Source organism: Theropithecus gelada, chromosome 15 (assembly GCF_003255815.1).
Source record: "Theropithecus gelada isolate Dixy chromosome 15, Tgel_1.0, whole genome shotgun sequence".
Taxonomy (NCBI): domain Eukaryota; kingdom Metazoa; phylum Chordata; class Mammalia; order Primates; family Cercopithecidae; genus Theropithecus; species Theropithecus gelada.
Window position 1 is genome coordinate 68,898,190 of NC_037683.1, and position 72,089 is coordinate 68,970,278.

At 35.4% G+C, this 72,089-nt stretch overlaps 1 protein-coding gene across 1 annotated transcript; it reads right to left on the reverse strand.

Moving 5' to 3' along the window:
- Positions 1 to 31,525: 31,525 nt before the first annotated feature.
- On the reverse strand, positions 31,526 to 50,155 carry TYRP1 (tyrosinase related protein 1). Its single transcript, XM_025359545.1, has 8 exons — positions 50,052 to 50,155; positions 49,164 to 49,633; positions 47,691 to 48,013; positions 44,882 to 45,086; positions 40,781 to 40,948; positions 38,528 to 38,707; positions 33,656 to 33,802; positions 31,526 to 32,823 (listed from the first exon to the last, which is right to left on the reverse strand). Exons 2-8 carry the CDS (start codon positions 49,615 to 49,617, stop codon positions 32,618 to 32,620), a joined length of 1,683 nt encoding a protein of 560 aa, XP_025215330.1. The 5' UTR covers positions 49,618 to 49,633; positions 50,052 to 50,155; the 3' UTR covers positions 31,526 to 32,617.
- Positions 50,156 to 72,089: the final 21,934 nt, after the last annotated feature.

The window sequence follows — 72,089 nt, forward strand, 5'->3', positions numbered from 1 at the left end:
CTCCATAGTTTAACAAATAAATTTAAATTAAATTAATTCACTTATGATATATTTTACTTTAAAATTAAGTTGGATAACATTTTCTATATTTAAAACTAGTATGTAAGATATTAGGGCTGGGCGCAGTGGCTCGTGCCTGTAATCCCAGCACTTTGGGAGGCCGAGGCAGGTGGATCACCTGAGGTTGGTAGTTCGGGACTGGCCTGACAAGGTGGAGAAACCCCGTTTCCACTAAAAATACAAAAAATTAGCCGGATGTGGTGGCGCATGCCTGCAATCCCGGCTACTCAGGAGGCTGAAGCAGGAGAATCACTTGAACCCGGGAGGTGGAGGTTGCAGTGAGCCGAGATCGCACCATGTCACTCCAGCCTGGGCAACAAGAGCAAAACTCCGTCTCAAAAAAAAAAAAAAAAATTAAATTAATTTGGGGGCTCCTTTAGTTTAATTCCTTTATATTATAGAAAAGGAAAGAAGAGGTTTGAAATGTGAAATCTTCATACAATCACACAGATAGTAGGAGAGTAGAATTAACTTGTAGTCCAGTGCACTTCTTGTTTCCCTCAGTTACTATCCTGTTGAAAATGGAATCAGAGACCAGATTCCTAAGACAAGTGTAAAGCTAGTGGTCTAGTTCATTCATTCTGTTTCTCACTCCCTCCCACCCTCTCTTTCTGCATTTATCTAAGCTATAATCTTGCTGCATTAAGTATTTATTTTTTACTGGTAGTTAAAGAAATATTTAACCAGCTGCATATTAACATGAAAATGACCACACATGAAAAACGATTGTTAAGCAAAGGTGCTGTAACTCCCCACAAGTAATCAAGTAATTGCACTGAGAGTTATAAAACATGCACAGATGTATATGTCACCACGAAGGCATCCCTTCTACTCAACATTTTTCTTGTAGCCTCCTGGAGCAGCATAAAACTGATTCCTTGGTGCCAATGGCAACAAACTTCTTGACTGGTAATAAAGTTTGGTTCCCAGATGTTCCTATTGGCTATTCTGTTACACAACAGATTTAATGATATAGTTGGACATTAAATGCTTTCATAGATTTTTTGCTGCAAAGTCAAATTGAAGTCAATTTTAAGTGGGAATATAAACATACTGAAACCCAGATGAATCACTATGCAATCTGTCTGCTATGGTTAAATCTACTATGAAGATGTGGATTTTGTTAAATTAGAGGGTTTCTAAATCAACAGAAAGAAATATAAAACCCTCTCCATTTTAATTTATTTTCAGAGCAAGTTGGTTTCCTAAGGACAGGTAGATACCACATTTAGATAACTGATATTATCTCTGGGTTGTAATATCATTATTCTACTTCTTCCCCAGTTGTTTCCAAAGAAATGCTTATAAGATTTACTTGGAGAATTTGTAAAATGCAGATTCTTGGGCATTACCTGCAAGACTATATTTCAGTAGAATTGGGTTACGATCCAATACTTCATAACAGGCACCCACAAGTGATTCAGATGCAGGTGTCTGCTCACCATATTTGGAGGAAACATTGCAAGGCCAATAGCAGACATCACGTGGAGCACAGGCTTTCCATAACCGGGCGTATGTGAGTCCAGGGAAGCCAGAGTCAGGGCAGTGACCTGTGAAAAAAACAGTTTTCCAACAAGTTGGGCTTGGATGAGAAAATTCTCCCTGTGATAGTAATAATTAATGACCTATACCAGTCTTGAACTAAACAACTCTCTCATTATAGATTTCGTGAGAAGATAAACCATGAAGCTATTCCCTGACAAGAAGATAAAATTATCCCACATTTGATTCACAGCATTCCCCATTCATCCTATATCTAAATATGAGGAAAAACTACAGCTTTTTTTTTTTTTAAACAAAGAAATAGTTCAAAAATACCCTTAAAACAATCTTTGGAAGACTGAGGCTACATATGAAATGATCTTATTCTATTGTTAAGCGCTGAAAAAGTCCCATTAAGAGGATCTAAAAATGGTTAGCAGATGTTCCTGCTTAACCACATGGCAAAGATTCCTAAAGGAGCTCTGAGGGAAAGGGAGGCTAGACTCATTAAGAAGTGAGCTCATTAATGGAGAGTAATTCACTTCATCCCATGAATATAAAGGCAATTCTAGAAATGCATGATCAGAATTATTAAACTGATTTGTTTCCTTCAAAATCCAATCAAGCTCTAAGGCTGAAGATGAGCTCAACTAAAGGGACTTTGTGTCTTTAGACATAAAAGTTTCTATGAACCTCAAATAACACATGTTTTCTGCATTGATACCATTGTGTAATGGCTGCGAACAGGGTGACAGAGCCTCATTTTGCTAAAGCTGAACAGAACTAGGCTCCCTGGTGGATAATAGATTGTTTTGGTTTAATTTTGAGGCTGAGAAACAACTGTCTTATAAAATAGCATGTATTCCTAAAGTCAGTATCCTTACAGACAAAGGACAACTCTCTCTTCTGTAATTTCTCAGTTAGTCTCACAGACGCCACACTTTCTGCCCTTGTTACTCCTTGTGTGATGCCATATTTATGGGCTTGTAGTCATTCACAAACTGTGTTTGGATGTAATACGTGGGTTCCATGCCTGAAATAAAATTCCATGATGATAGTCTTTTCTTACTCTCAGGGAAATAACATATGAAACGGATAGATATTCCTTAACTTTGAATTTTTATTCCGTAAGTTTTTTTTTGTAAGTTTTTATATCTGTCACCACATATCCAATGTGAGATTGCTACTCATTTAGAATAAAGCAATGTGTTTGTTATTTTAAGCACATATAAATGTTCCAGGATATTTGCTAAAATATCTATGACTTCTAGGTGCCTTGTCACCCGAATGAGTGAAACCACTAGTGTACTAATCTAAGCTGTAATTATAAGGTACCTGAATCATAATTTGATGCCTCGACATGAAAGTATCAGTGCTCACCTAAGTGAGGGCATTGCTGAGCCAGTCACCAGGTAGGAGCGGTTTTTTTCAGATAAGAAAACAGATGTGAGGCTGGGTGCCCTGGTTCGAGTCTGAAATCCCAGCACTTTAGGTGGCCAAAGTGAGGGAATCACTTAAGACCAGGAGTTCAAGACCAGCTTGGGCAACATGGTGAAACCCTGTCTCTACAAAAAAATACAAAAATTAGCCAGCTGCGGTGGTGCCTAGAGACTCAGCTACTCTTGAGGCTGAGGTGGGAGGATCCCTAGACCTTGGGATGTCAAGACTTCAGTGAGTTGTGACTGTGCCAATGCGCTCCAGCCTGGGTGACAGAGTGAGACCCTGCCTCAGAAAAAAAAAAAAAAGAAAAGAAAAGAAAACAGGAAAACAGATGTTAGATGGAGAGTTTTAGTGGAAGTTCTAGGGGAATCTTCAATTCTTAGCCTTAACCTTGAAAGTGCCAGGTTGTCTAGAGGAAAGCTCCTTGGGAGGTGAGTGTATAATTGTATTCCCTTAACGAGGAGGCTGGGAGGTCAGATCAGCTGCTGTGAGTTCTGAAGTTCCAGGACTGCACAGAGCTTGTCTCTATCTGTGGAGATGCAGCTATGCTGCAGCACGTAAAACATTCAACCTGGGAACGAGACCATCTACCTAAGGCTAATGCAGATCATGCTCACGTTAGAAACACAAAAGAAGTGAATTTGAATAATTTATTATCTTAGTTTAAAATAATAAATATAGAAGGGAAAAGTTAATACTTTTCTGAAAGCAATCCATGAATAGTTAACCAAAATAACCTGGTTATCTGGTGTAATTTCTTGTCATTTATTCTTACATTGAAAGATTGAAAAATATAATTTGCTGTAGTTCTTGTAGTCCTTTTAAAACATGATTTTTTAATTGAAAATTTAAATAGTAACAAAGCAGCACAAGGAAAACATGTGACTAAATATCAAAATGGGCAGGTTTGGGAATATGACCAAGATACTGGGCAATAAAATTTTAAATCATCTTACATTTTCCATCCTTGTTTCATTGTCTTTGTTTCCTTGCCTACAGGTATCACATGTAAAGTTTTTCATACAAGCTTTTGAGTGCAAGCAGATGGAATTGGGAAGGTGGAACAATGGCCTTTGTCTCATGCCCATATTTACTACTAATTGTGCATGTGCTTTTGTGTACAACATTATATCCTGTTGTTCCCCTCCTCCTATGCCAAATGCTGTTGCTTTTTAAATTAAAATTGATTCTCAATAACCCCATTTAGGAAATCCCCTAGAAGTATTTTTGTAACTTCCTGCATCCTGAATGCAATTTTACCTAGAACATCTTGAGAAAGGAAAAACCCTTAGTATCTCTTATCCTGTCCTGACCAAGATTGGTTTGCTGCTTGTTCCATCTAATAAAATGACCTCATGCAATCATAACAATGTAAAGCCATGATGACTGTTAAACAGACGTTTAACCATTCATTCCACTCTCACAATAACTTTTGAGCCTTTCATGTGTACACACTGAAGTCTATCTGTAAACTGACTAGATATGTTGGTTTTCTTTTCCTGAACATTCATTCAAAGGTGTTAAGAACAGATTAGCCAAAGCAATGATATTTGACAGTCAAAATTTTACAGTCAAAATTGCTGCAGTGATACACATGCAAAATCGTTGCCCAAAAGTCTGGGAAGGTAAACCTCATTATGACAGAATTAAGTCCACAAAATTTACATTTGACTTTAGCAGCAGGGTATTGTAAAGTCATGGTGCTGACAGTGGCTGGCTTATTCTCCCCTCAGTCTGTTTGTAACTTTATGAACATAAAAAGCATGGAAAGAGTCTGTCATGCAGGGCCACACCTATAGTCATATTTAAGGAGAATTACATATTCATGGGATTCCTATGAAAGGACCAGACATAGGCAGCCGTAATGCTACCAAGAGTCTCAAACTCTAGCTTATTTGACTGGAGCTGTAGATCTGATGCAAGGGAAACAAATCCAAAGTAATCTATTGTATGCTGGGTCAATTATTTTCATCTTTTTAGGATTCTAAACTGGAAAATAATAAAATGAGCTGGCAGCTTGAGGCAGTACAACACAGAAAGAATGCAAAGAGCGATTCCATGATGTGGAATCAATTACGTGAGGAATAATGGCAGGCTGAAAGTGTGACATAACACCAACTAAGAGTAAGTGAAAATGACATGATAGAGAACTATAGGGAGTAGAGGAGAAAAAAATATTGAGAAAAAGGATAACTGAACAGAGAAAGGGTAGGAAAAGGGAAATACTGGGAAGCTGGTAATTTCTGAAGTCACTCAGTTCATTGACGGTTTGCCTGACTCAGATAAATTCCTATTTGGATTAGTTTCCCATGGCTACTATAACAAATTATCCCAAACTTGGTAGCTTAAAACAAGAGAAATTTATTCTCTCACAATTTAAGGAGGCCAGCATCGGAAATCAAGGTGTTGACAGGGTGTGCTCCCTCTGGAGGTTCTGGGACAGAATACATTCCATGCCTTTCACCTTGTGGTGGCTGCAGACATCCCTTGGTTTGTGGCCACATCACTCAGATCTTTACCTCTGTGTTCACATTGCCTTCTCCTCTGTATATATGTGTCTAGTCTCCTGCTGCCTTTTGCTCATAAGGACACTTGTCATGTTATTTAGAGCTACCCAGATAATGCACAATACTCTTCACATCTCAAGGTCCTTGACTTAATTACCTCTGGAAAATCCTTTTTGTAAATAAGGCACAATTCACAGATGCCTGGGATTAAGGGGAATATATCTTTGGGAGCCATTGCCAGCCTTCTGTACTATTCATGTGACATAGTGCAACAAAGCTCATTTTTCTGAAGGAGGATTGCCACTATCAGGGTGGTTCTTTAGAAGTAAAAATAATAAAAAAGGGAAAGGGAGTTGTCACTTGATACTTTGCAAGCTGCACCACCCTCTAATCCTTGCATTTCATGGTCACAGTGGAGGTCTAATATGGGTGGGGAGAGAAAGAGGACCATACCTTCTCTTGACAAGTAACCATGAAATAGTTCAGAACTTATCTGTGGCAATCTCAATACAGTCTCCAAATATTTATGTCCACAGATATGGCCTCCAGAAAAAAAGGGCCAGAATTCTCTTGTATTAAATTAATAAAATACTTGCTGTTTTGCCATCATTAATTTATATATCCTACATTTAATAAATGTTTATTTATTATCTGTGGTTTTCAATGTTTCTTTGAAGGTCCTAGGTTGCAAATTTGGAAAACTAGGTCCTTTCTTCAAGTAGCTCACAGGCTGATGGGGAAGAAGATACATACAACAGAAATATAGTTTGATTTCTGCTATAAGAGAGGTATACACAATGCACGGTACGGTCATGAGGAGAGCAAGAACTTGATGCTTGGGGGTAGTAAGGAAGTAGAGGCTTGCTGGTTCAGTCAGTTTGGGAGGACGGGGACACAGTGGGTAGAGAAAATTCAAGGAGAACAAGAAATCCCCTGCCCAAGAGAATACCTTCTGCAGTCATCACCTGACACTTAAATTCCATAGTTATGGAATTTGGGGGGCTTAAATTCTATACAACCTGGTAAATACATAAAAAAACCACTTTTTGGGTTATCAGTTATTTACACATTTGTAGAAATCACTTTATCAGGTCTTTTCATGAGAACAGGATTTAAGGGGAACTGGATAGAGAGTAAACAAGGTTACTAGAGGTCATTGGAAAAGCAAAAATAATATTGTTTTACATTGACTCTGTTCCTGGCCCTCTGTTTGGTATTTCTTATCATCTCAATTAGTAGCCTTGGCAAACCTGTGAGGTGTGTATTTTTATGTTATTGCCTCAATTTTATAAATAAAAAAGTGAAACTCAAAATGGGAATTGACTTGTCCAAGGTTATTCAGCCAATAAATGGCCAACCTGATATTTTAACCTGCTCTATCAGGGCAAGATTGTTCAGTCTTCGGGAAAAGATTGTGCAAGGGTACAGAGGCATGAAAGAATATGGTACTGTTTAGAGGGATGCTTGAGTAAAAACAGGGCTTAAGAAGTTATAGAAGATGAAACTGAAAAGGTAAACAAAGACCAGCTTAAAGTGACTCTTCCTCACTCGAGAATTATGGAGTTGGATCTGGTTTTCCTCAAGTTTCATGATCATTCAATGGGCTCTTGCCCCAAAGAGGTCAGCATTTAGTCAGTGGGCAAATCTGATTGTTTCTTCTATTTCCCATGGGTATCCTATTGTAGTCTACTGATGTCATCCTAATTTAAAATTTTATGAATCCTTATCTGGACAATTACAGTAGCTTTCTACCCATTTCTTTCTGCCAGTTTCATTTACTTTCAATTATTTCTGAACAATAATGTAGGATTAATCTTTTTCTAAAGCACTTAAACTCCTTTTTCCAAAAAAACCCCTCATATATATATACACACATATACATATATGCATATATACATATATATACACACACACATATGCATATATATATATATATATGCTTTATTTTTTAGAGCAGTTTTAGGTTTACAGCAACATTGAGAGAAAAGTAGAGAGTTTCCATATACTCCCTGTCCCCACATATGCACAAACTTCCCTACTACTGACATTCTCCACCAGACTGTACATGTATTACAATCAATAAACCTACATTGGTGCATCATTATCACCCAAATTTCATAGTTTGCATTAGGCTAACTCTTGGTGTTGTACATTCCATGGGTTTCAACAAACATATAATGACATGTATCAACCATTATAGTATCATATAGAATAATTTCACTGCCTAAAAATCCCCTATGCTTTGTCTATTTATCTCTCTGTTCCCTATATCCTTTGCAACCACTGATCTTTTTACTCTCTTTATAATTTTGTGTTCTCCTGAATGTCATATAGTTGGAATCATACAGAAAGTAGTAGTTTTAGATTGGCTTCTATCACTTAGTAATATGCACTTAAATTTCCACCATTTGTTTTTCAGAGTTGGGGTCTTGCTATGTTGCCAAGGCTAGAGTGAAGCTGTCATTCATAGATGCAATCCCACTACTGATCAGCATAGGAGGTTTGAACTGTTCTGCCTCTGAGCTTATCCAGATCACTGCTCCTTAGACAACTTGGTAGTCCCGTGCTCCTGGTAGGGAGGTCACCCTATTGATGCTAACCCAGTGCAGCATGCGCCACTGTACCTGGCATCCTCCATATCTTTTTATGACTTGATAGCTCATTTCTTTTTATTGCTGAATAATATTCCATTGTTTGGGTGTGCCACAGTTTATCCATTCACCTACTAAAGGACTTCTTCCAAGTTTTGAAAATTTTGAATAAATGTGCTATAAACATCCACATGTAGGTTTTGTGTGAGCCTCAGTTTTATTTCAGTGGGTAAATAGGAGTAGAAATGCAGGATTGTATGGTAAGATTATGTTTAACTTTGTAAAAAACCAGCAGACTCTCTTCCAAAGTGGCTGTACCGTTTTCCAATGGAAGATTGTACCTGTTGTGCCACATCCCATTAGCATTCGGTGTTGTCAGTGTTTTGGATTTGGCCATTCTAATAGATGGCATCTCATTGTTGCTTTAATTTCTATTTCCCTAATGACGATTACTTGCCTTCTGCACACCCTCTTTGGTGAGGTGTCTGTTCAGGTCTATTGACTATTTTTTAATAGGGTTGTTCATTTTTTATTGTTGAGTTTTAGGAGTTCTTGAAATATTTTGGATAACAGTTCTTTATCAGATGTGTCTTTTGCAAATATTTTCTTCCAATCTGGCTTCTTTTTTGCCTATATTCATATTTAATTAATATTATTATATATATTTGTTTCACTCTAAGACCATTAAAATCCCTTTTAGGAAAGGTACCATTTCAAGTAAAAAAGTAGTTAAAATAGTTAAATTCTTACTAAAGTCAAAATCCCTCATTATGGCAGTTAAGGATATCCACTGTTCAGGCCAAGATTGTTTCTAGTCTTATCAAGTATCAACCACTTACACCACTCACACTTTTGTGTCAGCCAAATAGACCTTTCTTTCCTGGAATTCAGACTGCTGGAAAAAGTATAAATTGGTGAAGCAATTCCGGTAGACAATTTGGCACTGCATAAACAAAATAAAACAAAATGCATACAACTTCACATTTTAAAATATCTCCTTTACTCCAGCAATTTATTTTTCTTCTAGGAATAAATCCCAAGGTAATAATGATTGTATACAACCTCATGGTCTCTCCATCTTTCTTTTTCTAACAGTGTTTGTTATATTGTTATTTATTGTAATGAAAACCATTGATTGCTTATCCAATTATCTCCTTTCCAAGGATTTTTCATTTACATTCATTTATTCATGTCACCCATATTGATTCAGGGCTAACATTTTTCTGCTCCCAGTCCTAAAGTTGAGCCTCATTGGTCTTAGGAAATTCCACTTTTTCCAGTCATTTGTTGGGAAACAATGACCTAAACTTACCCATTGAGAGCTTTCCTCCAATCACAGGAAATGGTTCAGAAATGAATATATGAGGCATAAGAGGGCATATGCTGGGGGCACTAGAAGAGGCAGTGGCTCTTTCTCTGGATGTTGCTGTGTTTGAATGTGAGGCTCAGAACTGATGGTATCATTTTTTTTTCTCACCAGCAAAAGGACTAAGCAAACCCTTTCAGAAGAGTAGGACCAAGATAATTTCAGAGAAATAGAGCCTGAGCTATAATTGAATCACAGCTAACCTGTGCCCTACTTCTGGATTTTAATCACTTATGTGAACCTTAACAAGCTACTCAATGCTATTAAAGTGATTTGAATTGACTCTTCCTTTTCTTTTGGTTGAATCCATCAAAGTTGATACTTTATAGAGCGAAATACTACAAACATTCTAGATATCCACCAATAGAGAATTGGTTATATAATTGCAACCACAATGGAAATTAAGGAGGAGATAATGGTGACACTGTGGAAGAAGCTATAATGACATATAATGATATTCCTACTATTTTTGTGTACAAATTAATTTTAAAAACAATGTATGCACTATAATCAATTTTTACTCACAATTTATATTTATACTTAAAAATTGTGTGAGGACTGGAAGAGTAGTAGCACAGTGTCTGGAATATAGTAAATATGCAGTACATTTTTGCTATTATTTTTATTTAACAAAATATTAGCGGTTGTATTTAGGTGATGGGATAATTAATAACATTTTCTTATCTTGGCTTAGCTGTATTTTCTCAATTAAACTCACTTCATTTTTTAACAATAAGAAAAAACAGCTCTTTCAAAATGATTTAAATCTTAATGCACTATTGTATCTTCATCATTAATTTTTAAAGGATCAATAGATCACTATGATTACCTCATAAAGAATTCTCTTTTCCCCAGCTTTATTGAGATATAATTGACAAAATGGCATATATTTAGGTGTACAATGTGATAATTTGATATATGTATACATTGTGAAATGAAGTTAATTAACATATTCCTCATCTCACATAGATACCATATTTGTGTTGTGGTGAGAACTGCTCTCTTCGTATACAATACAACACTATTAACTGTAGTCACTATTCTATACATTAGATTCCCAGAACTTATTTGTCTTATAACTGAAAGCTTTTGCCTTTTGACCAATATCTCCTTATTTATTCCTCCCTCCGGGGTCTTGATAGCCAGGCTCTCTGCTTCCATTAGTTTCACTTTTTTAGACTCCACATATAAGTGAGATCATACAGTATTTGTCCTTCTGTGTCTGGCTCGTTTCACTCAGCCTCATGTCCTCCAGGTTCATCCATGTTGTCACAAGTGGTAGACTCTCCTTTCTATGGTTGAATAGTGCTCCATTATGTGTATGTACACACATATTTTCTTTATCCATTTGTCCATCAGCAGATACTTAGAGTATTTCTACATAAAAACTTCTAGAGATGTATTTTTTTATAAAAACATTTCTCTGAATTCTAAATAGATTTTCCACCTGCCTTCTCTTTCTTCAAATTTTGTCTCCTGTTAAAGTCCTTAGTTTTCTCATCATCTTTTGAAAACTTTTTCAGCTTTTTAAGATACAACTAAAATATTGTGTTTTGCATCCAGTCTTTCTAGGTCATGCTAGTCAGATATGATTTCTTTCTCTTTTGAGACTATATAGATTTATAAGCTGATATTTTTGTTCTTGTTCTTTTGTTTTTGCATGTTTTTCAAAGCTTACATGGAATTCAAAAATACCTACAGGAGATACTAATTAAATATTGAGAGGTTTCCACATAAAAATATGAATTTCCTTTTGAAAAATAAGAAAACCTGACAGTCTTGGACCTGCATGTGATGAGGTCCAGGACACATTGCCCCAAAATTTGCACTTTGACGTACTGAACATTTTTAAGCTGAAGAAGTCTGAGAAAATGGCAAAAACGGGAAGATCTCTGATTTTTTCCCCACCCTTCTTTCCTAAAGCAGATCTTAAGACCCTCACGAGAAAGGTGCCCTCCTATACCAGGAGGGAAAAACATCTTTATCTCAAGAGGATGAAACACCGAGAAGGATCCAAGTAAACAGGCCTTACTAAGTTTCCCTCAGTTCCTTCACATAACGGAGCTCATACCGTTCACCCTACCCTATCTGTCCACAACTGACCACTCTTCATCAAATCTAAAATAAGAACACACAGGCTTGCTTAATAATTTCCTCAAGTCTTCTTTTCCTTGTGAAGGCTCCTGTGTCATGTAAAACTTACATTAAGTAAATTATGCCTTTATCTTATAGATCTGTTTTTTGTTTGTTTGCTCAGGTTTTTTGTTTGTTTATTTGTTTTGTTTTGTTTTGGTTTTTTGTTTGTTTGTTTGTTACAGGAGTGCCAGGCAATGAACCTAAGATGGGTAGAAGGAAGATAAGTTTTTTTTCTCCCATACAAATGTTTGGATAATAATTAGCTTAGGTTGAGTGGCAGCTGCGCTTTTAAAAGGGTATTTGTGTCCTGATGCATTTCATTCATTTCTATTACCTGCTGGTCCCTGTAGACATTTGACTCTTAATATAACTTGGTGGGGCTCAACACAGCAAAGTTATTTGGGGACTTGTTTATTAAACATGAGTTGATTTTATATGCAAGTTTCCTATGTAATACATTTTTAGGGACCAAGACCCATGCCCATGCCCTACATATATTTGTAAACTCCTAGTACTTTATGCACAGTAAACTTGTAATATATTATTTGTTGAACGAATTGAAGCAATAAGCAAATAAGTAAAACCCTTGCCACATTCCATAAATTCCATACTTAAGTAGGGGGTTTGATAGTCTATTTGATTAGTTGACTAAAGAAAGCACTTTAGAAAACCACATTTGTAGACAAATAAGAAAAGAGTGTTAGGGATCATCTTGACTGAACAGTCCTGTGTCATTGTAGAATTTCAACAAAGTGTCCAATTTTTAAAGATGATTTATGAGATCTGGCCTGGCATTGCACTAAGAAACATTATTTGCTTGCTAAAAGTTTTGATGTATTTTCTTCTGTCCTTTTGCTAGTAGAAATACACTTTACCACCTGTCAAGGCAGTGACAAAAATGCTGAAAACGTCATGATAGAGCCATCGCTTTTGAAAAATGCTAGTAGTTATGTCAAGCTGTGACAGTGAAATTTTGGAAACTATTAACAGAGGTCATTTTCAATTTCTATATTTAATTTTGTAAAGAAAGAAACTATAGTATCATTTTAGCTTTCTCCACAACATTATCTAAAATTTTAGTTGCTGTAAGTGGGGAAAGAAAACAACTAGGATAACAAGTGAAATAATTTTTGATTGTGAAGAAAATTTCAAAAAGTAACTACTATTTGTGGTATGTTCTATGGACACTCATGGCTGCCAAGAGATAGGCTAGAATTTAAAACACATTCAAGTCTCTTACATATATTAAATTAAACTTATTTATATGTGTGGAATGATAAGGTGGAGAAATCTAGATGTATACATAACAGCTGTAAAGTTGGGGTTGCCTTTTTTTTGAAATAGGATCTCACTGTGTTGCCCAGGCTGGTTGTCAACTCCTGGGCTCAAGTGATCCTCCCACCTTGGCCTTGTAAAGTGCTGGGATTACAGGCATGAGCCCAGGGTTGCCATTTTAACAAGGATTCCCTAGTTAAATAGTTTATTTCCTTTAACTATCCATAACCTGGCAGCTTTGTGGAAATGTGAAATGGGAGTGACAGAGTATCTAACACAGAACTGTGTTGATAAAGTCAATCTTACCTTGGTCTTGTAGTCTGAACTTTGGAACTATGTTATATATCATTTAATGATGAGAATATGTTCTGAGAAATGCGTCTTTAGGAGATTTTGTCATCAGGTGAACATCTAGACTGTACTTACACAAATCTAGATGGTAGAGTCTACTATACACCTAGGCTATATGATAAAGCCAAGTGCTCCTAGGCTACAGACTTGTATTGCATGTTACTGTACTGAATACTGTAGGCAGCTGTGTATTTAAACATAGAAAAGGCACAGTAAAAATACAGTATAAAATATTTATAAAACAGTACACCTGTAAAGGGCACTTAGCATGAATGGAGCCTTACAGGACTAGAAGTTGCTCTGAGTGAGTGAGTGGTGAGTGAATGTGAAGGCTTAGGATATTACTGTATGATACTGTAGACTTTCTAAATATTGCATGCTTAGGCTACACTAAATTTAAAAAAAAAGGTTTATTTCCTCAATAGTAAATTAACCTTAGCTTACTGTAACTTTATTTAATTATTTAATTAATGTTTCAATTTTTAAAAATCATTTTGACTTTTGTAATAACATTTATCTTAAGACACAAATACTTTTATAACTGTACAAACATCTTTTTTTCCTTTTATCCTTATTCTATAAGACTTTTACTATTTTTAAAATATTTAAGTTTTTTTTTTCTTTTTAAACTTTTGTGTTAAAACCTAAGACACAAACACACACATTAGCCTAGGCACACGGGGTCAGGATCATCAATATCGCTGACTTCTATCTCCATATCTTGTCCCACTGGAAGGTCTTCAGGGCAATAACACATATGTGGTTAGTCACCTCCTATGATAACAATGCCTTCTTCTGGAATACCTCCTAAAGGACCTGCCTGAGGCTGTTTTGCTGTCAACTTTCTTTCATATGTAAGTAGGAGTACATTCTAAAATAATGACAAAAAGTATAGTATAATCAATACATAAACCAATAACATAGTTGTTTATTATCGTTGTCAAGTATTATATACTGTATATAATTATATGTGCTATATTTTTATATGGCTGGCAGCACCGTAGGTTTGTTTACACAAGCATCACCACAAACCTGTGAATAATGTGTTGCACTATGACCTTAAGAGGGCTATGATGTCACTAGGCCATAGGAATTTTTCAGCTCTATTATAATCATATGGGGCCACCATGCTGTATGCCATATGTCATTGACCAAAACGTTCTTATGTGGTGCATGACTTTATATAATTTGGACATGCATATTTCCTTCTGAATAAAACCTCTACTACTTGATGTTTCTTGGCCTCTCTGAGCTTCATTTTATCTATAAAATTAGAATAAATATACTTAAAAATGAACTTCAGCATGACTGACAGGAGTATATAAAATGGTGGAATTAGTGTCCCCCCAAATCTGTCTCTATCCCCCTCAAGGTTTTGGAGGTTTTATGCTTCCTCCACCCTCCCCTTTTCAAAATCTGTTTAAGAGGAGGGATTCTAGTAAGATCACTCATACTTAGATGCAAATAAGACATCAAGAGTCATCTGTCCAAGCATGTGTTTACCAGGGGTCAAAGGTTTTAAATCAAAAGAATGAATCTTTAACTGTGGAGTTTTAGGAATTAATTACTTATTGGGGGAGATATTTATTTGCTCAGATATTCACTTCCTTGTGCTTTTGTGTTCCAGCCATAGAAGTGGTAGGCAGTCTGCTAGCTAGACTAGCAAGCAACCAGCTGGGCAAGCTGAATACTAAGGAATATTAAAAAGGGATACTTTTCTACATAGTCATGTTTTTATTTAAATACACACACACACACCCCGCACACACACCGCACACACACGCAGGTTTCTTGTTTCTTCTATGGCTACCTAATATTAAAGCAAGAAGTACCTAATCTCTGCCTTGGAAGGGCAGAACTTCCAAAAAGAATATTATTGCTAACAGTGGCCTTGTTATATTGTCATTCAACTAGGGGAAGCACCAGCATAGGAATTAAGGCAGCACTTCCACATTCGCATTTGCCATGTAAATACACACATCAGGTGAAATGACTTTGCTTCTTTAAAGGGAAAGAGCATCTTCTTGTAGAGGGAGAGAGGTCACAAAACATGTATTAAGTTCAATTTCTGAGCCTCATTTTGAAGTTTCTAAACATAATTTCTCTGAACCCAGCACCGTTAGTAAGATCAGCATTCTGAACTGAAATGTGAGATTTGGATCATAGCTTGAGACAGATGGATAGAACTTTGGATAAATGATTTGCTACATTCTAGACTTCTACTACTCTTGCTCCACTAGTACTCTTTAGACTTACAGGTAATATTTAAATCAGTCCCCTCAACAATCAAATGTGGTAGGGATTGCTAGAGGTGTATTTTATAGCTGAGAAAAATGAGGTTTAGGTGACATACATCAAAACATGGTGGAAGCAGATCCAAGCCCAAGTAGTCTATTGAAGCAAAATAAAAGCAGCTTAAAATATTTAAACTTTAAGGCCAGACGAAAATCCCACTTCCTGACACCTCCTACTGTCTCTAATAATTATTATTGTCACCAGATTCTCAGTTTCTTCTTTGTGCTGGCTACTTTAAATGTATTATAAGTTGCATAATGCCAAATCCTTCACAACATAGTTTAAAGACAAGCATTATTGTTAAGTTCTCATACTCTAGGCAGTGAATGTCAGAGGGTTAAAATTGTACTGGGCAAGAACTCCTTGCTCATAAACCCCCCAAATTTTTCCATCCTCCTGTCTCACTAGTTGGGAATATACTTGAATTATCCCAACAATCAGAATTCATATTTTTCTTTAATTAAAAAAAAATTTAGAGACAGCATCTCACTCTGATCCAGGCTGTTCTTCCTACCTCCACCTTTCAAGAGCTGAGACTACTACTACCGCCACACCCAACCAATGCCAAGAATTGAAGTTCAGTGTCACATCTACTTTTGAAAATCTTTGGGTGATAGCACTATGGATGTAAAGGACACAAGGTCTCCTTTATTTAGGAAGATCTACTCTAACTACTGCCCACTAATTTATTATTTTTCAACTATGTTTTTGTAAAGATTGTAAAGGAAATATCAACTTGTCCACTGATATTTTGTGCTAGTATAAATGGGTAGCTGGGAGAATAGCTTCACTCTACACAGGCACATACACATGCATGGTGTTCAGTATATATTTTATATATATTCAATATATATCTATTCTAAAATAATGACATATCTGTATATCTATACTGAACACCATCCTTGCATTAAGTTCCTATTTTTGTGATTTGCTCTCTATTGAGAATAAAATATTGCCACCTGGTGGAAGTTGGAAGTTGTGAAATCAGTGCCTTCCAAGTTCACTCAGTTTTGTTCAACTTGATAAATATCCATTTGCTTACATCCTGTCTTAGATCATTTGCAGGGAATCTGGTCACAAAAATAAGTAAGACATGGTTTCTGCCACCAAGAACACAACATCACAAGCATGAAGGTGTGGAAACTGCCAAGGATACGCCTTGGACAAATTGCATTGCAGAGGACTGCACCCAGCAAGGGCATGAGGGAAGGCTATGTGAAGTGAATAACTCTTGCCTGGTGGATTCCTGAGAAGTAATTAGGTGGATAAACAGTAGACTAGTGGGAACAGCATGAGCAATAGCCTGGAAGTATGAAGAAGTATTGGGGTTTTCAGAGAAGCAAACATTTCATAGGCTTAGAACTTAAAATTTGGGAAGAGGAAGAGACAGAAGATGAGCTTGCCAAACTGTAACAGACTGGTCACAGAAGGCATAAAATACCATGCTGAGATTGTACTTTACTCTGTTAAAGGCAGGGAGATAGTTAAGATTTAGTAGATCAAGCCTTGGAAGAGAGGAGCATAGTTTGAAGGCAGGGAGAAAACTATGGTGGATCAGGCTTCAATCTATCAGTGAGGGAGAGGCAGGACAGAGGAAGTTACAGAAAGGCCATGCGGTATTGGACTCACATTCACAGACTCTCAAATATAGACATTTAATAATATCTTGAAGTAAAATTATGCATTTAGTCTCAGATAAACACTGACAAGTTTGAAAGGCTATATTATCAAACAATTTTAAACTTGTATTCCAATATTAGTCATATTTCCTGTAACGGTCTGAATTTTTTATAAGTCCTATATTTTTCTCATGAATAGCACCATTTTACTTGTATTGAAACCATTAGTTCATTCAGTTTAAGTATTTAATATATATAGTGATAACTAATTTAGCAATTTTTTTCACTGTTAACATACTGAAAGTTTCAGGAAATGAAAATGTCTTAGGCCTTTTTTAAGGGTTGCAGAGGTCTAGCTAGGCAGTGGTGAAAAATTAGAGAAAGAAAAGACTTGAAAAATATTTGTTGAAGATTCATGAGCAGACATGTTGTATATTCATTATAAAGATGGGGTGGCCAACTGGCAGATTAAAGAGAAAGGAGGAATCCAAATTGACTTCCTTGTTTCTGCTGAAGTGTCTCATAGATGGTAGCACTTTTAGCTGAGGCATAGGTAAAGGAGGGATGAGGCTTGTTTTATAGGGAAAAGAAATAGTTCCATTTTGGATATATGGAATTTGAAAGTCTTGAGAGCTAGTCAAATGGATTTCTCTAGCCAGCAATTAAATATGTGAAATTGAAGCTCATGGCAGTGTCTAAGGCTGAATATAGAGATTCAGGAATTATTAGCCTAGGGAAGGTAATTAAAACTGTGAAAATGGTGAGATCACTTAAGGAGAGCTTATAGCCTGCAAAGAGCAATAATCTCAGGGTGCTCCCTTGGGACTCTTCTTAAATCTGAAAGATGTTTTCACAAGGGCAGGTGAGTTAACCTTTCTTGTGCAAACTGTGACTACTAAAGCCATGTTAATTACGGGAACATGTAAAGAAAACGAAAGCAAACCAATAAACAAACTAGGTTTACAGGAGGAATTTGAAACCCTCTGCTAATTGATGAAACCAAAATGTCTATCATAGAAGTGTTCTAAGTAGAAATATAGCATAAAGTAAAGATTCCATGTAGAGAGTAAGAAAAATAATTGGAGAGCAGGAAATTTCAGGGAAGATTTATGAGGTAAAAGCAGAATTCCTCAGTCAGTTTTACAGTCTTGATTCAGTGTCTTCTATCATTGCCAGAAAACTGTCTAAGAATAAACTTTTCACAGCAATTTAATGAAGAAAAATGAAGAATTTGGAACTGGCCTCATTTTTATCTATTGGTAATAACTGAGCCAATTTCTCAAAATGGGCACACAAAGAAAGTATTTGTGGTCAGCTGAAAAATGACCCCCGAAAATTCAGGTCCTAATTCCTGGAACCTGTGAGTGTTCTTATGTGATAAAATGGACTTTGCAGATGTGATTAAATTAGTGACTTTCAAATGGAGAGATCATCCTGAATTATTTGGTGGGTGGGTCCTAAATGCAATGACAAATTTGTGCTTTAAGTGAAGATGGAGGAAGATTTGACAGAGGCAAAGAAGGCCTTGTGACATAGGAAATGTAAGCAGAGTCAGAGAAGATGTGATCCGGTTGGCTTTGGAGATAGAGAAAGGGCCATGAACCAAGGAATGCAAGGTATGACACTTTCTCTAGAAGCTGGAAAAGGCAAAGAAAAAGACCTCCGGAGACAGTACAGGCCTGACCATGCATTGATTTCAGCCCAGTGACTTTGTAAAAACAGCTTTCAGAGCTGAAACTGGATCCCTTCCTCACACCTTATACAAAAATTAATTAAAGATGCATGAAAGAGTTAAATGTTAGACCTAAAACCATAAAAACCCTAGAAGAAAACCTAGGCAATACCATTCAGGACATAGGCATGGGCAAGGACTTCATGTCTAAAACACCAAAGGCAATGGCAACAGAAGTCAAAATTGACAAATGGGATCTAATTAAACTAAAGAGCTTCTGCACAGCAAAAGAAACTACCATCAGAGTGAACAGGCAACCTACAGAATGGGAGGAAATTTTTGCAATCTACTCATCTGACAAAAGGCTAATATCCAGAATCTACAAAGAACTCAAACAAATTTACAAGAAAATCAAACAACCCATCAAAAAGTGGGAGAAGCATGTGAACAGACACTTCTCAAAAGCAGACATTTATGCAACCAACAGACACATGAAAAAATGCTCATCATCACTGGCCATCAGAGAAATGCAAATCAAAACCACAATGAGATACCATCTCACACCAGTTAGAATGGTGATCATTAAAAAGTCAGGAAACAACAGGTGCTGGAGAGGATGTGGAGAAATAGGAACACTTTTAGACCGTTGGTGGGACTGTAAACTAGCTCAACCATTGTGGAAGACAGTGTGGTGATTCTTCAAGGATCTAGAACTAGAAATACCATTTGACCCAGCCATCCCATTACTGGGTATATACCCAAAGGATTACAAATCATGCTGCTATAAAGACACATGCACACGTATGTTTATTGCGGCACTATACACAATAGCAAAGACTTGGAACCAACCCAAATGTCCATCAGTGACAGATGGATTAAGAAAATGTGGCACATATACACCATGGAATACTGTGCAGCCATAAAAGAGGATGAGTTCGTGTCCTTTGTAGGGACATGGATGCAGCTGGAAACCATCATTCTCAGCAAACTATCTCAAGGACAAAAAACCAAACACCGCATGTTCTCACTCATAGGTGGGAATTGAACAACGAGAACACTAGGACACAGGAAGGGGAATATCACACATCGGGGCCTGTCATGGGTTGGGGGAGAGGGGAGGGGGGAGAGATTGCATTAGGAGGTATACCTAATGTAAATGACAAGTTAATGGGTGCAGCACACCAACATGGCACATGTATACATATGTAACAAACCTGCCCATTGTGCACATGTACCCTAGAACTTAAAGTATAAAAAAAAAACAGCTTTCAGAAGTGGAAAAAAAAATAAATTTGTCTTGTTTTAGGCCACCACGTTTGTCATAATTTGTTACAGTAGCAAATATAAAACTAAAACAGTACTTTAAACTTATAAAGTAATTTCACTAGAGATCTTCAAAGATATTCTTAAAAAAACTTTACTTAAGCAGAATTAAAATTATTTAATATTTTGACAAAGTACAAAATAAAGTCTCAAAAAAAGTTGACACTGTCCCAATCTTATTCTCTGGAGAAAGCTGATAGATGAAATTTAATCTTGAACTATGAGAGTGACATGATCAGTTGGGAGTTGGGTTAGTCATAAGGTTATAGAAGAAAATTGAGTAGACTAAGACTTGGTGCCTAGGAAAGGCTAATGATTTGTCACCCATCCAAACTAAGAAGTGAATAAAGATTCATCCATTGTACTTGGCAAAGTCACTTCCATCATGTTATTATTTTTTTTTAAGTTTTTAGTTATTTTTAATTTCCTATCTGTGATCAGAGATTTTGCCATGATTGGAGAGATTTATCTGTGAGGTCATTAGAATCATATTTCTGAATTTTCGAGTGGTGCTTTTCAGACCTTCCTCAGGTAACAGAGTAATAGTAGAGATATGAGACATAAAGTGCACTGGTTGGGTCTTCGGAGGGTAGAGATTGTGCTGGCTTTGAAGTATGAGCTCTGAAAAGGATCTCAAAGATCCTATCAACTTGGCATTGCTTACTGATTGCTCTGTATGTGATTATCTACCTGATCCAGATCTCCAGCCTTTTTTGGGGACTGCAATCATATCAGCAGGAATTTAGACACATACATCTATCCATACACCCCTTCTGTGTCGTATAAAAATTGGATTGAGGACTTCAGGGAAAACTGATATAGCTATTTACATTACCTGAGATTTTGATTAACAATAATTTATATGATCTCCTCAGAAACATGTTTTAGTTAAATTACATGTCTATTTATTTAGAGAAATGCAATGTCACAAAATGTTCACAACTGTTGAAATAAATAGTCTATACAAGTATTCATTGTTTTGCTTTGCTTTTTCAGTTTTCTGGGGCTTTGACAGTTTTCAAAATAAAGCTTGGAGAAAAATTACAAAATAGGGCATAATGAATTTCTTAAATACACTAAAACTATAGGTGCGGCAGTGTCACTATTACTTTCCTGGTTTGATCATTGGGAGGCATCCAGTTGGTATACAGCCTTCTCAGGAAACTTAATTTGGAGAGAAGATAGAGAAGGATTCTCTATGGCTGGAGGAATGTGGATTACAGTGTTTTAATAAAATACATGTTATGATAAATGTCAGTCACATACTCATTAACATATTTGTATCTTGTGTTACTTTAAAAATTCTGTGTTAGTCTAATTAAACAAATCTACACTGTTGGTGATAAAGGTATAATGTAAGACTCACTGCCAATGAGAATTTTAAATTGAGCCCAATTATTATAATGGGTATCAATAATTATCTACAAAGTTTATTGAAATTTTAGAACATTAATGTCTGCCCAGAGGACAGGGTAACTTATGATAGCCAATAGTGAATGATAGGGCTTTCCAATGCCAAAAAAGATGGAAAAAACAATGTGTGTTTGTAGAAATATATCATAGCCATATCTTGTTCTTTCTAGTACAAAATCTATTCTGTCATCTACAGATGAACATTCATAGTGGCAAATTTAGTTCAGTTTTCAAAAAAAAAAATCTTTCAAATGTATAAATAGTATGGACTAGCAGTAAACATTTTTTTTACTGTGCTCCTATTTTTTCATTAAATCTAAGCTTTAAAACTTCTGGGACTATACTGACACCTAGAGGAAATCAGCTTTAGGTATCATTTATTTCCAGTGGTTCTTACAGCCGCTTGTAGATAGAGAAATCTCTCATGGTTGGGGCTTATTTACAATGCTTTGTTTTTTCTTTCTTTTCTAAATAGACTTTAAATTTAGTTTCTAAAGGAGTATCCCCTAGTAAAAGGTATAGAGTAATATAGAGGAAAGAGAAGGAAAAATTAAGAAACCTCATCCCTTAATGAAATAAGAATTCATACCAAGATTAAACAGTATCCTTGTCACTCAGTAATGCCCTGTTCTGAATGCCACAGTTACGTTCTGAAGTTAGTAGTTTGAAGATAAATTTTTAAAATAAATTCAAGGCAGTTTTTTTTTTACAAGTATGTATTATGCAGTTTATTTGGAAGAATGAAGTTTGTATTGGAACAAAACTATGGTATTATACATATATGCCTAACAGTTTGGGACTTGTTCTACGTCTACACATGCTGTAAGAATTTATTTATATATTTTAAGTCTAATTTGAGGAATCAGAACTAGATACGCGTAGTCTGATTTTGCTTCAAATACATGTTCTTTTAGAGTTTAAATGGAAACCTCACAGTCACTCAGACACCGAACAGGGAGCACTAAATGTATTGGAAAGGGTTTCAGTCTTTCCATGGTAAAGGGACATAAATACAACTTGAGTATGGGAGAGATCTATTTTGAGGTTGCCTCACAAAGCTGTGAAAGCACAAAAGAGGCAGACGGTGCAGCCACAAATGAGGCTACTGAAAGGAATGTTGCCAAACCCAGGAGCTCCCATAGCTATTTGCATAAGTGCTAGCAAAGTTCCTCAGCCGATCTGGTCCTGCACCCCAGACGCGGAGAAGCAGATGAGGCAGCAGATGACCGTTTACATTGCCAGGGTGTGTGAACCAGGGAACATCCCCCACATTACTCACTAAGTAATGAGGAGGGGACTTAGATATGTTCCACAATTCAGATGGGTCTGCCAGTTGGCCCCTGGGCTTCATTCTGTGTGATCCATACACAGCAGAGACACTCAGGAGGCAATGCAAATGAATCAACAGACAGCACTGAGGTCCCAGCAGCAGCAGGCAAGGTACTGCCTATGCAACAGGGCGTGATGACAGATAATTAGCTGTGACATGCCCTTCAATGGCAGTGGGATGAGAGTGTTCAGTTGGAAACCCGTGTGCAACATGGTATCACGAACCAAGAGATTTAACTTAGGAACCAAGAGATAAATTCTTTTTTGCCAAATCATTTTTTTTTAAGGAGGTAACTGTAAAGAGTAAAGTTTTTATGAATCTAGGAATAAAAGCTAAAATTTGCTAAACAAGTACTACATTTTAGGGATTGGGAGACATACCGTTATCACTTCTGATGTTCTAAAGATCCCTATTTTGTAAGAACCGCCTTTATTTTACAGATAAAGAAAACTGAGGCTTAGAGGAGTAATGCAACTTGCTCAAGGACACTTTGCTAATAAATGAAAGAGACAGGAAGCCAAACTAGGGCTGCTTGAATATAGAATTAGTCTTATTATGTTGCCTATCACAAACAGATGTTGACTTTTTCCCCCAAAGGAAATTTGATATAATGTCCTCTCTTTGCCTTTTCTTCTACTCTTTAAGTTTCTCTTATGTTGTTTATATTTTTATGTCATATTGTTTTTATTTCTTCTTCAAAATGTTGAGTTTATTATTTTAAAAAATCACTCCAAAGGATGCTACTGAAACACGTGGAAAATTTGAATATGGATTATATGTTAGAACATAGTATTGCATCCATTTTAAATTTCCTGACTGTTGTACTGTGATTATGTAAGGGAATGCCATTGCTCTTAGGAGGCACATACTAAAACAAGGATAAAATGTCATAATATCTGCTATTTACTTTCAATTTTGTTCAGGAAAAATATTCATAATAACGATACACACATAGGTATGTGTGGAGATAGAGTAAAAAAGAAAATGTGCAAAATATTGACAATTGTTAAATCTAAGTGCAGTGTCCATGGGAATTTATTGTATTCTTGCAACTTTTTTATAAATTATAATTTTTTCCAGGTAAGTTAAAATAAGTGTTTGAGCCTTCTCTTAGGCTAGTTTTGAAACCTTTAAGTGTACATGTACAAAGTTAACCATGACTTTCACTGTATTCTCAGCAGCTGATTGGGGCTGATTCCCAGAGCTGGCTAGCCCTTTCACCCTTGTCACAAATTATCAATGTCTTTGGTCCTGGCATAATCATCTATTGTATGTGAAACCATTTGGGTGATATGCCACTCACTCTTCATTTTGTGGCCCGGAAGGGCTTTATGATCAGTGATCATAATAAAGGGGGATAATGTATACAAGAGAATTTTAGTCGATAAAGAAGACATTTTTGTCATTGTTATTTAGTTGAACATTTCAGTCATGTGTAGATTATTAATCACACAAACCCATTTCTACTAAAATGAAAATTTCATTTCTTCTGCTTTCAAGAATGACATGAACATTTTTTAAAACCAGAAAAGGAATAACAGGTGTCTTCACTGTTCATTTCAGTTTGATGTTCATAATCAACATTTTGAAATATGTTCAAAGGTGCCATCTTGGGATAATATTCTATTCAATTTTTAGCAGATATATTGGCAAAAGTCTGAGTAAATCTGAAGACCAGAAAGAAATAACAATGAAGAAATGTATTTTACAACATGCCAGAAGCCAGTATTTTGGAGCATAAATAAAAAAAAGAATTCCAGAGTGTATTTCCATGTGTAATTTACTTATTTAATCAAAGTGCTTAATGATTGTTCTTACTCATTTTGCTAAGTTTCTATTTGAAAGCCCTGTCCTTTTTTCTCTTTTCCCCAAATTAGAAGTGTAAATACTTCTGTATAATAGGAGAACACATGAAGAATGAATTTCTGCTTTAGTGTTACACATTCTGAGATAAATCATTCTTCACTGAGGTTTCCAGAAGTATCACTTGCTTTTTAAAAAATTTTTATTTAAAAAAGTCAAGGTTGGTAAAGAATGACCAAGGTTCTCCTGCCTCAGCCTTTCCTATACACAGATGACACTTTTTGATACAACTTTTTCAGCTCTTCAAATTATTTCTTCTAATTTTGCCTCTGTTTTTAAATGTATTTTTAATCTTTTTTAAAAACTTAGAGATAGTAAGTTTTGATATTCTACCTTGGATGATGAGGACTCAGCTTTTATCATAGCCCTGCTCACCAACATATTTTACTTCACCCTTGCTTGCATTTTTCAATTTAGTTATATCATATTTTTGTTGTTATTTAATCAATTTCTTTTACTATTTAGGTGGAATTTTTGTTTACAGCATAGTACATAGTACACTACAATGACTTTCTTTTCTGACACAAGTCGCTGTTTCCCTAGAATTAATAATTATCCCACTTTTTAATTTGTTTGGTGTTTTATAATCCTTTTTGGATGAATTCCTCTAATCTAATAGAACTGAATATATCCTTTCAACAAGGTATTTTACTGTCCACACACCTCCAAGGTATTTACTGTCCACACACAAGATATTTTACACTCCACATACCTCCTGTGGAGATATGACTTTTATATTCTTCTGTCTCCTTCACTTAACATAAAATGTAGTTTGTGTTTGATCATTTCTTGGTTTATGTTAGATCATTTCCAATAGAAAAGAACTTTTTTCTTGAGTTGCAGACATTATTTAAGCTAGCTCAGGTTTGAGTCTTTCTTCTCTAACAACAGTGAAATTTAGAACTTTTACATACAAATCATTCAGGGCTACAAGATAGGTCCTAAAGTAAAGGTGTATATTACTGGTATCCCCAGGTATAAGAGAAAGACAATTTATTAGTTGATAACGATGTCTTTATTTTGCAGAATATTCGTGAATATGGTTTTTTCTCTTTTCTTATAAAAAGCAGACAAATCAATAGATTTGCCTATTTAAGCATGGAATAATAGAGAATAAAATAGTAAAATTTTAGAATTCTTTAAGGCCATAGGAACTATTGACCTATTTTTCTTGATTATAGGGTACATTTTTTCAACGATAGGAACACTTGCATTCCCAGAATATTTCTCTCTAGATAATCAGTTTTTTAAAAATTTTGATTTTTTTAATCTTCCTCTTTGCCCTGAGATGATAATTATTATCCTTCATTTGTTTTGACATCATTCTTCTCTTCAAACCATTACTATTGTTTTTAATAAGTATTTATCCAAAGCTTATTACATGCAAGACATTCCACTAGGATAAGGATAGAGAACTATACAAAGATTTGGCTCTATTTCCCAAAAACTTTAAAAACATACTAACAAAATAATTATACAATTAATGTGTATCTTAATCAAATCAAAATTCAAATTATTTACTTTTTGAGAGCATTTAGTGTGATACCTTATGTACACAATTACATATTTCCAACCTTTTTTGAGGTTTAAGTTATCGCTGGAAAAATTTCTAATATATATTAATAATTAATCCTTTATTAATTCTACAGTCTCAGTCAACAATATTTATTTCTCTAGGAACTTATCAATCTCATCTTCTCATCTTTCTAATAACTGTATTGGGTTTCATTTATCTTTCAATTTCATATATGTATGAAATATTTCAGTAAAATGTGCCTGTTCATTCTTCCCCCTTGTAAACATTTACTGTTCACTGCACTAGAAATTGGTGAAACAATGTTAAGTAGCTTAGTTATTCTGATATTCATGATTATGAGACAACCACATCTTCTTAGTATTTCTGGACTGTTATATCCTTGCCATATCCTATAATTTCTGCATTATCCTGTATTTCATCTTACCAAATGAAATGAGTTGTGGAGGAATATAAAAGTAAGTTCTTATTAGCTGTATTGTCTTGTACAAATATGTTCACCTCCATGTAATGCAATTTATTTATCTGAATAATGAAAGAGCCAGACTGGACAATACTCAGATTTATTCCATCTTTATAAGAAAGTTTCAATAGGAAACTTTTGGAAAGTATGCTATGCTGAAGGATAAATGAATTTGGCTTAATTTCTACTTTGCTAAAATTCCATACCACGTTTACTACCCATAGTTATAAATTAGGAACCAACAAACCAAAGAACACACGGGTAAGGTATGGCTCCTAATGTAATGTCTTGATAATATTACAGTAAGTATGGTTTTTAAAAATCTGGGAACAAAGATTTCTTTAAGAACACTCACTTAAATGCAGGAGAATTGAGGGGATTTATAGGGGCCTCAATCCTTGATGAATAGGGGCAAAAATAACTGTAATAAAAGCCTCAGAAATATAAAGGATCATAAGGGACTTTTAAGAACAAGTATGTGCCAAAAATTGGATAATATAGAAGAAATTGATGAATTCTTATAAATATACAGGCAATATGGTTTGGCTCTGTGTCCTCAACCAAATCTCATCTCTGACGGCAATCCCCCACTTGTCAAGGCAGCGACTTGGTAAGAGGTGATTAGATCATAGGGATGATTTCCCCCAGGCTTTTCTCTTGATAGTGAGTGAGTTCTCAGGAGATCTGATGATTTTTTAAGGGGCTCTTCTCCCTTCGTTTTATCTTTCCTGCTGCCTTGTGAAGAAGGTACTTACTTCTCCTTTGCTTTCTGCCATGATTATAAGTCACTTGAGCCACCCCCACACCACACCCAGCCATGTGGAACCGTGAGTCAATTAAACCTCTTTCCTTTATAAATTACCCAGTCTTGTGTATTTCTTTATAGCACTGTGAAAATGAATGAATATAACAATATGCCAAGACTGAATTATGAAGAAAACAAGATCCAGTGACTTGCTATCTACAAGAAACTCACTTTAGATGCAAAGATACACATAGGCTGAAAGTGAAAAGATAGAAAAAGATATTCCAAAATGGTAACAAAAAGAAAGCAGAAATGGCTATGTTTATGTCAGGCAAAACAGACTTAAAGTTGAAAATTGTCTCTAGAGATAAAGGTTATTATATTATAAAATGAACAATCACTAAGAAGATACAATTATAAGTATATACATATTCAATATTAGAGCATCTATATAAATAAAATATTGACATATCTGAATGGAGAAATTGACAGCAATACAATAATAGTGGTAGACTTCAATACTTCCCTTTTAATAATGGATAAAACATACAGGCAGAAAGTCAGTTTGCCAATGTCCCCCTTAATGTGTGGCCTGAAAGTTGTAAAACAGGCCAGGTGTGATTCAAACACCACGAGTTTCCTTTTGTGTATTAATGAAGCCCAATACCTCACTGTTTTCCTCCTTGATCAGTTGCATTTCATTTTTCCCTTTATGGGCTGCTTGCACTATTGGCTTATATTTAATTTGAAATTAAAATTCCGTGGTTATTTTGCAAAAACTCCTGTCTCTTTCTACCCTTTAATTTTGCCATCATGCTTTTTAACTACCATATTTTGCATTTTTCCTTATTACCTTCATATCAGACTCTGTTCTTGGTTTATAGATACATTTTTCAAATCTATTTTTTTCACATTTATATTAGCTCTCTGCTCAACTTGATTTTCCATTGATCAGTTCGTTGTGAAAATTTTGAGCAGGCTATAGCAAAGGAAAAATACGTAGCATTATTGGATATTCACGGACTGGGCTCCGAACAAATGTCTTATAACTAAACCTTGGAACAGTTATTTTAATAGCCCCAAACTTATCTTTTCATGTTTTAAAATTACACGGACTTGTAAGTAAGCGCTATGTCTGAAATCTGCTTCTGGACATGAAGACAAGATGTAACTGAAGGCCAAAAAAGTAATAGCTTTTTATTTTTCATGTGTAGAACAGTCAGATATTTTAATTGACTCCACTTAGACTATAAAGCTTAAATCAGTTTGTAGCACTCACGTGCAATGGGTGCTTATACAACAAGAAATGGGTGATTATGCAACAATTTTCTTGTTTATTATTGTTACATTCAGGCTTTCTATTTCTTCTGAAATTGGTCTCAGTATGTTGTATGTTTCTAGGAATTTATCCATTTCTTGTAAGTTATCCAATTGTTGGCATACAATTGTTCATAAAAGATTCTTCTGATCCTTTTGTTTCTTAGGAATACATTTTAATGCTTCCTCTTTCATTTCTGATTTTGAGTCTTCTCTCCTCCTCTTAGTTTAGCTAAGGGTTTGTCAATTTTTTTATTTTTTCAAAAAACCCCTTAATTTTCGGAATTTTCTCTTGTTTTATTATTCTGTACTTATTCTACTCTAATTATTATTATTTATTTATTTCTGCTAACTTTGGGCTTAGTTTGTTGTTCTTTTTCTAGTTTTTTGTGGCATAAAGTAGGTTGCTCATTCGAGATCCTTAGTTTTCAATGTAGGCATTTATTGCTACAAAATTCCTTTTTAGTACTTTTGTTGAATCTCGTTAAGTTTTGGTATGTTGCATTTTTGTTTTCACTTGCTTTGAGATATAATTTAAATTCCTCTATGATTTCCTAACTGACCCAATGGTTATTTAAGAGTGTATTATTTTTTCATCGTTGTGAATTTCCCACTTTCTTGCACTATTGATTTCTAATTTTACTCAATTGTGACCTTAAAAGATCTTTGAAATGACTTTTATCTTTTTAATTTTGGGGGACTTGTTTTGAGGCCTAACATAATTTATCCTGTGTATGTTCCACGTGTGTTTGAGAAGAACATGTTGCTGAAGTATAAGAATATTCTGCTGCTGTTGAGTGGTATGTAATATATATGTTCCTGAAGTCCAATTGGTGTACAGTGTTGTTCAAGTACTCTCTTTCCTTATGGATCTCCTACCTGGATGTTTTGTACATTAATGAAAGTGGAATATTGGATTCTACTACTAGTATTGTATTGCTATCAATTTCTCCTTTCAGATCTATCAATATTTGCTTTGTATATTTAACTGCTCTAATATTTAATATGTATATACTTATAATTGTTATATCTTGTTAAATTGATCCTTTAATTATTACATAATGAACTTCACCTCTAGAGGCAGTTTTTCACTTTGTCTATTTTGTGTGGTAGGATAGCCTCCCCTATTGTCTTTTTTTTTTTTTTTTTCACCATTTTCAGAATGTTCTTTTCCATTCCTTTACTTCCAGCCTATATGTATTTTTAAATCTAAAGTGAATCTCATAGACAGCAAGTCACTGGATCATGTTTTTTGATTCATTCAGCTACTGTAAGCATTCTAATTTTGGATATTAAGCCATTTACATTAAAATAATTGCTGATTGGTGAGGACTTACTAACTGCCATTTTGTTAATAGTTTTCTGTTTTGCTCTTGTTTTAATCCTCTCTCACATTGTTTAATCCTCTCTCTTCCATTGTTAACTGATGTTTTTGTAACGATTTACTCAAAGTTATATTTATATTATACTTATAACTTTAATATTAGATAGTATTTATAATATAAGCTGCATTTATTATATTTATAGATAATGTGTACAACTTTATCTTATAATTATGATTATTTAGAATTGATGTTTTGAAACAAGACTTCTCTCTCCCACAATCTATTCCATATTAACTAGTTTCTTAGCTTTTAACCATTCCAAATTGTTTCTCTTCAACACTATTTGTGAACAGCACCATCACTACTATATTTATAAATATACAGCTTGATTATGACTCTCCCTGTTTCCTAGTTCCCATGGAATTAATTCCAATTATTAAGAATTGCATAGGCCGGGCGCGGTGGCTCAAGCCTGTAATCCCAGCACTTTGGGAGGCCGAGATGGGCGGATCACGAGGTCAGGAGATCGAGACCATCCTGGCTAACACGGTGAAACCCCGTCTCTACTAAAAAATACAAAAAAAACTAGCCGGGCGAGGTGGCGAGCGCCTGTAGTCCCAGCTACTCGGGAGGCTGAGACAGGAGAATGGCGGGAACCCGGGAGGCGGAGCTTGCAGTGAGCTGAGATCCGGCCACAGCACTCCAGCCTGGGCAACAGAGTGAGACTCCGTCTCAAAAAAAAAAAAAAAAAAAAAAAGAATTGCATATAGGACACTCTGGTTTCATTTCCAATTTGTCTTTTTACTCCCCTCCATAAAAACTATGCTTTAACCATACTGACCTATTTTATATTTTCAAAAGTTCCATGCTCTTTTAAACTTCTGTGCCCTTGTCCATACTGTCACTTTTGAATAAAATGCCCTTCTCTGCTTTTATATTTGGTAAATCCATTGGCATTCCTTGAAGCACAAGTCAAATATGACCTTCTCAATTTTACAATTCTTATTTTCTTCTCTCCAAATCTATAGTGCCTTTAAATCTTTGATATCTAGTATGTGCTTAATAAATGTTTCTGAAATGAGTAATTAGTAAATCTACAAAAATATAAAGTGAGGTATTTAGTTTCATTGATGTTCTATATAAAAAGGCATCTTACATTACGCAATGATTTATTTGAAAAGCTGTGAGTATACTGTATTTTAACAAATTGCAATGTATTCCAGGAGAATAAATTGAGTAATGCTAGTGTAAAACATCCTATTGTTATATGCATGCTCTTTGATATATTTTATTTGTTTATCTTGTGTATATATAGCCTTAATATTGCTGAATATAGGAAAACCAACTAACCAATCAGGGATACATAACTTCAACTTGTTTCTGTTTGTAGAATTTAGAATCTCAGTTTAGCCATTTTCTATAGTGTATGATTACTATTGTTACTATTTATTTTTACCGATTTTAATTAAAATGTTCACTTATGACCACCTTATACAATTCTTTGGAAGACTGTGTCATAGCACAAGATCAAAAAGATAAAATATATTTCATGTTAGAAGAGAAGGGAAAAATAGCATTCATATAGAACTAGATAAAAAAGAAGACCAGTGAAATAATACGTTAATATTTTACTTGGAAAATACATAAAAGGCTGATAAATGATAAGAGAATGCTATTTAAATTAAGCACAGTGATTGGAATACTATTTATAGAGCAGTATAAAACATGTTCTCCATATGCTTTCTTCATGGACCTCTAAGATGTTAGAAGAGAAATTAGTAGGTGAAATGTATGGATAGGTAGTTCCTTTTTCAGTGAATTGAGTGGCAGGAAAACACAGTGGCAAACAAAGGCAATATCCACTGTTGCTTAAGAAAGCAAAGATATTCCCTCTCCAAAGCTTGACAAAGATGGTGATTTTGTTGTAGCCTTGAACCTGAGACTAAATAGTATATGTTGACTAAATAATATATTTGATTGGTCTTCAAATTGGAACATTAATTTGAAAAGTTTAATCAAAATTTCATTTGTTTATAACTACATATAATTTGCTTTAATTAATAACTGTGTTTTTCTTTAAATCTGTTGACAAATATCCATGAATGGAAATGTGTTTATGTTTTAACATTTTAGAAATGCCCATTCATGTATTTTAAGTGGACATTCACTATCAAACATTATTTTCCTTTACACGTAAACAAAGCATAGTAGCTTACTTATATCTTCACATCCTCAACTTTTAAATCATGCCAAAGATCTTCACACTATCCTTAAATATCATGGAGTTAGTGCCACTCACCATTTTAAATAGAACTGAAAATTAAAACCCATTGAAAAGATTCTGAAAGAGTCTTCCCAGCTTTGAAAATTATGCCTGGATCTTTAATTCTAACATATGCTTGTATTAGAAAGAAGGTAACAAAGTGAAAGAAGATACAGTTAACAACTCAATCTATTATATTCAACCAGGTAGTTTTGTGATACTAATTCATAAGACAGTAGGGCAACTGTTAGACCACAGACTGATTAGGATTTCGGAGTTTTTCATATTCTTCAGCATAGTGTTGATATTGATCAGTGAGGAGAGGCTGGTTAGCTTCATCCATGTTGCGTCTGGCACGAATCAGACAAGAAGCAGTCCCAAAAATCAACGCAACCAGTAACAAAGCGGCAACTACTGCTATGGCAATTATCTCAGGTACACTAAACTCCCGACCTATTTGGAAAGGAAGATAAAAATAAAAAGATAAATATTACAATAGTTATCACCAAAAATTGGACACCTGAAATTTAGGTAGAAATGTCTATTTTAATAGAAATCCTCATATTTAATTTATAATGGTCACATGGCCTTGAAGCCACTTCCTGATTTCTTTTAATGAGTGGACCCTATTGGGATAGTCATTGTTATTTCCATTTCATTTTGTGAAAGTGAGAGAATGATGACTCAAAGAGTTTGAGTCACTTGCCTATGTCACCTGGTTAGTAAGAAGTAAAGTTGGCTTTGGAGCCTGAGTATTTTAGAGTATAAGTCTTGTACTTTTCCACTATGCCCTACTGCCTTTGTTGGGGAAAGATTTAAACAAGAAGTTTTTGGTTTTCAAAATCTCAGAAAAACACTGAAGAGTATCCCACTCCCTTTTCCTTTAAGATAGATAAATGCAGACAATATGGTATAGTAGAAGAATTGGGGCATATTCCATGGGCCTAAGCTCAAACTCATTCTCTTCCCTTATTAGAAATGTGAATCTGTAAATAGCTAACCTATTTAAGCCTCAGCTTCCTTATTTGTAAAATGAAGATTTTCATACTCACCCCAAAGCACTGTGAGGATTAAATGAGATAGGGTGCTGTACAATAAGATCAGTGTCAGCTTAGTGTGGACTCTCAACAAATATCAAATTCCCTCCCTTATCCTCAAATAAAAATACAAATGAAAGTTGCTAAGTCCAAATGGAAAACATAGCTTCAGAACACTGTGATTAATTTAAAGACAACATATTTGCTTTTGGAAATTATCACAGTAAAAATACACTTTCAATACTTACTTGGCCATTGAACTTCATAAGTGTATCCCAGGTTCTCTGGAGCAGTAACAAACATTTCTGTGTTGGTGACTGGGGGCCAGAATGGCACCATGTTGTATTGTCTATTATGTCCAATAGGGGCATTTTCCAATGGAAATGTGGATATATCTAAATTATTCCAAAAACAACTTGTTAATAAACATAATAAAATTAATATTCATATCATTATTGAGTTATAAAGGGATCCAATATTCAAGGAGAACATGAAAAAATTTTATTTTTATTTTACACTGAATAAAGATAAGAATTTTCACTACAGCATGATGGGAAATTACATAAAACAGAAAATGCTTTGAATACAGTACCAATATACCACTTAATAAAAAAAGAGAGTTTAAAAGCAGGGGAATTTTAGTATTTCATCATCTATAATGATGTTGAACAGTTTTTAAAAATTACATAAAGCAATTTGAATAAGGTATTAAATGTGTTTTTCAAAGCCAAAGAAAACATAAACCTGTAATTTGCTGTGGCATCGGCTGTATTTTAAAATTTGAGATACGGCATATCTATTAGAGGTTGTGCTTGTTTATGAATATTTCTGCTCAATATTTTTTATTTTGTCTGTTTACTTTTAGAGAAATCAATATTAGCTTTATTCCTAGGGCTTTACTCTGTTAGCAAAAAATGCTTAAAATTTTGAATCAAGGTCCTGAAATCCTATTCACTTCCTGATACCTCATGAATATAAACTATGGCTATTTATATTATTAATGAGTTTCTATCATCAGGAATAAAAAGAATGAAATTTTTTTGTGGCAAAAGATGTTCGTTTCTCTTTTTTTTGTTCTATATTTATGTTGGTACAATTAAACACCAAATAGAATGCCCCACACACACACACAAAAGAGTTAGAAGTGGGATTGGGCAGACACCAATGAGAACATAAGTCAGTATTAAGAGGTACGGCCTTTAAGAGGTGATTGAATTATGAGAATTCAGCCCTAATGAATAGATTAATCCATTGATGGATTCATGGGTTAATGGGTTATCATGGGAGAAGAACTGGTAACTTTATTAAGGGAGAGGGAGACACTTAAGCTAAGATACTCAGCCTCTGGACTATGTGACACCCTGGGCTGACTCAGGGTCTCTGCAGAAAGTCCCCACCAGTAAGGCTTTCACAGATGTGGCCCCTCAACTTTGGATTTCTCAGCCTTCATAACTATAATAAATAAATTCAGTTTCTTAATTAATTACTTGGTTTCAGGGATTCTGTTATAAGCAACAGAAAACAAACTAAGACAGCTATCTAAGTATTAGATTTTCTCTTTGCTTGTAGATATAATACCTTGACAGGTACAGTGATTCCGTGAATCACAGAAGGGTGTTTCAGCATCTGGATTGAAGAAAAATTTATCATAGAAATGCCAAGTAGTGTTGATATTTTTGTGACTTTAAATTTACTATGTATTAAAGCTAATTAAATATTTATCTGTTAAAATCCACTGAGTACCTACTAATGCCAGATGCTGGTCTAGGCACTTAGGCTGTGGCATTGAAAAAAAGAGACAATATTTCTACTCTCAAATAATTCACATTCTAATGTATTATAAATTCATTGTTTATTAGCATTAGGTATTAAGATAATTTAGAAAACTTTTTAATTCCCCATTTTAGTTTTCTGCTTAACCCTGATTTGACCAGCCTCAATCCAGTTCAGCTTCAGCTGTGTGGTAAAGTTTTGTCCATTAAAATGAGGGGAGAAATAATAGTAAAAATAACAATAGCAATTGGATTGTCCTGTAATTTCCCTATGCAAGATCCTCCATGGCCCCCTATCTCTCTTAGAGTTAATCCCAGTATCCTTCAGGCTCTGCCTCCTGTGATCCCTTTTACCTTACTATCTCTCACCATTCTCTCCCCAGACCCCACTCTACTCCAGCCACAGTTGGCTCCCTGTTCCTTTGTCTTAGGACATTCTTCCATATATCTACACAGTACTTCCATTCCCATTTCCTGATTTTATTTGTCTATAGAGACTTCCACCATCTAATATGCTGTATTTACATATGGTTATTGTCAATTTTATTAACAGGAAGAAAAGTTTCAGGAAGAAAATTTGTTGGTGGATTTTTGTATACTATCATATTTCTGGTACCTTGAATACTGACCAGGAAATAGTAGATTTGAAAATAATATATATGAAAAGATTTAAGTGTATGTGTGATTACTTCATTTCTCTTGCAGCTCAAAAAGTAAAGTAGTGATTACTCTTGGAAATGTATAAACTGCTTCTTCTGAAAATACACTGAACTTCTGGGCTGCTATATTTAAAACTTACCTCATATAATTCTTAGTCGAAATAAAAGAGAAAGAATTGAATTGAATGTGTACATAGATCAGAAATATTAGTAAATAGAAATTAACATGGTAGTAACTAGAGTTTGGATGCTCTCAATTGTACTATTTCATGTCTAACGAGAGGAATCTGTAATGGACATTACTACTTGAATGACTCTACTTTTCTTTATCTGTAAAGTGTAATTTTTTTTCCATTCTGAGCCTAATAATTCTATTATTCTGCAATTTGTAAAGAGCTTTCTATATTTGTAAAAACCTTTCAATCATTTTGAAAAAGAATTCCATCCCTCCACTCTTAGACTTATTTTAAACAAGACTTCTGCTTTATAGAGAGTTTATAAAATTTTTTAATCTTTCTAAGTTTTCTTTCTCTTCTTTACAGTTGTTTTATGACACTGCTTTCTAAAAGGTATTTGCAGGTACAAGGAATATTTAAGAAGGAGGCTAATTGTTTCAGCTTAGCTTTCATGCAATTTGGAGTGTTTACATTGACCTATCCTATAATTTTATGGCCACATTTTATCAGCAATGTGCTGCAGGATAGTTTCCTATTTTTCATTTATGGTACTTCTTTTCCCACTACAATTCAAGTTATTGAGAAACCTTATGCTATATATTGCAAAGAAAGAAAATGTCAGAAAAAAATGTTCAAAAGGTGTTTTTCTGGTTCATCAGTGACCTTTAGGTTAAAATCTGGAAAACCTTTAACAACTTGCTATGAATGTGAAATAATTATATTTTCAGCCAAGATACACAAGGCGAAGGAATATCTTTCCTTTCTTTCAAAGGTGAAAGAAAACTCCATTTAAGAGATTTGCTAGGTTACTGAATAGTCTCCGTTTCCTCTGAAAAGTTTACTAACACCCAAGGCATTGTGAATAACTGAATAAATACAACTTGAACATTGCCATATGGTTCCCAGAAGTGCATGTTTAACAAAAGTTGGTTTTGTTAATTCCTAAACCTATTAATTCGAGTTCACTCATTACTGTAATAAAAGGAATCTAGTTAAGCAAACATAAAGTGGTCATCATGACTGTAAAACAAAGAGGAGGGTGTTGTTTTTGTAGTATGTAAAATGAACACTTTGGAAAGATTTGTTAAAGGTGTATGGCTAAATATTTGCCCTCATATCGTATTTCAAAAGTCACTCATTTATTGTTTCACTTTTAAAAAAAGCTGACAGTGTAAATTATAGATAATTAATTATGGTTGCCATTACGTATATAAATACATATGAAAAATGAGATGAAACTCCAATAACTGAATTCACAACTGATTGAAAACTCAACCAATATTTATGTGTAGGTTGTTTCCTTCCCTCCCCTCCCCTCCCCTCCCCTCCGCTCCCCTCCCCTCTTCTTTCTTTTCTTTTCTTCTTTTCTTTTCAGATCAAGTCTGTCTCTGTCAGCCAGGCTGGAGTGCAGTGGTGTGATCTTGGCTAACTGCAACCTCTACCTCCTGGGGTCAAGTGATTCTCCTGCCTCAGCCTCTCCAGTAGCTGGGATTACAGATGCCCACCACCATGCCTGGCTAATTTTTGTGATTTTAGTAGATACAGGGTTTCACTATGTTGACCAGGCTGGTCTCAAACTCTTGGGCTCAAGTGATCCTCCTGCCTCGGCCTCCTAATGTGCTGGGATTACAGGCTTATGTGTAAGTTGTTTCTTGAATAATTTTTGATGGAACAAACTATTTTCATCAATTTCATCAATTAATGGTCCTAATTAGGTTGAATTAGAGGACTTTACTGCACACATATACACACAGAAATGTAAGCATGCCTAATGGATACATAAATCAATAGGTAGTTAAGCTACAATATCATGTTCATGTGTGTGATGAACTAAAGGCACAGAAGCCAAAATTGAGAATGCTTTCAACATATGAAAATTTGTGATGTTTTAACCAGTGGAAGCACTTTTATTGTTTGAAAAATAATGCTAGCCTCTCAGCTGTATAGGAAGGCAGAGAAGGAGGCATTTAAAATAATATTTTAAAGAATGCATTGAAATGAACTTAAAAGAGATTTCCTGTAGTGTGATATAAAAGCCAACGTTAACTTTTCAAGTGGAACAAAATTTCTATTTGTGAGAGGCCATTAAGCAATAAAAATAAGAACTGTGGATTATGGATATACAATTTTTAGTCTTTTGGGATATCAAAGAAGAGCTCTATAAGGTTTTCTTCATTTATATTTAAAAGTAATTAGAATTTATGTTGGAAGATGAGGGTGAGAAAAATTTGTAAAACATAGTAGCATTTTTTTCATAGCAAAAATTAGGAGAGGTGATTTGGTTAGTCCTAGCAAGTGGTTAAAAATATCATCCTATAATAACTATTTGGAGAGACTTCTTGCCTGCATTTTCAAAGTAGAATTGAATGTCTGGAAGTGACTTGATATTACAGCTATGTTATCCTTATTTTGAATGTGTTTTTATGTACTGAGTGCCCAGCTTAAACTGATAACTATGCCATCTAAACAGTCCGCTTGGCTGACCATGCAAAAGGCATATGAAAATGTCTTACCAGCATTGTATCTCCTCAGCCATTCATCAAAGACTGCATCCGTGAAAGTGTGCAGGAGGACAAAAATAGGGTCATTCGGAGACAAATGGGTTTGTCCCCCTGTTCCATTCAGGAATAGATGAGCCAAATTGTGAAGGCTTCGAACAGCAGGGTCATACTTTCCTGTGGGATCACTGTAACCTAGACACATAATAAGGAGGAGAATTGTAAAACTATTGAACATATTTTACTTTTCCAGTTAATAGTAATGATTATATTGGGAAACAATTTTTCCAAGGCTTGTCAGGCCAGTTTTTGCCTTAATATAATAGCACTGCTTCTCTGTACCTATGGTTGATATTTGTTTGCTATACCCAGAGCTAGGTTGGTTTTATGCTAGTGGCATGACATTCTAAATGTAGCCTCCAGGTTAAAAATAATGACCTGCAAAGGATACCAGTCAAAATATATAGACACTCTATTTGACAAGGCAGACATTGTTCTACATGGGAATAAAGATAGTGAAAACCCCTCCAGTTTCTACTAAAAACTGCTGACACAATTTGGAGAAGAATGCTCTGATTGTTTTGGAACTTAAGTTGCCAGATGTTACTTCAGCCTCCTACCTTACCTTTGAATGACTGTCAGCATGTTTATTTTTAGAAAACTACTTTATTTTTTATGGGGAAGCTACAATTTCTCAGGGCTTTCTTACCATCTTTGTGCTAGTTTTAAACACTGAGAAAACCTACTGTCAAAACATTTATACAGCTTTTGATAAATATCTCAATTCCATATATATACACACACACATATATATACATATATACATATATATATTCCATATATAAGGGAGAAAACAAGGATAGGTATAGGACAGGTCATAAATGAAAATGGAGGGTCTATGATGTAGGATGTCTAATTGGCTGGAAGGACCAGAGGTTTGAGATCAGGGAATGGTTGTGTATTATAAAATGAAATCAGACTTTAAAATACATTAACCAGTTCTCTCTTCATCTAAGATGAATTGTATAGTTGTAGCCACTTATTTAGTCACCTATGCATTTTTTCAAGCACCCATTCCATTATTATTTGACTCAAAAACATTTAAAGATTGCCTGTGATATATATGGAACGTGGCTTGTCACTAGTCTTTTTATACGTTTTGTCAGGAAATAAGTATAATTGTCTTCTGATTGGGCATTAAGAAAACACAATCTGCACATTTTAAAAAAAATCAGTGCTGATGGCCTTAGTTTACAGATTAGCCAAAATGTAGTGATTTTTTATTGAATCATATTCAAATCAGTGCATTTGGGTAGTTATTAAAATAATCAAAAATAGGTTAAAATGGCATATAATTTTGAGACTAAAAGGTGAAAGAATTAAAAATAATTATTAGATTTATATACTAAGTATCTCTGATCATACGACAGAGAAATCTATTTGCATTTTTTGGGGAGATGGGATGCATTAGACGTGGACAATGCTATACTGAAGGTAAAATTTAACAATAACAAGTTTATAATAAGATAAATGTAATTATATTCTTTTGAAGACTTTACATATATATATATCAAGCATCATTTGGAGGTATCAAAATGTATTATATAAAGACACTGGATTTTGAAAATTTGAATTTGAACCTATGCTCTGTTAGTAACTAGCTGAATATCTTGTGATAATAATTGTACCTCTTTATACCTCACTTTCCTCAGCTTTAAAATAATTTGTGTGAAATAAGGAAAACCAAGTTAAGCATCAGTAGATGCTAATTCGAATTTGTATAGACTTTTGAAAAAAGTTACAGGTTAATACTGACCTAAATAACACATATGCACAAGCAAGGCTTTACTCAGTGTCAACTAATTGTTTGGAATGATTTTATTATTTCTCTCATTTAAAAAAAAAGTAAACTAATTTAATACACTGTCAACGTCTTGAATATTGTTTGCCAATGCTAGACCTTGATACAGTTACACATATTGATCAGCTAGCTACCAGAAATTTGAATTTAAATTGTTTTTGAGTGTTTACGAAATTGGAGCATGATTTCCAAGGTCTTCTCCCATAATGAAAAGAGCTTCATGGTTGGACTCTTCTCTTTAGGAAAGTTCCTTTTTCAAGCAGGTGTATCATAATAGACAACCTCATTCACATAAACGCACAGGATTTAATATACTATTCAAAGCCTTCTCGAAGAAACTTGCTTTTGAATAATTCAGTTTACTCTGATAGTTAGATCTTTTCAAAGTACTGATTTCATTTACTTGCCTTCCACTGTGTTTCTGAAACTGTTTGTAGAGTTGGAATAAAAAGGAGGTGTGTCAAATAAACCAACTTCCAAGCACTGAGCGACATCCTGTGGTTCAGGAAGACGTTGCACCATTGGTCTGGCCACATTTCCAGCTGGATTCCTCCTAATTGGCCCGCTCTCAGTGCCTGCAGAACAAAATGGGGTGTGCAAACATTTACACAATGTTTGGATGTCTTATTATTGCTCTTTAAAACTTTATACATAGCACGAATATGAAATATAGGATTTCCTTGGTAGAAAACAAAATTTAAAAATGCATACTTGGTAGCATTAAAGTGAGAAAATCTAAGTAATCATGTCCCACTTCTTTGAATCGAGTAGATATGTGATACATAAAAGTATCTGAAGGAAAAAAGCAATCACACTAACAGATACAGGTCTTGACATTTGCTAAACCAATATATGCTTCTTTCACAAGAATGTATTAAAATGAAAATTCCATGGAAAATTGAATCTTGCCAAAATAATCCCATAAACCTAAGTTCTACACTAAAATCTATATGTCACACATATGTGATATTTTGTATGCAAATGCTGCCTATTTAAACCTTCAGAGAAATAAGGAAAAAAAAAACCTTCTATTTCTTTGGAAAGTGATATATATTTCAACCAACACACATTTTTCAACTTTTTCAGCAATTAATGTGAGAAATAATGAAACTTTGTGAATGGCAGTAACAAACAGACAAAGAACTGTGATACTAGGTATAGATAATATGATAGGAGCCTTAAAGAAGAGAGATGGAGGGAGGGAGTGGGGAAAGAGAGAGAGAGATCCTGCCCATTCAGATCTCCAGAAAAGCTTTATAAAGATAGATTTACAAAGAGCCCCATAGGATTAAGAAAAGTTTTCATAGGTGAAATAAAAGAAATTTTACAAGACAAACATTTTAGGTAGAGGAAATGGTAAGAGATGATACACGTTCTTCTGTCTATAACAAAATCCCCTATCTATAACAGAAAACGTGTGTATCCCACAGACTTGGCACAGTACCTGGCATTTAATAGGTGCTGAAGAGTTGTTTGGTCATTATATGGAAAAGATCATGTTAGCTGTAAAAAAAAAAAAAGGGGGGGGGCCTGTTTGGGAAATAGTTTGCCTGGAGTATGTGCCAGGAGAGTAGTGGACTGTAGGAAAGAAAAGAAGCTAGACCAGAGCTATATTGTGAAAAAAAAAAAAAAAATCAAGTATCAAGATAAGAAAGTTATGTGTAATTTATTAGGAAGTGGAGAGAAGTCAAAACCTTACATGGGTGGGAGGAGAGGTGACTGGTTAGGAGAACTTTGCATCATTCTGTCCCAGTGGTCTCCAAAAGGAATTTATGTGCCATAGAGGGATAGCAAAATAATCCACTAATCTGGGGAGCGATAATATTACAATTTCAACTCCTATTCCTTTTCTTTCATTCAGAAAGCTTCCCATGTTCTATGCTTTATAATTAACATAATAATCAGGACCTGTTAAGTTAGCATAATAAAATTTACATAATATGTAACTAAAACATATGCCTCAGTTGGGATTGGAAACTATTTATTGAGTGTACATGATCACCAAAAACTTTCAGCATCGCTAGCTAAACTATCAATTCAAGCTGATGTTTTGGGAATTGCTGCTCAGGAAGCTATCAATAAATCCCAAGAAACAAATATTAATTACTTAAGTTTCAAAGCATTACATTCTGATTTGCCCTCACAGAGTTCCATAGTAGAAAATGCTGATAGTAAAGAAACTAGTTTAAATAAAAAATAAACCATTTTATTTTTTATTCCAGTGATTCTTAAATTTGTTTGCATATGGACAACCTCTGCCATTGCACCTAACATCCTATGGACCAAAGTCCTGTGAAATTTCCACATAAAAATAAATGGAAAGTTGCATATGTCTGAAGAAGAAAATACATTTGAGAAGTATTGTGAATAAAGAACAGTGTTTTTGTATGTTGATTCAAGGATGGTATTTTGGTGGCTGGAAGAATGTTAGCTGCAATAAAATAATTAACTATTTTCAATCCACCAAGTTTGGTTCATTAATTTTGAATATTGGAGAAATACTATGCAACAAGCTTGTGAAGACAGGGGTATGGAATACTTAAGGAAGGTTTTATCTAAAGTTGGAAACGTGTGGGTCTCCAGTAAAAGATGATGAATGGAACTACAGAAATGGACAAGATCATTTAAGAAGAAAGGTTATAGAAGAGATCATTGTTATGAAGACTAAATAGGATATTATATCAATGCATTTCATACCACATCAGATACATAATATTTGTTCAATACAATGATAATTTTTTCCCTTTCCTTTGCCTTATAAATAAAATGTCTGCTGTTTATCTCTTGCAGTGAGACAAGGGATACGCTTAAAATTTTTTTTAACCTAAAATAAATATTCTTCAATTTGTCATGAGACTATGTGTCTGAGTTAGGAGACTTGTTATATTAATTGACAACACAAATTATGATGAAAAGAAAATCTCTCCTTCTTTCTTCCCCCTCCTGTGCTATGATTGTATTTACTCATTTAAACTGTGTTTTATTTTGGTATCCAATCATCAGGGTGATTGGGAAATGTCTAGAAAACTCTCAGGCAGGCCGGGCGCGGTGGCTTAAGCCTGTAATCCCAGCACTTTGGGAGGCCGAGGCGGCCGGATCACAAGGTCAGGAGATCGAGACCACGGTGAAAATCTGTCTCTACTAAAAATACAAAAAATTAGCTGGGCGCGGTGGCGGGGGCGCCTGTAGTCCCAGCTACTCGGGAGGCTGAGGCAGGAGAATGGAGTGAACCCGGAAGGCGGAGCTTGCAGTGAGCTGAGATCCCGCCACTGCACTCTGCCTGGGGGACAGAGCGAGACTCCGTCTCAAGAAAAAAAAAAAAGAGAGAGAGAGAGAGAACTCTCAGACCAAAATACAATGGCCTGGTCAGAAAAGGAATACATGCTTTGGTATCTGCAGACATCCTGATCCTCAATTTCATTTCTCTGCCACAAGGTGGGACCATGTATTCAGCATACCAAACAAATACAAATTTATTCTAAGTTTTAAACTTCTACAGAGGAAATGTTCATATATTATCACTTCTCTTATTCCTATACACTGCTAAATAATCTAATGGTGAAAATATATATCTAATTCTTCTTGATTTATTTAGAGTATTCCTTATTTAAGTTCATAAAATAATTTAATGTTTGATGAATACAATAATATATGTAGAATAAATATGTTGTGACTATAATAATAAAACAACTTCACATAACTCTTATTTTTATATGGAACAACAATCAAGAGAGCCATACATGCCTGAAAACGAAAAATAAGATGAGGTAGGGGGTGTCTAATAATTAAACCTCGTGTTACTAGCACAGGCACAAATAATAATATGATCCAAGGAAGAGAACGGAAAGCTCAGGAAGAGATCTACATGGGGCAGAAATTTGACCTGTGACAAAGGTGGCATTCAGATCACTGGAGAAAGATGCTGGGACAATTGGTTAGGCATTCTCTTATTGTGTTCACTTCGGAAGAGCTGGAAAGAAGCTAGGAGGCAGACATCAGTACCATATCCTCCTTTTCTAAAAACTATCTCCCACATCACCTTTTGTTTTCTAACTTTATAACTGCAAGCATACATTTGGTTTGTTTATTTTCTTTTTTTTCTTCCCAGGGCATTTCCAACTTTTTGCCTATTTTTCACATTTTCTTAGGAAACATTTTCTGTGAAATTCCAACACAAGACACATGACTACTAAGTAGTGCTAAGAAAACTAAGAGGATTAGTGTATACAACTAGACATTTCCAAAATAAGAAAGTTAGAAAGACATTGACCAAATTACTCAAGAAAGGCAGTGCAAAAATGTGTAGGCGCTTTCTGTTTCCCCTGCAGCAACTTACACGCTGCCTTAAACATTCTAGGTGCTTAATGAATGCGTGGTACATTGTTTGTCTATAATAAAAGTAGATTTTAGTCTGAATTCTCTAGTAGAATGAAGGGCCTTCCAGGCAACATACTTAATCCCTTTATCTAAAAAGAAATTCTGACTCCAAGCTATCATTTGCAACTTACTGTTACAAAGTGTTCCCAGGGTATCATAATCTTCCAAGGAGTCACAGACCACTCGCCATTGAGAAAAGACAGAGTTTGGGCTTATTAGAGTGGAATCAAAGTTGCTTCTGGATCCCATCAAGTCATCCGTGCAGATATCACAGACATTTTTCCCCGTCGCAAAATTCCAGTAAGGAAGGGAGAAAGAAGGCTCTTGCAACATTTCCTAGATCACAGAAACTACATTAATATTCTCTGCTTCTGTTTATAATTCTTCCTTTCTGTTTGGTCTACTCTCTGACAGCCTATTTCTATTAGCTCTCTTTAGACAATAAGGTACTGGTTAGTATATCAGTGGTGTCTGAGGGGCCCAGAGGAGTTAAAACCTTATTTAACAAAGCTGGTAATTTATTACAAGGTGTCATTTAGGCATTAGAGGGAATGAAACTCAACTTATTATGCAGACATTTCTGAAAATGATTTAGAGGGATAAAGGATCTTCTTTTTCTTTTTTAGGCAGGTAATTACATTTATATTGGTTATATAAAAATTATCGATAACAACATCTACTTATTGGCATTTCCACCGTTTCCATTTTCCTATCTTTAATTCAAGTATCATTAACTCTTAGTCTGCAGCCAGATCCAGCCTTAAAATATGTTTTGTGGAGTGCTAATTTCTGTTTTTAAATTTAATTTGAATGACTAGGCATTTAGATTCTGGTTTGGCCACAGGCCAATGGACTCGTTCACACTGAGCATGGAAGGTGTTTTATTTAGGGAACCCTGCCTTAGAATCCAAACTTTCAAGACTCAGGCTTCTGCCTAAATCTTAGACTGATAAAAATGCTAAACAGAAGCTGGAGTAAATCTTTCTGCCCATTGTTTTTTAGATCAGTGACCTAGTTTCCATTCAGAGCTGATCTCACATTTTTAAAAATGCTGGCCTCAAGATCACATGCTTATTTCATTCGTGCTTTAAACCATACATTTCCTTGTTATTTCTCATTTCTTTGGAGCCTTGAGAAGTTCTATTTATGGTATGAGATTTAAATGTAGGGATCGCAATTGTTTTATCTTATCTCTCAAGCACTCAGTATATTTCTACTTTTTCACTTTAAATCCCTTCCTAGGAAGCATTTTCTTATCCTTGGGTGTTTTAGAGAACCAAAAGCTTTCCAAGTTATCCTCAGTTATTGGTCTCCAGAGGTTGGTAGTCCTCCTTTAGAAGCCATCATTGTGGTTCACAAAGATTAGTGACAGCTTCTAAGGGATCATTAAGAATTGGTTTGTGGTTCAGCAACTGACATTTGGGAGCCAGAGCATATTCATGTGGCATTTCAACCATGAATTACATTTAAATTGTAATTTGTTGGATCCCTTGTGCTGTTGGGTTTTTAAAATGTAAGTCACAGAGGTTGAAGTTTACACAGGCAAAAGTGAAGCTTTCAGATACTTTCCACCTGCCCTTTCATTTTGGTGTGCCCATGAGAAAATGACTTGAAGGCATGAAGATCTGCAGTCAATTACAAATGATAGATTTATCTACTCATAATCTACTAAATGTCTCACTTGCAATCAGAGCTATAAAATATGATGTTCAGAGTATCAGATGAATTCATTTAATCACTCTCAAACTGCAAATGGATAGTGCACTTTCAAACGAGTATTTTATCCTGTATTTTAGCATATTAATTCTCTCTCTTCTAACCATTTACTTTTTCTCGGAATAATGCTGGCACAGCATTCTGCAAATTAATAAATGAATCTAAATACCTTTCCTGTCTTCAGATAGTTTTGGCTTAATTTGTATACTTTAACTTGAAAGGGGAGATTCGTTGCTGTTATTTCACATAGAAAACAGGTTTACTTTGTGGATTTCCTAGTTGATATCTAACAACTTAAAATTTTATTTTAAAATTTCAATATTTTTCTCAAGAAACAGAGAAGTTGGTAAAAGAAATAAGAGTAAAGAATCTATGTAACTAGATGCTTTAATATGTTTGAAGCTTGTCTGCTTAGAAAATAAGCATGAAATAACTGCTTGAGTTGAGGTTCACTTTGTGCCAAATAAAAAGCCAATGTCTTTTCACTAAAAATATTGCCTGACTGACAAAATTATTTTGGTATTTTTTGACTTTTTTTCAAATTTTATATATTTTAGTGTACAACATAGTGCTTTGATATAAATATACATAGTAAAGTGATTACTATAGTCAAGCAAATTAACATATCTGTCCTCTTACATAGTGATGTGATATTTTAATAGGTTTCTTCTGTAAGACTCAAAGGGTAGGGAACATGGAAAAACATAGTTCAATGAAAATATGAGAGTCTAAATGGAAAGGAATTATTTTTTCATTATTTAAACCCTGTACCATGTTGGAAGGAATCATCACTGGAATGATGAGAGATGCATTTGGGACTGGAAAGATTGAGAAGTCTCTAACTCACATTATTTGACCAGGAGGAGGAATCTCCTTATATTTATTAGAGAAGGAAGACACGCAAATGAGATTCTTCTGTTTCAAGTTTTATGAAAATCATGTTTTCAATTAAACTGCAAAATATTTTTAAACTTTTAATTCATTCCTTCAAATGTCTCATTTTGCTCATTATTGATATTCCTTTATTTTCACTTCACTAAGATAAAGATTAATTAATAAGTAACCAAAACAAGGAGAAAACAAAATGCCAAAGACAAGTTAGTAACATAAAATTGCTCTTTCATCAGATGTCCTGATGGTTCTGAAAACTAGTGAATTAAAATGTTTTACAAACAAGGCAACTTGTCTGTGAAGAGTCTGAAAACTGAAACGCTTCTTACGTACCTGCATATCTTTCTCCAGACGCAGGAGGTGGTACCTGTGCCATGTGAGAAAAGCTGGTCCTTCGTGAGAGAAATCCACTTCACCAAAGCTTTCCTGCCCTGCCCCAAGGAAAGTCTTCTTGACTGAGTAATAGTGTGTCCAAACAAAGTAGTTATAAATGGAAATGTTCTCAAATTGTGGTGTGTTGCCATCTGGCCCCAATATTTCTTCTGATCTCCTGGTGGCAATGACAAATAAAGGGTGAGTTGTGCGCTTTGCCATATCCAGGGCCCGGACAAAGTGGTTCTTTTCTTCTTTACTTAAGTCCAGAAGATTTCTCCTGACTTTAGGGATACAAAATTCAAGCATGAAAACATCTGCCTTGAGGGGATGGGTAGAGAAAGAGCATAATCATCTTGTAACATGCCACGACCCATTTATCCATCTGTTCAAATGTGTTTTAAATTATTTTATACTTTTAAAAATATCCTTAACTAAAACCCTTTCTTCAAACCTGCTTTCTCTCTCTTTCTTCCCTTTTCTCTCTTTTTCCTCTCTCCAATTTACTGCATGATTTCTATTATCTTTCTTTAATCTTACCTATGGATTTTATGTTTCTGTGACCTTGTCATGTTGATTTCTGCCCACTATTGGCATTTTTGTTGGAATTTTTTATCTTTTTAACATCATAAATCTTCCAAAATTAGGTGGTATAACACAGTAGTTAACACCAGAAAATTATTCTATGACTTTGGGCACATTTTTCCAAGCCTCAGTTTTTTTTTTTTTAATCATTAAAATGTGGATAAACATAATACCTGCTTTATAGAATTGAAAGTTCAAAGAGCACACACATAAAAAGCAATTAGCCCAAGGCCTAACTCATAGTAAAGACTCAATACATGTTCTGTTAAACCTTTAGTCTCCTATCTCACACATAGAACAAATCAAATATTGTTAGCTGTTACTGTTTAATGCTTTGTTATTTAATAGTATTTAGTCTGCAGGCCAAACTCTTCATCTCCAATGCCTGAATTTGATCATCATGGTAGGAAACTTCTTTAAGGGTCAGCAGGGGTAGCTGCAGAACTAAAATATAAGGGCCAGATAGATAGTTCTCAGCTGAGTTTCAGGTTTACTAAATATCAGCTGTGTGGGTTTGAACTTTCCGAACCTCATCTATGACAATTAACATGTTGACCTGAAGGAGTTACTGAATTGACTAGTCATAATACCTAACACAGTTCCTAGGATATGGTGGTTGCTCAACAATGTTTCAGGAGACAATATTGGTCAGAAGTTCTGAGCTTCAACTCCAACCCTTTACATGAAAGAAGTTTCTTAACCCTTCTAAGCCTCAGTTTCCTCAATTATAAAAAGAGAGGGTTGAGCTATATGATTTCCAGGTATTCCTGCAGCTCAAATGATTTAAGATTTTATTAAGAGCCTTGAGTCTCATGCAGGACTTGTAAACTCATTCATATCTCCACTTACCTACGAGAACCCTCTGGTCACAGGCAGCTCCTCTCCAGCCAGGACGGCACGTCCCACAGTTGTGTCCTGAGAAATTGCCATTGCAGTGACATGTCCTATTGAAGAAGCGCAAGGGCCAGACCTCCCGATCATCTCTGCCATCATGGGGATACCGAGGGCTGTGGGGTCGGGAATCTGCAGTCACTGCCTCGCATCTGCCCCTCCCTGATGATGAACCACAGCGGTCTGTCCCAGGCCCAGACATGGGGGACAGGTCTGGGCAACACATACCACTCCTCAAAGCCTCAACAGTGGCACACTCTCTTGGGAATTGAGCCCAGGCCTGCTGAAAAAGCAGCAGGGGGAAGAAGATATAGCCCAGAGAGAGGAGTTTAGGAGCACTCATTCTGCTTGAAGTAACAGTGCAAAACAAAGATCTGTTTCGCAGCCCTTTGTGTAGAGAAGACTGAAGCATGTAGATGAAAATTCAGCTGAAAAAGAGTAAGTAAAATGAGATTATGCAAGTTTTTCTTGGTACTCAAAATGGTATGAACCCTTCCCAAACCACCTTCAAAATGGAATCCATATGGAAAATGACATTTCACACAAATAATAAAAATAGTAATTTACCTTTAAAATTTGACATGTATAACACCCACATGTGTGATACCCACATAATTAAATTACCTGTCTTTGTCATTTTCTTTTCTTATATATATACTAGATATCAGTTATCAAAAGCATGAATTAGCAGGTCACCATCATTAATTACATTTAATTTAACCTTGGAGCTGAAGGAATAATTGGGAACAGATTTCCAGCAAGTTAATTTCTGTGATTTAAAGTCCCTTATACTAATGGAATTTTGGGAGGAGTCCACCCACTGCCCATAGGACTTCTTTCCAGTACCTTAAAATCCTGAAGGATGTCTCTGATGAACTTCTCTTAGAATTGAATGTTTTATATCTGCTTGAGTTTTTTGTCCTCTCACGTCAGAACTGTTAATTGAATGTGGATTGCTGCCTGATAATTAATCCCAAATCTGCTCACCCAAACTAGGAGGGGCTGGTCTTTTTTTCCACCCTTTACTAATCCTTTTCACTTCAGTGAATGTTTCTGCCCTTTAAGGACTTGATCAGCACATGATTCCCTTCTCACTGATTTCCTTGTGATGCTTACAGTTTTAAGTAAAGGCCAGAAGCACTACTTTGGAATACAAGTCAGAGAAACCAGTGAGATTTGTTTGCATTGCAGAGATTTTGTTTTTTCCTTTCACAGTGTATCTTTAGAGGCTGAAACAAGATTAATTACCTTTTCCTAATGATACAAAGGCCAGGCTAGTGTTTGTACCTGATAGTAGCTTTTGGTTGTTTTCTGTCTTGAAAACAGATGCTGCTGTTCTTACAATTTCTAGAGAGAATAATTGTAGTGGAAAAGGCATCAGGTACAGTTATACCACAGCACATGACATTGGCCCTCATGGTGCCTGTGGGTTTTGACAGAGTTGGGAACTTCAATTCCCTTACCTTCACTGGGGCTGGTGTCCATCTCTGTGGCTAAACATTACAGGGTCACTGCTACTTTATTGTTTAGAAGTTGCCTACTCAATGTCTTCTAGTTTCCTACTTTCTCTTCAAGTAGTCTTAAGCCGATGACACTAAGGGTAATAGATTCATGTATTTCAAGAGGAATGTTCTCCTGAAGTTGAAAACTCATGTATATGAATTCAATCTTCAACTGTAAGCTTTAGTTTGGAATACATAATTGCTGTGCAAAGATTATCAGAATTCAGGATCAGGGTTAGCTGTCATCAGCTATAAAATTGTCCAGAAAACTATCTAAAATAATGGAATGTATGGTTACAAACAAAAAGACAACAAAGGCCAATGGTACTAGGGGTAATAGATTCATATATTTCCAGAGGAATGTTCTTCTGGAGTTGAAAAGCCATGCATATAAAGTCAATTTGAAAATCTAATCTTTATTTGGAATACATAATAACTGTACAAAGGTTATCATAATTCCTGATCAGAGTTAGTAGTCTTATTTGACTCTAAGGCATCAAATTGTCCAGAAAATTATATAAAATAATTTGGTGTATGGTTACAAACAAAAAAGACAGCTAAAGATATATCTATAAATTAAGGTAAGAAAGAATAAAAGGAATTTCCTGTTCATTGTCCCTTGTCTATATCATCAATATGATTTATTACAATTACATCCAACTATGGTTATTAAGATATTTGTGAATCTAAAATGTTATTCTTTCCTTCTTGTTTGTCTGTTACTTATATGACAATCTACTAATGTATATACACATTAGGATATTTACTAAAATGCTTTATTAAACAGAAAAATTCTGGTGATAATTTAGCTCACGTATATGGGGCAACTATTTTTCCTCTTGAATCTCTAGGCTAGAATAACAAAAAATGGTATCATTACTGTAGAAGTATCTTCAGTGACCAGATTTTTTTCCTACTGGTACTATGTATCCAAAATATATCCAAGTTGTTGCATATAAAATACTGTATTTTACAGATTTTTAACAATGGCAGTTTGAAATATCATTATAAGAATATACCACATTATATTTACCCATTCTTCTCTTCAGAGATATTTGGATTATTTTCCAGGATTTTTTTTTTGTGTGTGTGTTATGAATAATGCATCTATAGTCTTTAAATGTTTTCTGGTGAACATATATGATAATTTCTTAATGGTAGATATCTAGAAAGGGGATTGCTAGTCATGGAGTTTGTGAATATTTACAAAATAATTCTAAATTGTTTTCCAAAGTAGTTGTATCAGTTTACATTCCTGCCAGTAGTGTGTAAGATTTCTTATTGATTCACAAGCTTGCTAATACTTCATGTTAATAGATTTAATTGCCAATTATATGTATGTAAAATGATATTTCATTAATCTCAGTACCTAATACGATTTAATACGATTCTTGTGCTTTTATCCTTATTGTTTCCCTTACTGTTAAATGGTATTTTCATGTCTATTACCCATTTTTGTATTGTGTTTTTGTCTTCTTGATATGTAGAAGTTCCTTATATATTCTTAATTCTAGTCTTCCATTAGATAAATATATTGAAAATATCATTTCAATTTGTGGCTTCATTTTTACATTCTTTATGTAGTCTTCTGATGAACAGTTCTTAATTTTCATGTCATTATACCAAACTTTTAATTTATGGTTACTAGTTTTCATATCTTGCTTAAGAAATCCTTCCTCTGCCAGGCACAGTGACTCATGCCTGCAATCCCAGCACTTTGGGAGGCTGAAGTGGGTGGATCATTTGAAGTCGGGAGTTCAAGACCCAGCCTGGGCAAGTCGGGAGTTCAAGACCCAGCCTGAATCTACTAAAAATACAAAAATTAGCTGGGCGTGGTGGTGTGTGCCAGTAATCCCAGCTACTTGGGAGTCTGAGGCATGAGAATTGCTTGAACCCAGGAGTCGGAGTTTGTGGTGAGCCAAGATTGTACCACTGCCTGGTTGACACAGCCAGACCCTGTCTCAAAAACAAACAAATAAAAATATTCCTATTCCAGGGAAATGAAGTATTTTCTTACATTGTCTTCAAGTACTTGAAATATTGCCTGTACATTGAGTACACTTAAACTTTTAAACATAAATGCAATTGGACCTTGCACCTGATGTAAGCTAGAAATTGATAGTGACAGGAGGCAGCCCAATGCCTAGGCAGATAGGAGTGGGTACCTGGTGAAGTCCCATCTCTAAGCTGAGATAGTTTAAAGCCTGAAAGCCAAGTTACAAGTTAAATCCTAAGACCAGATTGAGAACTTGTCTTCCTGTTTGGCATGCTTTCCACTGATTGGTCCCCACCTTTCACCCGTTTTACATATACCTACTCTTTCCTAATTGGATTTCTACACTGTTGTGCCCTTTGAGTGGTGCCTTTGCTTTAAACTCTTTTGCATACTCACAAAGCAATCAGCATGTACTCCTCATCTTGTGCCTAAAAAGACCCCAGACTCAGTCAGTGGAGGGAGAGATGACCTGACTTCAGGGAAGATGACCTGCCCTTCCTGTCCCCACTCCAGTTCCCCTCTCTCCTCTCACCGAGAACTGTTTTCATTGCTCAGTAAAATTCTCCAGCTTCACCACCCTTCAATCACTCCTGTGACCTGATTCTTCTTGGACACTGGAGAAGAGCTCAGGACCCACCAAGTGCAGGTACCCAGAAAAGGCTGTCACACTGGTCCTTGCCTTTGCCAGCAGAAGACAACTGCCCCATGTGATAAGGCAAGGGCCCAACTGAGCTGCTAACACACTGCCGTTTGTCAGACTGTGAACAGCAAAACTATAGGAACAGTGTAACACCCCCTCTGGGACTGTGGAGCCACAGGCACCCCCACGCCTGGTCTGGCTGTACAGTCCTTGCATAGAGCTTGCTCCTGGGTTGGCACCCAGAGCAGCAGGCTGGATCCTGCGCTCACTCACTCATGTGATCCCTCCTGTGAGGGGTTGAGTGTGGCAGGCTGAGTAGAGGCCCCTGACTTTCTATGGTAGTTTTCTTTGTTCACAGTTTGAAATGGCTCCTATCTCTCCTTTTATAATGTTAAGAGTGTTGCTGCAAACTGCAGAAATATTACTGCTTAGAATTGACCCAGTCATCTGCTATGCAATTCAGAACAATGTGATTTCCATCTGTTCTTAGGGCAATGAGGGTATGGCAATTAAGTCTTTCCCCTGTTGAAAGAACCTATTTGCATAGAGCAAGAGGCTTTTTCCCCAGGCACCTCCCTGTCCTGCACTTAAGCTGTTTTTGTTTTAGTTTTTCTCTACCATGTCAGGAGTTCAGATAGTCCTGCAAATACAGGGAGCTTTTCTATGAGAGCACGGGGGAAGGCAGCACATGGGTGAGTATGGATAATTCCCACCATCTAGGCCCCCTGTTAACATGGTCAAAGCTACATTGACACCCATGAGAAGCACCCTGCTGAGGTCACTGAGACTCAGGGATATAAGGAAGGAAGGAAGATGGAGGATGCCTTTTCTTTCTCTCCCTCATGTTCCCTAGGTATTCACTGGGAAGAGAAAGGAATTGAGGGACACCTCTTTTCCCTTCTTTCCAGATGGGTAACCAATCATCTTCACAGTCTATACCTCTCTTGAATTCCTCCTGAATCACTGAGCCTCCTTTGAAAAAACAAAACAAAACAAAACAAAACTTTCTTTCCTTTTTTTCCTCCTCTGTCTTCTCTTCACAAATGCATAATTGTGTCCCTATACCACAGGACACTCCCCTCACATGCATTGTTCAAACTGAGGAAAGTTAATTTCCCCAAATTTTGAACAACTTGGCTTAAAATTGAGCTGGTGGAAGGGAACCCAGAAGCTGGACATGCCAGCAATAAAGGTTTTATTTGTTTTGTTTTGTTTTGTTTTGTTTTCCAGTTGAACTTCTGGCCTCTCTCTCCCTGGGCAAACTGGCAAACGGAATAGTTAAGATCACTGTAAAGATTTGAAAAAAACTGGTTGAGGTCTCCATCTTCTTTTACATCCTTGGGAGTTTGTCCTTGTAACCACATGGCAATAGTTTCTTTTGGTCTCTACTATTTTTAAATGGTGGCCTGGGTTCAATCCTGACTTAAAGAATGAGTACTTTCTGGTTAATATCTGTGTGACTTTCACCATTTGCTGCTTCTCTTCCCCTCCCTAAACAACTTCTAGCTTCTTTCTTAAAAATTCCGTTCTCTGAGCTATCTTTAAAGATTCTAGATTTTGTAAAAACTGCTTACCACCTCTTTGAAAATACCTCATATATTTGCAGTTAAGCCATAACCTTAGTTAAGACTTACTGGTTTCACCTGTGAGGTTACTTTTGGTAAAGTTAAAAAGCCAGAAATATTGACTGCTTGGCATGGCTAAAGTTAGGTAACAACGGATTTAAAACGAGTCTCTTGGTCTGGCATGGTGGCTGATGCCTCTAATCTCAGCAATTTGGGAGGCCGAGGTGGGCAAATCACTTAAGGTCAGGAGTTCAAGACCAGCCTGGCCAATGTAAAAAAAAAAAAAAAAAAAAAGAGTCTCTTAAAGAATGCTATGGTTAAAAATAGGCTTATTTAAAAGTGGATATCAAACTATAGGTATATTTGAAAGGCCTTTAAGTTTTTTCTCTTCTTGGATCTTGTTTTTCTGGAAAATGATTTTTTTCTCAGTTGACTAAATTATTTTTCTCCATTTTGTCTTGCCACTGTTAGTGCACACACAAGAGGTCCTAGGATGACTCTGAGAGCATGAGACTCCTTGGGAAAAACAGAGAGAAGGTACCATGGACCTCATTTTTTGGGGGGTTTTTTGGGGGAAACACCTCTGTTTTTTTATGGCTCTCCCAGAATAAAAAACAGATCCCTTTCAAAATCTGTTTTTGTCTTTCAGCTATGTCTGTTTATTAGGCCCTAGAAACTGCATGCTTTCCTAGCCCTGCTTCTTGAAAGGCTCCACACTGAGGCCAATAATCCAATTCAGAGATTGGCAGATTAAAAATCTTACAACTACTGGATCTTCTGTCTGTCTGTGTAATCATATATGTGTTACATGTGTGAACATAATAACTAAATTCAAAATTGTATATGGTTTTGCCATAAATTGAGCATTGAAATACCACAACAAAGTTTTCTTAATGCACCAGTATGCTCTTTAACAACAATTTGTGAAGGGTTATGAAAGGTTTACAAGAATCTCACCTCATGGTCAGACTGGTTAAGATTGTGTAGAATTATCTATCAGGTTTCATTAAAAATTGACGTTGACATTAATAGTAGACTAATGCAAGGGTGAAATTTGGCTTTCTCTTTCTTGAGCAGGACTTTTACGTAATATTAAAGACAGATTGTTTGGAAAGCTAAATTGTCCCTCTTAATGAGTAAAGGTTTTTGCCTTCTTTTAAAATTTTTGAGTCGTCATTTTGGCTAAAATAAATGACATGGTAATCTGGAATTCTATTCCATGATATCAAATGTTTTAAACCTTTAACATATTTGGTAGGCTTCTGAAAATCAAATTTCAGCCCCCAAATTTTCTTTGCTGACCCCTAACTTTTGGATGCTACAGAGGGCCCCTGGAGCATCCAAAAGAGAGGTAAACAGTATTATTTGACAAGCTTAGTTACATGGGATTACCAAAATAAAGGTGTAGTCTTCTTCAGGATATATTTTAGTGAATATTATTAATATATGTTCCAAAATTTTATGGGATTTCTGAAATCCTAATATCTGAGTACATGCTATCAATCATAATTACAGTTATTATGTTAAGTTATTGTAAACTACAGAAATAAGCAAGTTTGTTTGTCAATTGTGTTTTTGACTGTAACTACCCTGGATATTTTGTCTTTCACAGACAATTGTTCTCTTGCTTTGATCCTGTCCAAAAGATGTTTTATAATCAACTATAGGACTTTGACAGGTGCAACTTTCTGATATCTTTGGAGATTGTGACATTGGAATAGAAGAAAACATACACGACTCATGAAGAGCTGAACTGTTCATTACTATCAGGCTGAACAAGAGTTAACAAAATTGACCGAGCTAATAAAAAACTAAAGTAATATTTTTAACTTTTTGTTTAAAACATTGCTGATCCTTGTTTTGCTTTTCAGAGTCAAGGACCACTTTTATTTTGAGCCATTTACAACCTTTAATAATTGAGTAAGGTGTATTCCTGTGAACAACATTTGGAGCATATTCGTTTCTCTCTGCCTGGCTTCTCCAGAATTTGGAGACTGTTTGTGAATATTCTCAACCTATGGCAATACAGTTATTTGCATGAGTGCAATAAGAAACCATTTTGTTTTGCAACAGGACACAACTGGAGAAACTGTTTGTTTTACCAAGGCTTTGACTGGAAGGGTGTGTTTCCCTTTAAGGAATCAAGCTTAACTTGAAGAGCCAGTAAAAACACCTTGGAAAAATGCCTCATACCTTCTCTACACAGTCGGTGTACAGGGTTTCTAATCTGTGGTGAGTAAAGAATGTCACTTTCTAAAAGGCCCAGGAGCCCATGTTCTTGAGACCTCAAGAATATAGGAATTTACCCAACTCACAGATATTTGAGGGTACAGACCCAAGGCTGGGCTTGACTTTAAAAAGTCTTATCTGGGCCAGGCACAGTGGCTCATGCCTGTAATCCCAGCGCTTTGGGAGGCCGAGGCGGGTGGATCATGAAGCCAGGAGATCGAGACCATCCTGGCCAGCATAGTGAAACCCTGTCTCTACTAAAAATACAAAAAATTAGTCTGGCGTGGTGGCAGGTGCCTGTAGTCCCAGCTATTCGGGAGGCTGAGGCCAGAGAATGGTGTAAACCCAGAAGGCGGAGCTTGTAGTGAGCCGAGATCATGCCACTGCACTCCAGCCTGGGCGACAGAGCGAGACTCCGTCTCAAAAAAAAAAAAAAAGTCTTCTCTGATCTTCATGGTGGAACAGAGTTCCATCAAAGCCAATTTAAAAGGCCTATGTGAAAAACAATTATTCTTGCTGCACTTTATGCAAATAATCAGGCCAGTATAAGAGTAAAGTTTATTTTGCAAATGACTCAGTCCTATCATGATTTGTTTTTAACAAAAATGAGGACTGGAGAGAGAAAAAATATGTTTCAAAACTTATCATACTCTTATCATTAAATTCTAGTCTCATTAGTTGTTTTTAAGCTTTTGTCTACATTTAGGCCTAACCCTCTTTATTCCTGTGAACCAACTAGTAATCTCTGGCTGCCAGTCAGAAGAAACAGAAGGAATGGGCAATATAAAAAATCTGGATCAACCTTCTAGTTCTGGGCAATTATCCTGCAAATGCTGCCAGGAGTAAATAGGGTGCCCATAACCTGGAGGTTTCATTCTTTGTGAAAATAAGACCAAGGGAGGTAACCAAACCAAGCCCCATGCACCCAAATCTTAGCAAGCATAACTATAGCCATCAGTCATTTGGTGGTATCAGCTGCTTTGGGATTTTTGAGCTTTCCATACCCACCTTGTTTCATTTTGATATAGGTCTTCTAATAACCCATCGAACTCCAAATGATCATGTAACCAGAGCCTCAAAGGATGTATCCTTCTTAGTGGGGCCCCTTAGATAGTCCTCTGAGGGAAATCTGACCACTGTTGTCCCAAAATAGCGCCCTCTATCAGCAGGAAGTAGTTAAGGTTGGTCTTCACCCCTATTCTACTGGTAGTTAAATGTACCTCTTCAGGGCCGGGTGCGGTGGCTCATGCCTGTAATCCCAGTACTTTGGGAGGCTGAGGTGGGAGGATCATGAGGTCAGGAGATCGAGACCATCCTGGCTAACGCGGTGAAACCCCATCTCTACTAAAAATACAAAGAAATTAGCCGGGAGTGGTGGCAGGTGCCTGTAGTCCCAGCTACTTGGGAGGCTGAGGCAGGAGAATGGCGTGAACCCAGGAGGTGGATTTTGCAGTGAGCTGAGATTGGGCCACTGCACTCCAGCCTGGGTGACAGAGTGAGACTCCGTCTCAAAAAAAAAAAAAAAAAAATTACCTCTTCAGAGGGGTACATGATAGTGACAGGTGGCAGCCAAATGCCTAGGCAGATAGGAATGGGTACCAGGTGAAAACCCACTTCCAATCTGGAGACAGCTTAAAGCCGGAAAGCTAAGTTACAAATTAAATCCTTGGACTAGATTGAGAACTTGCCTTCCTGTTTGGCATGCTTTCTTCTGATTCGTCCCCACCCTTCACCTATTTTACATTCCTAATTGGTTTTCTACATCGTCATGCCCACCTTTGAGTGGTGCCTTTGCTTTAAACTTTTTTGCACACTCACAAACCAGTCAACATGCACTCCCCATCCTGTGCCTTTAAAGACCCCAGACTCAGTAGGTAAAGGGAGAAACAACCTGACTTTAGGGAAAAGACAGCCTGATCTTCTTGTCCCCTCCAGCTTTCCTCTCCACTGAGAGCCATTTTCATCGCTCAGTAAAATTCTCTATCTTCACCACCTTTCAACCATTCCAGGGGTGGGTAGCTGCCCCATGTGTTAAGGCAAGGGGCCAACTGAGCTGCTGACATGCCACTGTCTGTCGGACTGTGGATGGCGGAACTAAAGGAACACCGTAACACTTTCTCTGCGGCTGCAGGGTCGCAGGTACCCTCGCGCCTGGTCTGGCCGCAGGACTTGGATGTAGCTTGCTCCTGTGTGGGCACCAGAGCGCCACTCACTTGCTTACACCTGGTCTGGCCACAGTCCCCACACGGAGGTAGTTACTATGTTGGGGTCCAGCGGGGCCAAATGGGTCCCGCAGTTGCTCGCTCACGTGATCCCTCCTGCAAGAGTAGAAGGACCATCCCTGTTGTGAGTTCAGTGGAGGGGCTGAGAGAAATCCTGCGTCAGAATCATAATTAAATTTTTTATTCCATATCAAAAATCAGTGTTCAGAGCATCTTTTACGGAATGATACATCATTTCCTCAATTATCTACAACATTATGCTTTCAAGTTTTCATGTATAAAAGGATTTATTTCTGCCATTGCAATTTAATTGTTGGTGAACATGACTATCTCTGTTTCAATAGTATATATTTTGATTATTATTACTATTTTATACTTCATAATAGATCTTACTGTGGTAGAGAAACACTTCTCAAATTGTTCTTCTTCCAAACTGTTTTCTGATTTTAGGTTGACTAACATGTTGTTTAGAATTTTTTGCAGCTATATTCATAAGATCTTAAGTTCTCTTCTAGCGCTAGTTTTGTCGGCATTTGGCATCAAAGTTATTCTGAATTCATGGTGTAATTGTGAAGTGTTTCTACTTTTTCTAATTTATGAATATGTTTAGGTGATTTTGGATTAATTTGTTTCTTATAAATTTATCTGGAACTGTTGGTCTCTTTCTGGAAAGATTTTAAATTATTCATTGAATATCTTCAATGTCCATGTAAATTATTCCTATTTTCTACTTTTTCTTGAGCCATGTTTGATGTATTTTTCCAAGGAGTTTTTATATTCCTTTGAACTTTTCAATTTTGTTTACATAAACTTGATACAGTATTTGTTATTTAATTTCTAATCTTTGTGGGTTTGTAGTTGTGCCTTTTTCTTTATTCCTAACAGTTTATTTGTAACTTTGCCCTTTTTTTATGAGTTCAGCCAGAGGGTTCACTCTTAATTTTTTTTCACATAAGCAACTTCAGGTTCTGTTGACTTCAAATATATATTTTATATATTTTATTAATTTTAGTGCTTGTATCATCTTCCTTTACTTACTTTGTTTTCATTCTGTTCTTCTAACTGAAGTTGGATACTTAGTTAATTAGCCTTTAGAATTGCTAAATATTTTAGGCTATTGTAATGGGCAAATTTTATGTATCAACATTAGGGGTATTTGGGGATGAGATTATCATTTAAGCTAGCGAACAATGAATAAACTGATTGCTTTCTGTAATGTGTGTGGGCCTCATTCAGACAGTTGAAAGTTTGAACAGAACAAAGCAGCCAGCTGCCATCCCTGAGTAAGAGGGAATTCTCCAGCAGTCTGCTTTCAGACCTCATCATACCATCAGCTCTCCCAGCTCTCTAGCCTACTGGGCTACAATGTAGACTTTGGACTTGCAAGATTTATGGATTCCTTATAATAAATCTTCTTTTCTCCCTTTCTCTCTTCTTCCATTTCTCTTTCTGTCTCTCTCTCTCTTTACACAACACACACACACACACACACACACACACACCCTGTTGATTCTGTTGCTCTGAAGAACCCTTAGTAATACGGCTACCTATTTCCTTATTGGTTTTATTTTCATTTCATTGATCTCACAAGTTTTAAAATGTATAGCTTCATACTTTATTTATACTTTGAAAAGTGCATATATTTAATTAAATCAAATCTTAAAAATACTGATTCATTAAATTTTTTTGCATCTTTCTCATGGCTTAGTACATGACAGAGATAATTTTAAAAATTATACTTGTATGCTGGAGAAAATATATATTTTCTAATTGTGGAATTGAACATGCATTTTTTTTTTTTTTGCCATTTTCAAGGATAATTAAGCTTTTTAAATGTGTATCTAAAATATTCTAAACTTTTACTAATTTTTAATTTTTATTTTTTAGTTCCAGGATACATGTGTGCAGAACAGGCAGGTTTGTAACATAGGTATACGTGTGCCATGGTGGTTTGCTGCACCTATTAACCTGTCAGCTACAGACCGGATAAAGAAAATGTGGTACGTATACACCATGGAATTCTATGCAGCCATAAAAAGGAATGAGTTCATGTCCTTTGCAGGGACATGGATAAAGCTGGAAGCCATCATCCTCAGCTAACTAACACAGTAACAGAAAACCAAACACCGCATGTTCTCACTCATGAGTGGGAGTTAAACTTTTACTAATTTTCATCTGCATGACCTATCAATGGTTGAGAATTAGATGTTAAATCTCTCATAATTGTGAAAATTTTATTTATTCTGTCTTTAATTCCATTAGTTATTACTTTTTACATTGTAAAATTATTTTATTATTTACAAATAAATTTATAATTTTAAAGTGTTTCTAGAAATTAAACTTTTTCTCAAGTAATCCATATTATTTATCTCTGATAACACATTTTAATTTTGAAATTTTATCTGAAGTTGTTATAGTTATTAGCTTTCTTTCGGTTAGTATTTTTTTTTTTTTTTGCCATTACTTTTAACCCTTTCACATCCTTATATTTAAAAGCAGCATCTGGTAAATAGCATATATTTTAATTTTATTTGAATCTAGTGTCAATAGCTCTGTCTTTTAAATGGAGTATTTGGTTCACTCATTTTTATTAAAATGTATAATATATTTATATTAGTTTCTACCATCATACATTTGCTTTTTACTTGTCTCATTTTTCTATGCATGGTTTTTCCCTTCTTTTTCTTTCTTTTATATATATATGTGTGTGTGTGTGTGTGTGTGTGTATATATATATGTAGTAGACATTGTTAGTAGTAGTAGACATTGTAGTAACTAAGTAGACATTGTTAATCATATTTAAAAAAATATTTCCTTAGCATACTAAATGTTTACTAATTATTTTTACCATTATTCTTTCTCATTGCTCAAATCTTCCTGGTATCATTTTCCTTCTTCCTGAAGTATATTCTCTAGAAATTTCTTTAGTGTTTATCTCTCCATGGCAATTATCTTCTGTATGAGAAGATGAACACCCAGGTATACTGTGAACAATTCAACCTATCTTATTGACTTTTAGGACCTAAATGCATGTGGTCAACAGCCTGGGCCTGGATTTTAATAGAATAATAAAAAAAACAAGGTTAGAACTATATTATTTTATTACAATCTGGCTCTATTTCCAGGGTCACATGGCCTAGGAATATACCAATATCTTTAGCAAGTGGACCTATAACCATTAAATCAAGTCACCAAACTCAATATTCATATGAAGAATTTATGGCTACTTTTGTTATTTACACAGTTGTAAAAAAAAATGATGCAAGTTACCCCACTGATCACCAGACCAATATCCAAAACTATATTTGATAGCTGAAGGAGATTAATAGTTAGAAAGAGGTGTGTTTATTCCAAATAGATCTTTTTATTTTAAAATTTCCCCATTGAGTTATATTCTTGTCAAATGGGTATAGATTTTCAAAGATGTTTCTTATTTCTATTTAACCAATCACAAGAGCTGATAGAAATATATTATGAGCCTCATGTAAGTAAAGCACGAAGCCTATTATGTGGGATGGCTTAAAAGATACAGAAATTTATATCTTTTGTAAATGCTGGCCTGTCACAGAAAATTTTGTTAAAATTCTAATACATTACCTTATAATGTGGCCTATGTTTTAGCAACAATTTTTGCCTATTATTATATTACGAAATAGTAGGTAGGAACCTGTGCAATAGGTACATGAGAGAAGGTAGAGGTCCCTCGGGAAAGGAGAAATAATTTATAAAATAACCTGTTTTACCTAGAAAGTTGCAACTAGAAGTCCTGATGGAGGATGCTATAAAGTGCAAAACTGACATTTTCTGAGAAAAGCACACACTTTCTATCACACTTTACACGTTCAGAAGGCAGAGACCTGGTTACAGTCTGGAGTAAGCTGATGATGTCTTACTTCTTAGTTAGCAATACTAGGCTGCTTACAAGAATAAATCATTAGATTTTGAGAAAATAATTGCATTTTTAGGTTCCTGAAAGTTTTAAAAGCATTACTAAAGTTACGTTTTATAGGTAACGAGAAAATATTCAAATAATCTTTAAAGTCAGTCTTAAAAATTAATTGCAATTATATCATTATACTTATTATATAGTATATTATGTAATTCAATATATCATGAACAGAATTTAATGGAAAGCAAATTTTCTATAAAAATGAGACATGGGCCAGGTGTGGTGGCTTATGCCTGTAATCCCAGTACTTTAGGAGGCCGAGGTGGGCGGATCGCCTGAGGTCGGGAGTTCGAGACCAGCCTGACCAACACGGAGAAACCCTGTCTCTACTAAAAAAAAAATACAAAATTAGCTGGGCATGGTGGCGCATACCTGTAATCCCAGCTACTCAGGAGGCTGACTCAGGAGAATCACTTGAACCCAGGAAGTGGAGGTTGCAGTGAGCCAAGATCACGCCACTGAACTCCAGCCTGGGCAAAAAGAGTGAAACTTCGTCAAAAAAAAAAGAGACATGATTCAAATATTTTGCTTTTATATTATTGAAAACCATAATTACTTTTGCACCAGCCTAATATGTCTTAGTTGGATGCTATTAAATAGGTTTTTACATACTTTATTTTTTTTTCAATATAGCTCAATGTATTTTCTCTAGTATCTTTGTAAAACCAACAAAACCTAACTTTAGTCCTGATTATACATCATACATGGAGTTCCACTTGAAAAGTGTACACACTCATATTAAGTACTATAACTTTGCATAGCATTTTTTCTTTCATAATGCAATATTTTTAACATATTTTTAACATTGCACAATTCTGTTATACTGGCATGAATATTAGAAAAGCTTACAAATTGGTTTGATTTCCTATTTATTTCCATTATGGGCTCAGAACAGATTAACTTTGAAAATAAGATTTTTCTTCACATTTTTGTCAGAAAGCTGCTAAATATGAAAAATACTTAGAAGATGCCATTAAGGATTTAGTATCAGTGAATTCACACTTTTACTTATTGTAGTCATCAAAATCTTCTACATATATTATCTTCAGGTTCCAAATTTAGTATAAAGAATAACTGTAAAGTAGTAAACTATAATACCTATACTTCATTTTTTAAACCAAAGCATCCTTATGTATTAGTATATTTAAATTCATGTCATCTATATTATAGTATACCAAAAGGTTATGCTAAACATCAATGTTGGCAAATTTTGTAATGTTCTAGATTGAATATTACATAGATTTAAATATCACTGAGACATGCTGAGTATTTGTCTTCAAGATTTGGTTGCTTAATTTTAAAGTACCTAGCTAATTCTCATGGCTTTAAACACTCAACTAGTATTGCAAGGCTTTGAATCTACTCACTTAGAACAAAGTTAATTATGAAAAATAAATATATAAAATAATATTTAGACAGTGATGTGGTTTGCATGTTTTGTCCCCTCCAAATTTCGTGTTGAAATGTGATCCCCAGTGTTGAAGGTGGGGCATTGGGGGAGCTGAGTGGGTCATGGGGGCAGATCCACCATGAATGGCTTGGTGCCCTCCTCTTGGTAATGAGTTACTGAGAGATCTGACTATTAAAAAGAGTGTGGGACCTATCCTACTCTCTCTTGCTCCCTTCTCTCTCTATCTCTCTCTCTCTCTATTTATTTATTTATTTATTTATTTATTTATTTATTTATTTTGTATAGACAGGGTCTCACTATCTGGCCCAACTGGTCTTGAACCACTGGCTGCAGATAATCCTCCTCCCTTGGCCTCCCAAAGTGCTGGGATTATAGGCATGAGCTACCATGCCTGGCCATTTTTTTTGTCTTGCTTCCATCCTTTACCATGTGATACGCCTGTTCCCCTCTCACCTTTTGCCATAAGTAAAAGTTTCTTGAGGCCTCACCAGAAGCTGAGCAGATGTTGGTGCCATGCTTGTACAGACTGCAGAACTGTGAACCCAAATAAACCTATTTTCTGTATGAATTACCCAGTCTCAGGTACTCCTTTATATTAAAGAGCAACACAGAATGGACAAATACAGGTAGTCTTTTTGGTAGTTTTTATTTTTTTATTCAGACTTCTTGCCAAATCTAACTAGATCATTTTTTCTCTTAAGCAATATTAGTAGCGATTTACCCGTATTGGTTTTTCAGTAGTTTCGAATAATGTACTAAGTAGTATGTGTTAACATTAGAGGAATTTGAGGTGAAGGATATGTGGAAACTATATTAATTTTGCAACTTTTCTGTAAATTTAAAATTATTCCAAAATAAAATGTTTATTTTATAAAGATATTTTAAAAACTGTTTTATCTACTCATGTATACTCATCTGTACAGATATAGGTAGACTACAGTGTGCTACATTATGACAAAAAAAAAGACTGAGGCTTTGAGCATCACACTTCTTTGTTGTATAATTCCCATAGTTACCTCAGGACACCTGAGTGTAGTCTGACACAAAAAAGACTAACATGGATCAAGTGAGGATATCAGTGTCAACTCATAGAATACTAATTAAATATAAACATAAAAGTAAAATGCAATTCTGATACCTTCTTTATGGACCCTAATGGATTTATATTTCTGCTGAGGGGCTGTGAGAATCCCCCTTTGGAAACAATTACTCTGGCTGATCTGATTCATGTACTGGAATTCATCTATGAGCTGGTAAATTCCAAGTTAGTAACTCCAATAGCAATAGCAATAGCAATAGCAATAGAAATACAAGTCACAACCTTGTGACTTATATATCTAAGTGTCTACTCACTCAGTCCATTTAGGTGTCTAAAGTTTATGAGATATTTATACAATGTGCTCCTCAGTCCTTCCTGTCGCAGTAAATGGAATCATTATTAACCCCATTGCTTTGGAAAAACACACACACACACACACACACACACACACACACACACACGGAAGTCATTGTTTCTTCCCCTTTGTTTGTACAACCTGTATTTATCAGTTGGTCTAATTGATTCCAGCTTCATGATTATCTATCACGTGGACTGTGATAATAGCCTAATTTATTCCTTTACCTTCTACGCTTAACCACATAGGAGTTTGCTCTCCATTCAGTATCCTGAGAGATCTTTGATTACTCATATCTGATTACTAATGCTCATGTGAAAACCTTTCAACCGCTTCTGAGCCCACCTAGAATAAACCCAAATCCTTACAGAAGGAGCCTGTGTGATCTGATAACCTCCTAACATCTCCCCATGGCTCTCCCTGCTAGCCCTTTGTTCAACAGCAAACTTATTACCAGTTCAGTGCCTCACATTTATTATTCCCTCTGCCATTTCTTGAGGTGTTTGCGTGACTTGCTATGTCACTTCATACAGGTCCATGTTCCAATATCACCTCTTCAGTGAGGTCTTGCCTGACCATTCCACCTAAAATGGACTCCTTGGTTCCTAATTCCATCATTCATTACTCCCTTATTAGGCCTTTATCTTATTTGAAGTAAATTATCTCTTAATATTTGTGCACTTTTAAACCAAAGAAATACCTATGAAGATAACAGGAAATAAACACATGAAAGAACACTTGGTAGAGAATTTAGAATTGGGCTGTTCAGAAATATACATGTTGGCAGCATAAGAAGACTAATTAGTAACCACCATTGGTGTGTTACTAATTAGTAACTATTACTAATTAGTTACTATGAATACCTTCATAGTTAATGCTAAGCTTGTGTCTCATACAAAAGGACTGACCCCCTTCCCATTTTTTAAGAGTGTTTTAAAATTGTCATTTATAACATAATTAGTAAAAATCTAAATGATAAAGATTAGGGGTTTGGATTAAATTGAGGAAAAGGAGTTTTAAGAGCATCTGTATTTTTCAGTAAAATTGCTAATGAGTATTAATATATTTAGTGATCATTTGTGGCAAATAATACTGAATATATTAATTGTCCAATTGGATTACATGCTATTAAGTTATACCCTTCATTGTACTTAGCTCAGATTAATGGTTAGAATTTCACAGGCATTAAGACAACTCAAAGTCATCTGTTAGAACAGTCATGTGTTTTTACCCCATGGAGAAGCTTAAATTAAGTGAAAGCAAAGTGGGAGAATGTAAGACCTGTGTTTTTGTGTCACTGAGCAGAGATTCAGTCAAACAACACTTCCATTTTAGGGCAGAATGTTTTGTAGTTGAGGTCTCAGATAACATGTTTGCTGATACACTATGCTAATAGTTTCTTAATTGAGCTTTCAAAAGTTAACAAAACATTGCAAATACTGGTGCAGGGTCAGTTAACAATAATTTGATTTCTGTTCAGTGAAATTCTCTCTTGCTAAATTAAGATTTAATCACTTAAAATATTTCTCTTACTAATGACATATATTCTGATTGTTTTAGCAAATCACCTTGTAAGACTTCCCTATGAGAAATTTCTAAATTACATGTGTGTGAGGTATCAAAGCCAAAATAATCAGAAACACTTGTGTTTGGAGTGGAATTGAGAAGTACCTGTGTTGCACAGTAAACATTACTGTGTTTATTTCAAAGATTAAGGCTACATTGTGATGTTGGTAAAAGATAACATTTCAATTATTTCAACATTTCTCAACATATCTCTGTAGTCACCACCATTGCATCATCCTATTATTTAGCATGTACTATGTACAAGAGTTGAGCAGGGCCCAATGCTTTGGAATGTATTGTGAGCAAATTGGCTGTTATTATTTTTTAAACCATGTTTTGAAATCATGAAGCAAAGAACAAAATATCAAGCCTATATATCTATATCAATAATATTGACACTAATTCTGCTTTAACTTCTATTATAATTTTCATAAAATAAGGCATAGGGATAGTGACAGATTTCACTAGGAAAAATGATGAGGAAGTCAGCATTCTGTAGCAAAAAAGTGTCACCTTATATAGAGTAAATATTGAACCAAGTTTTCTTAGTATTTGAAAAATGCAAGGCATGGGATGTAATGTGTATATAACGATCCATAATAGTATCTATAATATATAGACATATATAATATGGAATACATACTGTTATAATACATATAATGTGATTGCAATATTATAATTATATATAATTATATGTAAATTACATAATATAATAGTTATATATGATTCATATATGTATATAAATACAAATACAATTTTTGAAAGTGACTCTTTTATAAATTGTTAGACTCTAGAATATAGTTTTTATATTTAATTTGATGTGCATGTAAAATGGGGAATAAGGCTTTTTTTTTTTTTTTTGGATATTGCCTTACTTAAAAACAGGAAGGAGGCCAGACACTGTGGCTTATGCCTGTCATCTCAGCACTTTGGGAGGTTAAGAAGGAAAGATCACTTGAGGTCGGGAGCTTGAGATAAGCCTGGGAAACACAGCGAGACTTCATCTCTACAAGAAAAAAAAAAAAAAGATAGGCATGGTGGAATGCACCTGTAGTCCCAGCTAATCAGGAGGCTGAGGTGGGAGGATCGTTTGAGCCTGGGAGGTTGACGCTGCAGTGAACTATGATGACATCACTGCACTTCAGCCTGAGTGACGGTCAGACTCTATTGGCATCAAGATAGCAAAGAAGTTAGTTGGGCATGATGGTGCTTGCCTGGAGACTCAGCTACACAAGAGGCTGAGGAGGGAAGATGCTTGAGCCTAGGAGTTTGAGACTGCAGTGAACTATGATTGCACCACTGCACTCTAGCCTGAGTGACTGAGTGAGACTCCATCTCAAAAAAAAAAAAAAAAAGATGGTGAAGGAGTATAGAATATTATTATGAGGCAGATTTTCGTATAAGCCAGACTTTGTAAAGGACTACATTACTTCCTACAAAATTCCATTGGCTAAAACTAGTCAGTTAACCCCACATACTGAAAGGAAATTTGGTTAATGTAGTCTAGCTACATGTCAAGGAAAAAGAGGAAATAAGTTTAGTGTTCAGCTAGAAGTCTCTGTTCCACTGAAAACTACTGTTATTTTGAAGGCTCTGAAATAACATAATAATTATAAATCTATATTGATTAATAATTAATGTTGCAGATGGATGATTCATCAGACTTTTTTACAAACTGAAAGATTTCTTGAAACAAATAATGATGAAACACAACATACCAAAGCCTACGGGATATAGTAAAAGCATTACTTGGGGGGAAATTTATAGATACAAGTGCCTACATCAAAAAAGATGAAAAATGACAAATAAGAAATCTAGTGATAGATCTTAACTAGAAAAGCAAGAGCAAACCAAACCCAAAATTAGTAGAAGAAAAAAATAAAGATCAGAGCAGAAATAAATGAAATTAAAATGAAAAAAATACAAAAGATCAATGAAACAAAACTTGATTTTTTAAAAAAGTTAAACAAAATTGACAAACCTTTAGCCAGACAAAAAAAAAAAAAAAAAAAAGAAGTTCCAAATTCTTGAAATCAGAAGTGAAAAAGAAGACATTACAAGAATACTGAAGAAATTCAAACAATCATTAGTGGCTACTTTGAGCAACTATATACCAATAAATTGGAAAATCTTGAAGTAATGGACAAATTCCTAGATACAGACAAGCTACCAAGATTGAACCATGAAGAAATCCAAAAGCTGAACAGACCAATAACAAATAACGAGATTGAATTCATAATAAATAGTATTCTAGTAAAGAAAAGCCCGGGATTGGCCAGGCGTGGTGTCTCACACCTGTAATCCCAGCACTCTGAGGGACCGAGGTGTAATATCTGCTTTTTCATTTCTGATTTTATGTATTTGGAACGTCTTCTTTTTTTCTTAGTCTGAGTAAAGGTTTGTCAATTTTGTTTAACTTTTAAAAATATCAACTTTTGTTTCATTTTTTTAAAATTTAATTTCATTTATTTCTGCTCTGATCTTTATTATTTTCTTCTGGGTTTCGTTTGCTCTTTCTTTTCTAGTCACTTGAGGTCAGGAATTCGAGACCAGCCTGGCCAATGTGGTGAAACCCTATTGGGCTATTCCAAAAAATAAAGAAGGAGGAAATACTTCCAAATTCATTCTATGAGGCCAGTATTACTGCAACATCAATATCAGACAAAGACACATTTAAAAAAAATAGAAAACACTCCCGCCTGTAATCCCAGGACTTTGGGAGGCTGAGGCGTGCAGATCACGAGGTCAGGAGATGGAGACCATCCTGGCTAACACAGTGAAACCCCATCTCTACTAAAAATACAAAAAACTTAGCCAGGCATGGTGGTGGGCACCTGTAGTCCCAGCTACTCGGGAGGCTGAGGCAGGAGAATGGTGTGAACCCGGGAGGCGGAGCTTGCAGTGAGCAGAGATTGCACCACTGCACTCCAGCCTGGGCGACAGAGTGAGACCCTGTCTCAAAAAACAAAAGAAAACAAAAAACAAAGAAAACTACAGGTCAATATCTCTGATGAATATTGATGAAAAACTCCTCAACAAAATATGAGCAAACTGAATTCAACAATACATTAGAAAGATCATTCATCGTGTGCAAGTGGGATTTAGCCTTGGTATGTGAGGATGGTTTAATACACATGAATCAATCAATGTGATACATCATATCAACAGAATTAAGGATAAAAATATTCAATTATTTCAACTGATTCTGAAAAAGCATTTGATGAAATTCAGTATCCCTTTGTGGTAAAACCCTAAAAAACCTGGGCATAGAAGGAACATACCTCAACATAATAAAAGTCATATACAACAGACCCATAGCTAGTATTACAATAAATGGGGAACATTTGAAAGCCTTTTCTCTAACATCTAAACATGACAAGGATGCCCACTGTCACCACTATTATTCAACATAGTGCCTTGCTAAAGCAACCAGGCAAGAGAAGGTATAAAGAGCATCCAAATTGGAAATGAAGAAGTCAGTTTTTCCTTGTTTGCTGATGATAAGATCTTATATTTGAAGAAAAGCCAAAGACTCCTCCAAAAAACTATTAGAGCTGACAAACAAATTCAGTAAAGTTTACAGGATACAAAATCAACACACCAAAATCAGTAACATTTCCATATGCCAACAGTGAAAAATGTGAAAAAGAAATAAAAAAGTAATCCCATTTACAATAGCCACATATAAAATTAAATACCTAGGAATTAAGTTAATCAAAGAAGTGAAAGATCTCTACAATGATAACTACAAAACACTGATTAGGGAAATGGAAGAAGACACCAAATAATGGAAAAATATTCCATGTTCATGGATTGGAGAATCAAGATTGTTAAAATGTCAATATTACCTAAAGCAATCTACAGATTCAATGCAATTCCTATCAAAATACTAAAAACATTCTTCACAGACATAGAAAGAAAATCCTAAAATTTATATGGAACACCAAACCCTGAAGAGGCAAAGTTATCCTAAGCAAAAATGACGAAACTGGAGGAATCATGTTACTTTACTTCAAATTATACTACAGAGTGGTAGTAGCCAAAACATCATGGTACTGGTGTAAAAACAGACACATAGAACAATGGAACAGGAGAACCCAAAAACAAAATCACACACCTACAGTAAAGACATTTTTCACCCAGATGCCAAGAACATACACTGGGCAAAAGACAATCTCTTTAATAAATGGTGCCGGCAAAGCTACATATCCATATGCAGAAGAATGGAAATAGACCCCTATCTCTTTCCATATGCAAAAAACAAATAAAAAATGATTTGATTAAATACTTAAATCTGAGACCTCAAACTATGAAACTACAATGAGGAAACATTGAGGAAAATCTTCAGGACATTGGTCCTGGCAAAGATTTCTTGAGCAATACCACACAAGCGCAGGTAACCAAAGCAAA

Bases quoted from the DNA above. Each gene is read 5' to 3' on its own strand.
- TYRP1 (XM_025359545.1), bottom strand. From the start codon at position 49,617: ATGCTTCAGTCTTCTCTACACAAAGGGCTGCGAAACAGATCTTTGTTT. The intron at 45,087-47,690 runs GTACGTAAGAAG...TCTGTGATCTAG, and splicing joins GTCTGGAGAAAGATATGCAG to GAAATGTTGCAAGAGCCTTC. The intron at 32,824-33,655 runs GTAAGTATTGAA...CTTTCCAAATAG, and splicing joins TTATGAAGTTCAATGGCCAA to GTCGGGAGTTTAGTGTACCT.